The sequence below is a fragment of the Oncorhynchus gorbuscha genome, linkage group LG15 (assembly GCF_021184085.1).
Source record: "Oncorhynchus gorbuscha isolate QuinsamMale2020 ecotype Even-year linkage group LG15, OgorEven_v1.0, whole genome shotgun sequence".
NCBI lineage: Eukaryota > Metazoa > Chordata > Actinopteri > Salmoniformes > Salmonidae > Oncorhynchus > Oncorhynchus gorbuscha.
Window position 1 is genome coordinate 60947265 of NC_060187.1, and position 67338 is coordinate 61014602.

The 67338-nt window shown below is 43.0% G+C and overlaps 5 protein-coding genes, 1 long non-coding RNA gene and 1 pseudogene across 11 annotated transcripts in view; 4 read left to right on the top strand and 3 right to left on the bottom strand.

Annotated features, from left to right (window-relative positions):
- The window catches only part of LOC123996521 (electron transfer flavoprotein subunit beta-like), a 4364-nt gene extending 3856 nt beyond the window's left edge, over positions 1 to 508 (top strand). For both annotated transcript variants that reach the window (XM_046299919.1, XM_046299920.1), the window contains exon 7: positions 1 to 508. This exon is cut by the window's left edge and continues 233 nt beyond it. The gene's annotated coding sequence lies outside the window, so the exon portion shown is untranslated.
- A 1117-nt stretch (positions 509 to 1625) lies between these two features.
- Positions 1626 to 7804, top strand: LOC123996786 (V-set and immunoglobulin domain-containing protein 10-like). The gene is made up of 12 exons (XM_046300484.1): positions 1626 to 2415; positions 2708 to 3037; positions 3325 to 3597; positions 4006 to 4272; positions 4489 to 4734; positions 4848 to 5126; positions 5535 to 5627; positions 6174 to 6398; positions 6703 to 6819; positions 6922 to 6962; positions 7062 to 7157; positions 7425 to 7804. The coding sequence occupies exons 1-12, from the start codon at positions 2343 to 2345 to the stop codon at positions 7497 to 7499; spliced, it is 2115 nt and encodes a 704-aa protein (XP_046156440.1). The 5' UTR covers positions 1626 to 2342; the 3' UTR covers positions 7500 to 7804.
- Positions 7805 to 17228: 9424 nt separating this feature from the next.
- On the top strand, positions 17229 to 25651 carry LOC123997632 (lens fiber membrane intrinsic protein-like). 2 transcript variants are annotated; one of them, XM_046302064.1, is made up of 5 exons: positions 17229 to 17410; positions 19099 to 19310; positions 19511 to 19660; positions 19857 to 19991; positions 25355 to 25651. In XM_046302064.1, exons 2-5 carry the CDS (start codon positions 19136 to 19138, stop codon positions 25414 to 25416), a joined length of 522 nt encoding a protein of 173 aa, XP_046158020.1. In that variant the 5' UTR covers positions 17229 to 17410; positions 19099 to 19135; the 3' UTR covers positions 25417 to 25651. The 2 variants fall into 2 exon arrangements, with proteins under 2 accessions (XP_046158020.1, XP_046158021.1); XM_046302065.1 differs by lacking the exon at positions 17229 to 17410 and adding an exon at positions 17452 to 17599.
- A 1656-nt stretch (positions 25652 to 27307) lies between these two features.
- LOC123997631 lies at positions 27308 to 28385 on the bottom strand (annotated as a pseudogene).
- An 897-nt stretch (positions 28386 to 29282) lies between these two features.
- On the bottom strand, positions 29283 to 31265 carry LOC123997630 (free fatty acid receptor 2-like). The gene is made up of 3 exons (XM_046302063.1): positions 31203 to 31265; positions 30649 to 31119; positions 29283 to 30264 (listed from the first exon to the last, which is right to left on the bottom strand). The coding sequence occupies exon 3, from the start codon at positions 30253 to 30255 to the stop codon at positions 29302 to 29304; it is 954 nt and encodes a 317-aa protein (XP_046158019.1). The 5' UTR covers positions 30256 to 30264; positions 30649 to 31119; positions 31203 to 31265; the 3' UTR covers positions 29283 to 29301.
- A 5660-nt stretch (positions 31266 to 36925) lies between these two features.
- On the bottom strand, positions 36926 to 54453 carry LOC123997761 (B-cell receptor CD22-like). Of its 3 annotated transcripts, XM_046302291.1 has the most exons (17): positions 54346 to 54453; positions 50437 to 50486; positions 49318 to 49653; positions 48787 to 49098; positions 48426 to 48686; positions 48078 to 48341; positions 45853 to 46116; positions 43730 to 43990; positions 43351 to 43614; positions 42982 to 43245; positions 42603 to 42872; positions 39759 to 40022; positions 39380 to 39649; positions 38128 to 38454; positions 37793 to 37880; positions 37539 to 37638; positions 36926 to 37444 (listed from the first exon to the last, which is right to left on the bottom strand). In XM_046302291.1, the coding sequence occupies exons 2-17, from the start codon at positions 50480 to 50482 to the stop codon at positions 37037 to 37039; spliced, it is 3999 nt and encodes a 1332-aa protein (XP_046158247.1). In that variant the 5' UTR covers positions 50483 to 50486; positions 54346 to 54453; the 3' UTR covers positions 36926 to 37036. The 3 variants fall into 3 exon arrangements, with proteins under 3 accessions (XP_046158247.1, XP_046158249.1, XP_046158246.1); XM_046302293.1 differs by lacking the exons at positions 50437 to 50486; positions 54346 to 54453 and adding an exon at positions 50067 to 50220 and having other exon boundaries at positions 37539 to 37608; XM_046302290.1 differs by lacking the exons at positions 50437 to 50486; positions 54346 to 54453 and adding an exon at positions 50067 to 50219.
- Positions 38313 to 46144, top strand: LOC123997762. Of its 2 annotated transcripts, XR_006832182.1 has the most exons (4): positions 38316 to 38479; positions 39538 to 39684; positions 42761 to 42907; positions 46005 to 46144. It is a non-coding gene; the product is annotated as an uncharacterized LOC123997762 (long non-coding RNA). The 2 variants fall into 2 exon arrangements; XR_006832181.1 differs by lacking the exon at positions 46005 to 46144 and having other exon boundaries at positions 38313 to 38479; positions 42761 to 43450.
- Positions 54454 to 67338: the final 12885 nt, after the last annotated feature.

A 67338-nucleotide genomic window follows, 5' to 3' on the forward strand; every position in this document is an offset into this window, starting at 1 on the left:
CTGTATTGTAATTAATGTATCCTGCCTGTGAGTATAGGTAACTAGGTATGGAGGACCTAGACTAAAAAAATGCACAACTTCCAAACCAGTAATATGTCAGTAACTTTCTTTCATCCATGTTTCTGTATGTGTTGCACTGTACATTCAAGAGTGTCACAATAACATTTTCATCTGTAACATGGACCTATGAAAACCCTATCATGAAGCCCTACAATGACACATCTGGGCTATGCAGTTTGAGTTGGATGCCATGTGTAAATAAGAACCCAAAGCTGCAGTGCTGAATGTGCATTCAGGGTTTGTGATATGTTTACTGACTTGGTTTGTATAAAGTTTATATAAATATAATTATTTCTGAGTTGGGTGGCAGCTCCGGTTGGACAGTGTCTCTCAGATGTGGGAAAATGATTTTAAAAACACACGCAGTTTACTTTTTACCATAAGCGCCTCTTCTGTTTAGATTGTACAGCATCCTACCATAACAATAAAGGTATCTTTTTCATATCTACATCTGCTGTTTTCCACTGTCATTCTATGTTGTTGTATTCTGTCTTTCCATATTGTTTTGGTTTTAAGATAGTCTCTTGAGTAGCAAGTACTTGGCAACAACCATCCAGTCATTAGAGGGCATGTTTCGAACCCCCTAAATCCCTGAGGAAGATGGTACTCTTATCTTAAATGGTTTCCTAACTGTAGCAAAAGTAATTTTATAATGAGAGGATTTGCTTATCTGTCCCAGGTTAGCCAGTGGGAGGAATTTGCACCAGGTGAAAAGTAATTGCATTTGTTTTGGAACCGGGCTTGCCTCCCGGGTGTGAGCCAGGGGCTGTTCAAAGCCACAATGAAGTCTGCTCAAGACAAAAGTTGTGCAGCCTAGGCTAGTGGCACATGGGAGTAATGAGTTGGATTCTGTTTTTATATGGAAAAATGATTGCTTTTGATAAGAATGCCTTTTCAATGAAAACAAATTGATTTGAAAATTCCAACAACATATTTTATGGAAAAGAGATGCATGTTTCTAGGTGATGCACTGTGCTGCCTTGTTGACAACCTGACCATGAGGCACAGATTACTGTTCGATTTGAGAAGGGCGCTCCTCCCTCTGCTTTTGCCCGTTCAAGTCACGGGCCATTGACGGGTGCACTGCAGCTCAGGTTAATAGAACTCCCTCAATGGAACTAAACTAGATCAGTGGTAACCAATAACTGGAATAGCTGTGTGTGATTGGCCCATTCCTTGGGACCAGACACCAAGGTTGTTTCTCCAGAGAGGAAAAGTCCAAACTCGGCGGGAAATCTTTCTCTCTCCAGCAGGTGGCGGTTTTTATTGAGGTTAATGAGTGTCGAATTTGGTCAACAACAAAAACATTATGGCATATTTGCTCCGTAAGGTTTATTTGATCAAATAGAAATGAAAAAAATCTTAAATTATTACGAGTGTACCGAGAAGTAGGAAACGTGACATCCCGGCAACCTTGAGAAAAAAAAAACACTTTAAATCGGAGTTCTCTCAATCCCTTTTCATGGCATGAAGCTAGTAACATAGCGTCTCCATTGAATACAGACGGTTGACGTCAACAACCCTCCTCGAATATTCAAAATAGATTACAAAATTGAGATGTGTCCACCAATCCAAAGAAAGGATAGTCGAGAGCTAGGCAGCCCAGCCGTGTTGCTTTGTGAACAACAACTCCGGTTGTTAAGGCGGGGAGATCTTTTCTCCCAGAGTAAAAGCGCAATAGGTGATGGAAAGAATGCAGTCCAACCGGTTACCTTTCATTAATCAGATCATTGTTACAATAGACCTAAAACACTGGTAAATCACCAGCCTACACCTTTTTATTTTGTGTCAACGTCTAGGTGACTGCGCAATAAATCATATTCCTCTTCTTTCTCACGTTACTGTTTGGTTGAATATGCCATTCTAGACTAGTTTACCTGTAGATATTGATATAGTAAAGGACTGTCCCACCTCAAAGCTCAACAAGCAGTCACGTTTGCATTGTTTATTGAACGTTTGCTTGTAAAAGTAAAGCCCGCGTTTACCAATATTTTACCAATCAAGGCTTTGACATCGACACAGGTGAATTGCTCTCGAAACTTGATGACAGATAGCCCGGACATCTCGACAGTGAAGCAAGGTTGAGTGCAATAGAGGACACAACGCAGGAGCGATTGTATTACATCAGTTGTCCATCGAACTTTCACAAGGACTACCCAGATATTTTTGTGGTATCTTAAAAAGCTAAAATGTGGAATATTATTTTTATGTGAAAGTTGTGGGCAATTTATGGTTTCGGTTTTCGTGGATTTCTCTTTCAAGTAAAAAAAAAAGAAAAAAGAATGTCCTCGGACCAGTTTGGTGTCCACAAATGGCACATTTTAAAGTTAATTTTATTGATATTTATGATTGGAGGTAAGTTTTAATTTATCATGCTGTTTAATTTTGTATGTCACGTGCCAATAAACAAAACTAGTCTGCTTTCTATGGGCTTACACCATATTGTAAACCTATAAATTATACAATAAAAAAATATTTATTCACCTAATTAACTACCCAATAAATTGTGACCATATATATAATGTATCACGAGATGATTGAGATCCTATTTTTGTGTAGGATTTAGTTACAATTTGTGACCCTTAATCAACTTTGTATTAATGTTAACATTTCCATTAATTCTTTGCTTCATCATGATCAACTACAGGTGTAAACTGTGATTTGACCATCTCTCCCCTGGGACCCTCACTGGTCAACACCACTGTTGGCAGCAATGTGACTCTGGGAGTGACCATCAGTGGTGTACCTGACCCTGTGGTCACATGGAAGATGGGGAGTTTACCTGTGGTTACCTGGACCCTTGGCTCCAGTGTTGCACCAGACATAGCCACCGATCACCGTGATGTGCTGAAGATCGAGACCAATGGGTCCCTCACCTTCCGAAATGTGTCATTTGTCTACAGTAACACCTACACTGTGGAGATAGTCAAATCTGGATTCAAAACTGTCTCAGCCACATTTGTGCTGAAGGTCTATGGTGAGTATTGGTCATTTGGTGCCAGTTTCCCAGACCCAGATGAATCATATTCCTGTAGTAAAAAAGCAGTTTCAATAGATATTCTCCTTTGAGCACACCTTTTAGTTGAATGTTACACATTTTAGTTGAATATTAGACTTCATGTAGAGTTTAGTCATGTTAGGATTTCATGTATGTTTCTTTTACCTGTTCAAGGAATTATGCAGCTCCATTGTCCTCCTCACCATGGAGAAGCAATATGGTTTGTCCATCCATCTGTGTCCTTTACCCCAACTGTCTGCTTTCAGACTACATCCGGAACGTGTCTGTGAACACAGAGCCTGCCGATGCCATAGAGGGAGCCGAGAAGTTCACTTTGCAGTACAGCACACTGCAGGGTGAGGCCGACCAGTGGAGGTGGTACTTTAACAGTGTGGAGATGCAGAACAACTCTCACTACACAGTGGGCCAGAAGAGCCTGGTCATCCATCAGCCCAACCGGAACGACACAGGACCTTACACCTTGGTCCTGACCAACCCTTTCAGCACTGTCACATTTCATAGGAATATAACTGTTCTCTGTAAGAAGGAGTATTTGAATCTTGCCTTATTTGTCCGAAGCATTAGTCTGAGCATTACTTTTATTCTACTTTATTAGTTATGTTCTGTCTTGTGCACCCGTAATTACTCGCATGTCTCTAGTTTTGTAGTTGAATCCTTTATCCTTTAATCCTTTACTGAAAACATGTTTTCCTGTCTCACAAATCCACTTTCCCACTGTGTGTCTTTATTTTCCTTCAACTCCTCTATATGGAACTCGCATGTGGAAATGGCAATAGTCCTCCTCACTTTCTTACTCTTCTACCCTACACTGCACAACAAAATGTTATCACACAAATGACATCCACTTTAACCAGCCATTTGATGACAGCGATATGCCCTTAAATGGTCATCTGACTTCCCTTTCCACTACCTGTCGTCTCCCGTAGATGGACCAGACGAGCCCATGCTTGGAGTCAGTCCGTCCCAGGCCTTCTTTGTTTCTGGAGATACCCTCTCTCTCTCCTGTCAGGCCGAGGGGGTTCCCCAACCCTCCGCCTCCTGGATGTTTGGGGGTCAGACCCTGCCCGTTTCCCAAGGAGGAAGTCTCAATCTGACCAATGTCCAAACTAGCCAGGGGGGCATATACACCTGTGTGCTGGTCAATGTGAACACTGGAGCGCAGCGCAAGAGGAACTTGACAGTCAACGTTTATGGTAGAGTATTAGCATCTGTTGAGGGGTAATACGGTACAGATGTTTTGTGGTGGTTGATATCATTGATCTTAGTGTAAGGGGTCATTTAAACATCTGGATGGACCATTGTGTCTGTGCTACACAACCTGTGTGTGTGCGCCAAACCGATAAGCTTTTTGCATTTATTTAGGGTGCAAGTGTTCTAATTACCCCGCCCTTGTCTTCCTACCATTACAGAGAGCCCGGCAGCCAGCCCACTGTGCTCAGTCAATGCAGTGAACGGAAATGTCGACCTGCAGTTCCACTGCCGGTGGCCAGGAGGCACCCCAGAAGCCCTGCTGTCCTTTCCTGCCTTGACGAACGCCACCAGCGGTGCTGGAGACTTCAATCTGACCATACCTGCCTCTCAGGACCTCAATGGGAAAATGGTCCTCTGTAGGGCCAATCACCCCCTCCGTCAGACATGGTGCAATATTACTGCCAGTGAGTTACTTATTCCATACTAGACTATGTAAGGTCCATGCATTTTGCAGGTCTGCACAACAAACAATGTTTGAGGATCACACCGGATAACTAGTGGTCTCATTACTCCTTAGCTGGTCCTGCAAAGTTTTTACCGATGGTCTTGACCACAGTGGACCGAGAGGGTAAAATAGTGGTCACCATCCACTGCAACAGCCAGGCCACGCCCAAGGCTATGGTCACATGGTCCAAAGGTACCGAGCTCTTAGCCAATGGCTTGCAGTACCAGATCAGCGCGGACACTGCGCAGCTCAACATCCATGATTTTGACACCAGCACCGCTCCGCTCTACACTTACACCTGTAACTGTAGCAACCCACTGGGCAACAATGGAATAAAGACTCAGTTACTGGGTATGTCATCGACCAGTTTCTCAGGTGGTGGTTAGCGGCCTGTTTCTCTTGGGTTATGGATAGAGTTAGAGCGAAATACATGGTTTTGCTTACTTGTTGGGTCACTGTGAAATTTGAAAGACTTTATGTAAGATTTTGATCCAATGTTATAGTAGTGTTTTACGCTATACAGTAGTTACAGCATGTGGTTAAACATACATCATGTGATCTCTGTGCTGAGCACTGGGAAGGAGTTGTACTGTATTTAAATGACTGGAGAATCAGATGTTACCTGAAAGTTTTGGAGCACTAGAGTTACTCGACTGAAGCAGCACAATGGGGTCTTAGACTGTGTAAAGAAAAACATGCTTTATATATATAAAAAAAAATTACACAAAGCTCCATAGTATTCCTCTCACCCCTCTCCAGGCCCCACCATCTCAGATTCCAGTCTTTTCCCTAATAAAAATGGAACCATCGTCACAATGACCTGGGAGGTCCCTCCCACCTCTGTGATTACAGGTAAAGCTGCCGACGTACCTACTCAAATGTTCCTGTAAAAACAATATTGTCTGAATCTAAGAATAGTGTTTTCCACAATTTAGCCATTGTTATTTGACAACCATTTGTTCAAATTATTTTGATCTCACTGCTGAACTGCTCGACCTCACCAAAGATGCGGGTGGGAAAATATGCAAATCCAAACACAGTAGATGGGGGTGTACTGTAAATATGGCTTAATGTCTGAGACCATCTGGACTATCCGGCTTTGTTCTAGAGTGCAAAATTCTTTGGTGTGAGAAACTGATATTGTAGCCTAATAGGTCTTAACCGATTTTTTTTTTTTTTTTAAATGAGTGCTTTCTTGTTGCCATTTTCCTTTTATGTCGGATTTGGTCTATAAGTCTGTCTTCAAGCAGTTGGCTTGAAGACAGTTGGCTGAGAACCTTGTAATTTGACATTTGACCTGGTTTTCCATGTATCTTGACTGTAGTTAATGTCGAATGATATGGAACATCCCTTTAAGTACTGCTCAACACTGGTTTCTGTCCCTCTGTTGCTTTGAAGGCTTTGACATTCAGATGAGCGGACCAGACCTCCTAACTGTCACTAAAAATGGCAGCCGAAGGAAAAGAGCCATAGAGGGATTCCGGAGCATTCAGCAGAGGCCCGGTTCCTCCCGGAGCACTGATATCTCTGTTCTGGATCCCAAATCCACATACTACTTCCGGGTCATCCCCATTGCTGGCCGAACTCAGGGGGAACCATCAGCGGTGCAGAGAATTGGACCCGGTATTTGAACTGACTTGGATGATATTCCTATTTAGATTGTTTGGAGGGTGCTAATCTGATTGCCACTTACTAGTAGGCTTGGTGTTGTTTCATGTGAAGCAATGCATTAATTTCTTTATAAGATAGTCTGTTGTATTTTTGAATGAGCTGGATGTTAACATAAAGGTAGACTTCTACATGATACTGGTAAAGTTAAACTTATAGTAAACATTATGCTTCCATGTCGCCTTTGGCGCATCCGTGGAGAGTAGGCTCTGTGAGTGCTGCTCTAACAGATTGTACTGTGGCTGTGCTGGTATGACAGGTGGTCTGAGCAGACCACAGATTATAGGCCTCGCTGTCGGGATCCCCTGTGGCCTCCTCTTCCTCCTCCTCCTCATCGGCCTCATATACCTCTGTGTCTACTGCTGCAGGAAGAAACGTAGGAGCACTACTCTCAATCCCCTGATCTTCCTTCCTTTTTTTTATTATCACATCCGGAATCAAGTGGCTTTCGCTCTAAAATGGTGTTTCTGTTTCATAGGTCAACAGAACAGATATCCTGTGCCCAGAGCAGTAGAGAAGGTAATATCAGTAACTGGGGAAATGTATTATTGCACAAATGTCATATTCCTACCAGTACTGTAGAACTCCCCCCCCCCCCCCCCTTCCCGCCCCATGCAGGTGGCGTCAACCCAACCAGACGTAAACACTCCCAACCACCTGCTGACTGGAGGACTCAAACCACTGCCTGATTACAACAGAATGACATCGCAGGCGGTAATTCACCCCGCCTTGTCATGACATACACTTTCAAAATATCTGAAGTACACATCAGGGCCCGTATTCACAAAACATAGTTGAGTTGGAGTGCTGATCTAGGATCAGTTTTGCCTTTTAAACCATAATGAATAAGACTCCAACTCTGAGACGCTTTGTGAATATGGTCCCTGTGGAATTGCTACTGGGTTAGAACATATAGAAATGTAGGAATGTCTATTCAGAAATGATTTACCAGCCATGCTTTGTATCTGATATCTTTTCCAGGCTCCGGCTGAGTGGTCAATCCCTCTCCCAACGTTTGTCGCTCCTCCCCCTGTGAGAACTGCCACAATTGTGTAAATGAATAAAACTGTTATTTTCACTGTGATGTGCAATATTTTATGTCTTGAATGTTTTCATATTTTATATTCTTAATATTATTTTATCACTAATGTGAAAAGCTCTTATGTATGTGAGGTTGATTTTAATATGGGGATATGTTGCTCTCTGTAACTGCAGAACTGACTATGGTGTTTCTTAATCAAAATTGTGTTTCTGCTTCAACCAAATTTGTAAATACATGTATATCTGAACGCCAATCTCTGTGATCAGCAAACTTTGTACTGATGTTTATTTTAAATAAATGTTATAAAAATGGCAGTGTCTATTGTATAGATACACTGAGTGTACAAAACATAATGAACACCTGCTCTTTCCATGACAGACTGACCAGGTGAAAGCTATGCTCCCTTATTGATAACACTTGTTTAATCCACTTCAATCAGTGTAGATGTAGGAGAGGAGACAGGTTAAAGAAGGATTTTTAAGCCTTGAGACAAGGATTGTGTATGTGTGCCATTCAAAGGGGGAATGGCAAAGCAAAAGCTTTAAGTGCCTTTGAATGGGTTATGGAGACGGGCACACTGGTTTGTATCAAGAACTGGAAACGCTGCCAGGGTTTTCAAATGCAACAGTGCCCCATGTGTTTCAAGAATGGTCCACCACCTAAAGGACATCCAGCCAAATTGACACAACTGTGGGAAGCATTGGAGTCAACATGAGCCAGCATGAGTTGAGTAGAGTTACTTTATTAATCTCAACTTGGGAAATTGCTATATCACAGCATGCATGCATCATCAATGACAGAACCTGCAACCATGACCAACACACGATCAAAAATAGAAACCCATTATTAAGACAAAGGCACATGAACCAACGATAGTATACCTAGAAGAATAGTCTGATTCAAAATTCTGTTTTCTATCCTACTCTGGGAAAACAGGCAACAACATTTTCCAATAGAAAGACTGCATAAACAAGTTATTCCATGACACTCGTTAAAAAGCCTCATGACCGTCTTAACCTCTGGAATATCTGGGCAGGATGAACCTGCTGCTCCTGTGTAGGAATAGAGTGCCGTGGAGTGGGTGTGTGTCATCAGAGTGCTGTGGAGTGGGTGTGTGTCATCAGAGTGCTGTGGAGTGGGTGTGGGTCATCAGAGTGGGTGTGGGTCATCAGAGTGCCGTGGAGTGGGTGATCGAAGTGCTGTGGAGTGGGTGTGGGTCATCAGAGTGCCGTGGAGTGGGTGTGGGTCATCAGAGTGCCGTGGAGTGGGTGTGCGTCATCAGAGTGGGTGTGGGTCATCAGAGTGCTGTGGAGTGTGTGTGGGTCATCAGAGTGCTGTGGAGTGTATGTGGGTCATCAGAGTGCTGTGGAGTGTGTGTGGGTCATCAGAGTGCTGTGGAGTGTGTGTGGGTCATCAGAGTGCTGTGGAGTGGGTGTGGGTCATCAGAGTGCTGTGGAGTGTGTGTGGGTCATCAGAGTGCTGTGGAGTGGGTGTGTGTCATCAGAGTGCTGTGGAGTGGGTGTGGGTCATCAGAGTGCTGTGGAGTGGGTGTGGGTCATCAGAGTGCTGTGGAGTGGGTGTGGGTCATCAGAGTGCTGTGGAGTGGGTGTGGGTCATCAGAGTGCTGTGGAGTGGGTGTGGGTCATCAGAGTGGGTGTGGGTCATCGGAGTGCTGTGGAGTGGGTGTGGGTCATCAGAGTGCTGTGGAGTGGGTGTGGGTCATCAGAGTGCTGTGGAGTAGATGTGGGTCATCAGAGTGCTGTGGAGTGGGTGTGTGTCATCAGAGTGCTGTGGAGTGGGTGTGGGTCATTGTCCATGGTCATGTGTTTTTACTTGCAGCCTTTTTATGAACATGTCCTGCATCGATTCCAGGCTGCAGCCAATTGTAGCACTGGCTTTGTTCATTATTTAGTCAAGATTGTTTAAGTCTTCCTTAGCTAAATTCCCTTTTCAGCAAACAATGGGATGGGTCACTACACTCGCCACAACACTGCTATAGAACATATGAAGCATTTTGTCACATAATTCAAAAGATTTAAGCTTCCTTAGGGCTTTATAGTAGACACTGAGGATTCTCCTTCCAGTTCAGTTTGTTGTCCACTATTACAGCCAAGTATTTAAAAGAGTCAACAGGGCCAATCTCTTCACAATTAATAGAAATGAGATTCAAAACATCTTTCTTTTTTTCCTAAAATCTACCATGGCTCCTTGGCCTCACACCATTTCACAAAGGACTCCGTTATATCTCTATGATGAGCATCGTCTCTCCCACATGACACAGTTTACTATAGCAAAGTCATCAGATAATTTCTGTAAGTGGCTCAGTTCATTGTTGTGTGTGAAGTCATTTGTGTAAAGAGTAAACATTAAGAGTTGAGGCGGAAGCCTATCTGGAACCTTTGCAATTTGACCACCGCCCAAAAACTGGTGTTGACGATGCTCTGCTCGGTCTGGAGAAGCCCGGCTGTGTGGCGAGAACAATGTTTTTCCCCTTCTCAAGTGCTTTCAATACCATACAACCCCACCTGCTGGCCCAGAAGCTAAAGGACATTTATGTAAATCCACATACAATCAAATGGATTGTGAACTACCTGACCAATTGACGACAGTTTGTAAGACGAAACCAGGCAGTATCAGATCGGATATATATATGTACGGGAGAAGTCACCTTCTTTAAGGATATTAAAAACCGCTCAGAGGTTTTCATGACTTGTGATGTCAAAGTCACTGGTCTAAATGATTCCTTTGCAGTCCCTCCTGATTTCTTTGAGATGGGCACCATGCAGGTTGTTCTCCATTTAGTAGGAATATCTGATAGTATTAAGGACAGGTTGAAAATATACTGTAGTATGAAAGCCAGTTGATTAGAACATACCTTGAGTATTCTGGTTTTAACCCCACCAGACCCTGCTGACTTGCTGGGATTGATCCTCTTCAACTGCTTCACCACTTGTTCCTCCGAGATGCTCATGGGCTCAGTGCTTCCCAGATCAGAATCCAAAGCTCTGTGGCTCTGTCCCTACCCTCATCACTCTGTAGTTGTCCCCTGGTGCTGTATTCTGTAGCCTTCTTCATACCATCCCAGACATCCTCAATGTTGTTCGCTTGCAGCTTGCGTTCTAGCTTCAGTTTGTATTCATGTTTGCCTTTCCTGATCAGACCTTTAATTTCCTTCTGTACTACTTTCAACTCATCCCTATTTCCAGTTTCATCCCTGTGGAACGCATTCCAGTTTCATCCCTGTGGAACGACGCATTTGACACCTCGGAGAGTCCATGCCATGACGAATTGAGGCTGTTCTGAGGGAAAAAGGGGTGCAACTCAATATTAGGAAGGTGTTATTGATGTTTTGTATGTTCAGTCCGATATGATTGCAATGCCGTTCAGTCAGTTACACAATATCCAGTTTTTTTCAACACTTTTCAAGCAACCCATGACAGTTGATATTTTAAGAAATTCCTTTTTCCACCAATTTACAAGTTTCATAACTTGGGGGATTATTACAGTTCATATAACCACACTGTTCTGGTTTTAAAGACGGGCCTATTTTACTGTCTTTAAGATGTTAGCAGACTGCTGCGAGGAATGACCGATAACACAATGAGTGAACCCATAGTTAGTGTCTTAGACTTAGTGTCTCTTGTTATTTCCAGATACAGCACCAAGGCCACAGCTGTCACTCAGTGAAGAGCAGAAGGAGGGGGGGGGCAACATCACTGTTTCCTGTACTTTCCTCCACACCTGCCCCTCCTCCCCTCCCTCCCTCTCTTTCGGGGACCAGAGGGAGGTGGTCCAGGGGTACCACACCGAGGAGATACAGGGTCGATTGCGTGTCCTTTCCACCATCTCGTTTGTGGCCCGAGCAGAGGATCATGAGAAAGTGGTGGCGTGTAACGTGACACATCCAGGAGAACAGACAGCTGCAGGGCAGGTGGTGCTCGACGTGAGCTGTGAGTTTCAGCTAGAGTCACTCTACTCTTACTGATCAATTTGTTTCTATTCACTGTGTATCTTATCATTTAAATTGTAGCATTACATCAACTAACAGAGGTCTTTGAGTGAGGTTCTAGATCTGCACAGCAGATGTTGCAGTATCGCAGTAGGAGCTTTGCTTTTTAGGCTGGGAACATTCTGTGATACAACTTGGGACATAGGAACATCTGATTTGAAAATTAGGAGCAATTCCCCCATCAATAACGAACGATGAACTCCATTTAAAGGCTCACTGTGATATTTCCAGCATCTCTCTCTTTGTCCCTCTTCTCTCTCAGATGCCCCCAGGCAGGTCTGTGAGTGTCTCAGGGGGAAGCACTGTGGTCCAGGTTGTCACTAACCTGTCCCTGTCCTGTGTGAGTGATGCCAACCCCCTGCCAGCTCCTACCTGTGGTACTTTCTGAGAGATGGCCTGGTCATGCCAATGAACCACAGCACAGAGGCCGCTGCGGTCACAAACCTGCCCCCAGACGAGAATGCGTTCCACTGCACAGCTATCAACCCTCTAGGGAGGTCCAAGCCCTCCTCTAGTTTTGTGGTCACTGCATAATGTGAGTTTTAGGTTGATCTGAGGTTTACTGAATGGATATGTGGATTTAGTGTCTTGAAATCAAATCTATTCCAATGGAAAAAATGCATTAAAAAGAGAAAATGTGTTTGTCCAGAATTATTCCACCACTACAAAATGCAGCCCATGGAGGGGAGCGCATTGACTACTACTGCCAAAATATGGACTGTGAGATTTTGTTTAATGTGAAGTAGGCCTAAATGTGAACTTTTATTCATAGTTAATGGAATTAAGACTGAACGTATTTTCATTCTCCAGACAAACCACTGGCCAAGTCATCTGCAGGTTTCAGGCCCGGGCTTGACCAAGGGCCACAGTGCTGTGGATGGTGGATGGATGACCCCTGTTTCCTGACTCTGATTCAACCACCTCCCCCCAGAACCACATGGTGATGGATATCTGGGCTGCAGAGGGCACTTATGAAAATATGTCTGTCACCTGTCTGGTCAACAACACACATGGCCATGATAAGCTTCTCCTGATTGTATTTGTGAAAGGTATTATGAAAATGTCCTCAGTGGTTGATGAGGGTCTCCTTTTGTAATGGTCATTATTCATTGCATATGTAATATGAATTATGTTCAATTAAAGAAATTAGAGACTGTACACTCATTTGTGACATTTATGCTTTCCACGACACTTTTTCTACTCAACATAAATGTACTTGAAGATTATGTCACTGTTGGAGCTATTGGATACATGTTTAACATGCCTGTATTTTCCTCAATGTTTTGTCTTCACCAATGTGTCTATCAGCCTGCTCCCAGCCCGGTCTCTGGTGCGAGAAAAGGTCACTCTGTCCTGTCTGGGTCACGGTTACCACCCAGTCAGCTCCTACAGGTGGTACTGTGTGTTCGGGGAGCAGTCAGTCCTGCTTAGAGAGGATTCTGGGAGTGTGAGTCTCTCTGTGACCAGAGACGTGGGGCAGTTCCGCTGTTCTGCTCTGAACGAGATGGGAGAGTGGAGTTCAGACACCACGCCTGTGAACGTTGAGGGTATGTATCATTATGCCATAAACATTTTTGTAACCACTTTATAAACCATGTTATATATGGACGTTTGCCACAGTCATTTTGTCATTTTCTCTCTTCCCATTTATCTTCCTCTCTTTTAGATGCTCCGGCTCTATACCTCCCATCTCCTTCTGTTCTGTGAATGATGGGGAGGTGAGATGTGCCTGTGTGGTGGACTCTCACCCTGTGGCGAAGATCATTTGGACACCATGGAGCATCCAGGACAATCAGACTCACAACATCACTGACCTGCTCGACTGGAGGATCCTGAGGTCCATTCTCATTGGGCCCAAGGGTGATGACATGGGTGATGTCCTCTGCAATTCAACCAATGAGCATTCAGGGTAAGTTTGGCCTTATCTGAGTGAAGGGCATAGGGTAATTGGCAACATGTTAAAGAAATCAATACCTAAAGGACAGAATTTATAGTGAAATGTGCCATCTTTATCAAGCAGAAGCTATACCACATTCACTACAAAGTAGTGAAGAGAGTCAGATAAATTCAAAGAGTGAAAAATGAAGCTGGAGTGTTATCGTATCATATTGCTACTGTAGCGTCTGGCTTGCCCTAATGTACCTTTGGAGCTTGAATGAATCCAGACGATATTTCATGTGAATGTAGAACGTTGGAAAGCTCCAAGTAGTAAGACTGATGATCCCTTTGTGTTTTTTTCAATAGCAGGTGAAACGTCTGCCCAGCAGTCCCTGTTCTATGTAGGAGTTAGGGAAGCCCTGTTGCTGGTGCTCTCCTTTGCCTCCTTTTTATTTTGGAGATTTTACTCCACCAAGAGGTGAGCACGATGATAAAACACCATAAGTTACTGATCTTATAAACACTTCTGACTTCACAACCAATATTGCACACCACACTGAGTATACCAAACATTGCCCTCAGAACAGCCTCAAATTGGTCGGGGCATGGACTCTACAAGGTGTCGACAGCGTTCCACAGGGATGCTGGCCCATGTTGACTCCAATTCTTCCCTTAGTTGAGTCAAGTTGGCTGGATGTCCTTTGGGTGGTGGACCATTTTTGATTCACACGGGAAACTGTTGAGTGTGAAAAACCCAGCAGCGTTGCAGTTCTTGACACAATATACTACCATATCCCGTTCAAAGGCACTTCAATATTTCGTCTTGCCCATTCACCCTCTGAATGGTACACATACACAATCCATGTCTCAATTGTCTCAAGGCTTAAAAATCCTTCTTTACCTGTCTCCTCCCCTTCGTCTACACTGATTGAAGTGGATTTAACAAGCGACATCGATAAGGGATCCTAGATTTCACCTGGTTAGTCCATGTCATGTGTTTCCCTGAAATACTTTATTTATACATTTTTATTTATACATTTTATTGACAGTTGCATATCAGAATATGAGATGGTAGTGTTTATTGGGGATGCAGGCGAGAGAGTGATTGGCGGAACGGGGGATCAAACCGTTGTGGTCCAAGGACAGCAGCACTACCGGTTTTTCGAACAGCTTATACACTATACACTTATACACAGTTTATACACTTATACACATTTATCAGGTATCAGGGTAAGACCCAGGTGCAGACTGTGTCGAAGTAACAATGTTATTTACAGCAACAGAGGAAAAGGTACAGAACGGCAAGCAGGCTCAGGGTCGGTAATCCAGAGGTGGGGCAAAGGTATAGGACGGCAGGCAGGCTCAGGGTCGGTAATCCAGAGGTGGGGCAAAGGTATAGGACGGCAGGCAGGCTCAGGGTCGGTAATCCAGAGGTGGGGCAAAGGTATAGGACGGCAGGCAGGCTCAGGGTCGGTAATCCAGAGGTGGGGCAAAGGTATAGGACGGCAGGCAGGCTCAGGGTCGGTAATCCAGAGGTGGGGCAAAGGTATAGGACGGCAGGCAGGCTCAGGGTCGGTAATCCAGAGGTGGGGCAAAGGTATAGGACGGCAGGCAGGCTCAGGGTCGGTAATCCAGAGGTGGGGCAAAGGTATAGGACGGCAGGCAGGCTCAGGGTCGGTAATCCAGAGGTGGGGCAAAGGTATAGGACGGCAGGCAGGCTCAGGGTCGGTAATCCAGAGGTGGGGCAAAGGTATAGGACGGCAGGCAGGCTCAGGGTCGGTAATCCAGAGGTGGGGCAAAGGTATAGGACGGCAGGCAGGCTCAGGGTCGGTAATCCAGAGGTGGGGCAAAGGTATAGGACGGCAGGCAGGCTCAGGGTCGGTAATCCAGAGGTGGGGCAAAGGTATAGGACGGCAGGCAGGCTCAGGGTCGGTAATCCAGAGGTGGGGCAAAGGTATAGGACGGCAGGCAGGCTCAGGGTCGGTAATCCAGAGGTGGGGCAAAGGTATAGGACGGCAGGCAGGCTCAGGGTCGGTAATCCAGAGGTGGGGCAAAGGTATAGGACGGCAGGCAGGCTCAGGGTCGGTAATCCAGAGGTGGGGAAAAGGTATAGGACGGCAGGCAGGCTCAGGGTCGGTAATCCAGAGGTGGGGCAAAGGTATAGGACGGCAGGCAGGCTCAGGGTCGGTAATCCAGAGGTGGGGCAAAGGTATAGGACGGCAGGCAGGCTCAGGGTCGGTAATCCAGAGGTGGGGCAAAGGTATAGGACGGCAGGCAGGCTCAGGGTCGGTAATCCAGAGGTGGGGCAAAGGTATAGGACGGCAGGCAGGCGGGTCAGGCGGGTGGAGGAGAGAAGAGAGACTGGGGATGAACAGGAGCTGATACAAACACACTAGTTGGCTTGAAAAACAAGATGAACTGGCAACAGACATAAATACGCGGGATAATGAGTGACACCTGGAGGGGGGTGGAGACAATCACAAAGACAGGTGAAACAGATCAGAGTGTGATAACATTTACATTTGAGTCACGTCACAGATTCTCTTATCCAGAGCGATTTTAAAGTAGTGAGTGCATACATTTTCCGTACTGGTCCCCCGTGAGCATCGAACCCACAACCCTGGCGTTGCAAACGCCATACTCTACCAACTGAGCCACTCAGGACACTAAAAGGACATTATCATAATTTGCACACTATTATTCCAATCGAATAGTGTGGAAATATATATATTAAACATGGGAAAATTACGTTTTGGACTGCACTACACATTAAACTATAATGTCAGCGATGTCATCTAATAACTGTGGTCGTCCCATCACAGAAGAGATTGCCGCGTTGCACTGGAGGAGGTTGAACTGAAGGGGGCACTGCAGGTGATACACCATGAGCCTACTGACTGCCCAGGTAATACACTCACTCTGATGGTGTCAGAAGAGGACTCCCCCTATAATGTGTGTGACACCGGGTGTTCAAAATGTTCAAAATGGCTGTCTCCTCCTTTGTATAAAGCTGCTAGGATAATATTGGAGATGGGAGATATTAGAAAACACACTAGCACACAGACCAATAGATATGGAAAGATGTTCATTGGAACAAGAGGTCAGTGAGAACTGGACTCGGGAACATTTTTGAATGATCATCATAGAATCATTTCCTGTGTTAGTTTAGGCAGCCCAGAGGCCCCTTGTTCACTGGATTTGAGGTCCATGAGGCCTGGAGCTAAATAACTGAGAGACAGACGCACAATCAGTTCTGTTTCACCCTCTGCGTTGGTACAGTTCACCGGTGTATTTATTTATCATACAAGTTTTTTCTCCTTGAATTCTGGGCATGAATGTTAATACTTAATTAAGCTCCTTATATTAATATGCATGCATGGAATTTCTGTGTAAATAATAATATTGTAATTACTTGGCAACAGATCATTTTGAATAAATTAAAAGTGATCATCAGAGGCTGCGATGTCATGATGATACTGCGTATGTATGTTGACATTGTGTGTGTCTGTGAGCATGTGCATGTGAGTGCATGTCATTGCGTGCGTGAGAGAGCGAGATGGAGAGAGGGAGTTCATTTAAGCCATGCGTGTGGGCATGTATCTGAGCGTGTGTCTGTTGCCTCCTCCAACTGAAAGAAAGTGTGAGCTTCAGCATGTTGCATTGACCACCCCCAGTACTGCAAGCCTCTGCACATTCACAGTTCTAGAACCCCAGATACAACAACAGAAAGGAGACCAAGGCACACCGGTGGCGGCCTCACCCCCCCCCCATCCAACAATCCCCATGGTCGCTCAATGGGAAAGAGCCACGTGCCTCTGCGCCCACCAGCTCAAGTGCATTTGTTCTCGCTGATTGTTGTTGTAAAGGATTTGCCTCCATAGACAGAAAAGCGGAGCGGATGACTTTTTGGAATCCGGCCTAGGGGGTCCTCTTCCACCTTTTGCTCACTCCGGTATTCCACTCTCTCTCTTTCTCTCTCAGTCTTTCCCTGTGGAAAGGTTGACACTTAAGAGGGTTTATTTATCCTGAAGAACTCAGGTAAGATGCATCCTGGTACTTTACTCCTGGTGCTGTTATGTTGTCAGATTGGACCGTTTGGACTGATTGGACTAATAAGCAGGCGTATACAGTAAATCTGTGTGGAGTAAAACATTGTAGCCATATGGGAGACAGGTGGGCAAAGAGGGACACTTCTGTCCATGGAGAAAAATAGCAGAGCTCCTGAATGTAAGCATATTTCTCGAAGACTAAGGAAGACAATGAAATGGTTAAGGGCTAATTAGATTGAAATCATTCAGCACTAATCAGAATGAGATAATGCTTGAGTCTCTAAAGCGAAATAAGTAAATTGTTTTCCTTCAATCGTTGTCATTTTATGTCAAAGTATGCATTAAAATGAATGCAATCACAACCAATTGAGCATTCTACAGATATTGACTTCAACGCCTGACCTCAAGTAACGTTCAATGCAAGCATGTTGAATGTAGCGCATGTCATACATGGGCTGGATGGCCAAGATGGATGCAAAAAGTATGAGGCATCCATTAGTCTCTGCAGTACATAGGGCCTTGGTGAATGGTCTGACTGTGTTGCAAATAGTATTCACTTTGCGTTGAACCACTGAACTGAATGTTTATTTTCTAGTTCCGCCTCGGGTGCAAGATCAATGAGTAAAACAGTGAGCTCTTCGTTTCCTCAACCCTAAAGGAACCTCTATGGACGTTTTATCTTCTGGAAACAGGTGTTCCAGAGGTGTTATGACTGTTGGCTGGATGGTCATGAATCACTGTCTCAGGAAATACCATCCAGCTTTAATATCCATCATTTGATGTTGGTCAGTTCTACATGAGCATTGTTTTGGAGTTGGTAAATACTTACGACACTGCCCCTCCTCCACTCTCACTTTGAAATGTAACACTTCCATATTTCAGTATAACCACTCTTGTGGAGTGTTTGTGTATTTTTGTATGCGTTGGAGGTTACTGAGCTGACGTCTCTACAATGCATGCGGGTAATGGATAGCGTAAGTGGATTGCACAGTGTTGACAGTGATACAGAAATTGAACATGTAGAGTTCAAAATAGGGTCCATACGGTCTCTGTGCAGCTACAGAGACACTTTGCCATCCTGTGCTATTGAATATGACACATGTTCACGTGTGTCCCTGCAAATAAGGAAGTGATACTGTGTTGCTTCATCTGGTTTGTGCTGAGTGTGTGTCACGTCTCTGCGCTGTTGCCAAGTGAAGCACTGCCTGCATTGTCTGGTTCTGTGCACCATCGATGCGTCTGTCTAGGTCTGTGTGTTGTGTTTAGTGTGTGGGCACAATGTGTGGCATTGTGGCCTGCCGTACTGGGGTCAGTTCTATTTCAATTCAGTCAATCCAGGAAGTGATTTTTTTTTTAAACAAATAATGATAATGATAAGCAGCTATTTGTAATTCTGGACATGCAATTCACTTCCTGAATTCACTGAATTAAAATGGAATTGACCCTAACCCTGGCTGCCTGCAACTTTGTGTAGTAGGACCTTGAAGGCATCCACAAAATATTCCATCGTTCAATAGCCGACTCTATTGCCTGTGCCCCATAGTTGACTGTGTTGCATGTGCCCCATGATTGACTGTGTTGCCTGTGCCCCATGGTTGACTGTGTTGCCTGTGCCTGATGTTTCCCTGTATTGACTGTGCCATTGACCCTGTCCCTCTGCCTTGCTGTGCGCTGCAGTGCGTAGAGCCTCGCCACCGTTGCAGTGTCACTCAGGATGCACAGCTTTATGGGAGGAGGCCTGTTCTGCGCCATAGTGGGGAACATCCTGCTGGTGGTCTCAACTGCGACAGACTACTGGATGCAGTACCGCCTGTCGGGCAGCTTCGCCCACCAGGGCCTGTGGAGGTATTGCATGTCGGGCAAGTGCTACATGCAGACAGACAGCATCGGTGAGTGGGGTGCACTGGGGACCCATACCACCACTGGGACTGCCTGTACGGCATCCATATTAGGACGTCCCTCAGTTGTCAGACAAAACTCCCTTAGTTGAATGAATTCCTAATGCGCTCTCTCTCTCTCTCTCTCTCTCTCTCTCTCTCTCTCTCTCTCTCTCTCTCTCTCTCTCTCTCTCTCTCTCTCTCTCTCTCAGCCTACTGGAATGCCACCCGTGCCTTCATGATCCTGTCGGCCATGTCGTGCTTCGCCGGCATCATCGCAGGCATTCTCTCCTTCGCCCATTTCTCCGCCTTCGAGAGGTTCAACCGCTCCTTCGCTGCAGGGATCATGTTCTTTGTCTCCAGTGAGTCCCACTGGACATTGCGAAGCTAACAGAGCTAGACACAATACACAAATAGTCACAGCTTCAATACACAAATGTAAATGAGTCCAGGACAAATAATTTTGTCTCTGTTTACAGACCCGACCACTATTTTACCTATAATTCTGTCTACTGTAAATTGGGAGTCCGAATTTGTCCTGTATTAACTCTCCGCCAGCTCTATTTGTTCTGCTTGCAATGGCCATCTACACTGGAGTGACGGTGAACTTCCTGGGGAAGCGATTCGGTGACTGGCGCTTCTCTTGGTCCTACATACTGGGCTGGGTGGCACTGCTCATGACCTTCTTTGCAGGTAAAAATGAAAAAAGAAAGTCTGTTTGAGCATGGGCAGCACCATTAAAAGCTTATACCATTTAAAAGGTGTCAACTGGGTGGGACTCCCTGTAGGTTAAGGAAGGATCATAGAATTTCATCCAGGTCAGCGGGAAGGATCAGCCAAAGAATTATACTCTGAGCAAACATTCCAACACTGCAGGTGGCAGTAAATCACCAACTTTGGCTGTATGGCTGTTTTGACAAAAAGCACAATCACGCACAGTAGGTGGCTGTATGCACTTTTTCCTTTTGTTTACAGACCGCCGATAAATGTATAGAAGAAGATAATATGCCAACTACTTTATTCTCTGTCCCCAACGCACTAGACGGACAGTTTTGATAGCCTTTAGCCGTACCCTCATCCTACTCCTCCTCTGTTCCTCGGGTGATGTGGAGGTTAACCCAGGCCCTGTGTGTCCCCAGGCGCTCTCATTTGTTGACTTCTGTAATCGAAAAGGCCTTGGTTTCATGCATGTTAACATCAGAAGCCTCCTCCCTACGTTTGTTTTACTCACTGCTTTAGCACACTCTGCCAACCCTGATGTCCTTGCCGTGTCTGAATCCTGGCTTAGGAAGGCCACCAACAATTCTGAGATTTCCATACCCAACTACAACATTTTCTCTCCAGAAAATGTTTCTCTCCAGAAATAAGTATCTCACTGTTGCCGCCAGTTATAGACCCCCCTCAGCTCCCAGCTGTGCCCTGGACACCATATGTGAATTGATTGCCCCCCATATATCTTCAGAGTTTGTTCTGTTAGGTGACCTAAACTGGGATATGCTTAACACCCCAGCAGTCCTACAATCTAAGCTAGATGCCCTCAATCTCACACAAATGATCAAGGAAACCACCAGGTACAACCCTAAGTCCGTAAACATGGACACCCTCATAGAAGTTATCCTGACCAACTTGCCCTCTAAATACGTCTGCTATGGGTCCGTGGTCAAACGACCAGCCCTCATGAAATGCTCCCTAAATCACTTCTGCGAGCAGGCCTTTCTAATCGACTTGGCCCGGGTATCCTGGAAGGATATTGACCTCATCCCGTCAGTCGAGGATGCCTGGTCGTTCTTTAAAAGTAATTTCCTCACCATCTTAACTCTAGGCTAGATGGGACGTTACCGTCCCACCTGACCAACATCCAGTGAAAGTGCAGGGCGCCAAATTCACACTACAGAATTGTAACTATTTAACATTCTTGAAAATACACATGCAATATGTCAAAATAAAGCTTAACTTCTTGTTAATCCAGCCACGGTGTCAGATTTCAAAATGACTTTACGGCGAAAGCAAACCATGCGATTATCTGAGGACAGCACCCCATCAAACAAACACAGACAATCATAATTCATCCCGCAAGGCGCGACACCAAACTCAGAAATAACGATGTAATTCATGCCTTACCTTTGAAGAGCTTCTTCTGTTGGCACTCCAATATGTCCCATAAACATCACAAATGGTTTTTGTTTGATCAATTCTGTCGTTATATCTCCAAAATGTCCATTTATTTGGAGCGTTTGATCCAGAAAAACACCGGTTCCAACTCGCGCAACATGACTACAAAATATCTAATAAGTTACCTGTAATCAAACAACTTTCCTAATACAACTTTAGGTATTTTTAAAAGTAAATAATCGATCAAATTTAAGACGGGATAAACTGTGTTCAATAGCGGATAAAAACAAAGTGGAGCGAGCTTTCAACCACAACAGCACACTAGACTCGATCCTCGACCCTCGACCCTCGTGCTCCCCAACCACAGCAGCACACTAGACTCGACCCTCATTCTGAACAGCCCTACTTCTTCATTTCTCAAAGGAAACACATCAACCAATTTCTAAAGACTGTTGACATTCAGTGGAAGCGATAGGAACTGCAAGCAAGTGCCTTAGAAATCTAGATCCACATAGAAAACCCATTGAAAAGAGTGACCTCAAAATGTTTTTCCTGGATGGTTTGTCCTCGGGATCCTGCCTGCCAAATAAGTTCTGTTATACGGACAGACATCATTCAAACAGTTTGAGAAACTTCAGAGTGTGTTCTATCCAAATATACTAATAATATGCATATCCTAGCTTCTGGGACTGAGTAGCAGGCAGTTTACTTTGGGCACGCTTTTCATCCGGACATGAAAATACCGTCCCCTAGCCTAGAGAGGTTAAATAAGCATGTCTCTTTCATAAAATGCAGAACTAAGAACAGATTTAGCCCTTGGTTCACTCCAGACCTGACTGGCCTTGACCAGCACAAAAACATCCTGCGGCGGACTGCAATAGCATCGAATAGTCCCCTCGATATGCAACTTTTCAGGGAAGTCAGGAATCAATAAAGTCAGTCAGGAAAGCAAAGGCTAGCTTTTTCAAACAGAAATTTGCATCCTGTATCTCTAACTCCAAAAAGTTTTGGGACACTGTAAAGTCCATGGTGAACAAGAGCACCCCCTCCCAGCTGCCCACTGCACTGAGGCTAGGAAACACCGATAAATCCACGATAATCGAAATTTTCAATAAGCATTTCTCTACAGCTGGCCATGCTTTCCTCCTTTCTACCCCAAATCTGGCTAACAGCGCCGCACCCCCTGCAGCTGCTTGCCCGAGCCTTCCCAGTTTCTCCTTCACCCATATCCAGATAGCAGATGTTCTGACTGAGCTGCAAAACCTGGACCCGTACAAATCAGCTGGGCTAGACAATCTGGACCTTTTCTTTCTAAAATGATCCGCCGCCATTGTTGCAACCCCTATTACCAGTCTGTTCAACCTCTCTTTCATATCATCCGAGATCCCTAAAGATTGGAAAGCTGCCGCGGTCATCTCCCTTTTTAAAGGGGGTAACATTTTAAACCCAAACTGTTATAGACCTATATCCATCCTGCTCTGTCTTTCTAAAGTCTTCAAAAGTCAAGTGAACTTATTTCGGATCATTGGGACACTGCGTCCCACCTCAACAACGTCCGGCGAAATTCAGAGCATGAAATTCAAAATATAGAAGTAGTAATATTAAACATTCATAAAAATACAAGTGTTATACACCATTCTTTAGCTTAGTATCTTGGTAATTGAACCGCTTTGTCCGATTTACAATAGGCTTTGAAAGCATAGCATTTGATCGTCTGAGGACAGCGCCTCACCCACTTCCTGCATTAACATGAATTCATATCCTGCACAGGTGTCACAACTCATAAATGGCGATAAAATAAATCACTTACCTTTGAAGATCTTCATCTTTTTGCAATCCAAAGGGTCCCAGTTATACAATGAGTGGTCGTTTTGTTCGATAAAGTCCTTCTTTATATCCCAGAAAATGTCAGTTTATTTGGCGCGTTTGATTCAGAAATCACTTCATCCAACTCGCCCAACATGCAGTTACAGCTAAAACCTTGTCCGAACAATTCAAACAATGTTTCTAATCCAACCTCCGGTACCCTAATATGTAAATAATCAATCAAATTTAAGACGGAATATACAGTGTTCAATACCGGAGAAAAAGAACGAGGAGTGCGCCAAAAGACTAGACTCCTTCTGATGGATACTTTGAAAGAATTCAAATACTTCTTAATTTTTCAAAAAACAAGCATGAAACAATTTCTAAAGGCTGTTGACATCTAGTGGAAGCCATGGGAACTGCAATCTGGGTCCTAATTATCAGACTTTCCAATAGAAAAGCATTGAAAAGTCCAATGACCTCGGGGTTTCACCTGCCATATCAGTTCTAATATACCCACAGACAATATTTTAACAGTTTTAGAAACTGTGTTGTCTATCCAATGCTACATATCCACATCCTAGCTTCTTGGCCTGAGTAACAGGCAGTTTACTTTGGGCAGATTTGCCCCCTACTTTGGGCAGATCTGCCCCTTAGCCCAAAGAAGTTAATAAACAGATCACTGACCATTTCAAATCCCACCGTACCATCTCCGCTGTGCAATCCGGTTTCCGAGCTGGTCATGGGTGCACCTCAGCCACGCTCAAGGTACTAAACGATATCATATCCGCCATCGATAAAAGACAGTACTGTGCAGCTGTCTTCATCGACCTGGCCAAGGCTTTTGAATCCGTCAATCACCGTATTCTTATCGGCAGACTCAATAGCCTTGGTTTCTCAAATGACTGCCTCGTCTGGTTCACCAAGTACTTCGCAGACAGACTTTAGTGTGTCAAATCAGAGGGCCTGTTGTCCGGACCTTTGGCAGTCTCTACGGGGGTACCACAGAGTTCAATTCTCGGGCCGACTCTTTTCTCTGTATACATCAACGATGTCGCTCTTGCTGCGGGTGATTCCCTGATCCACCTATATGCAGATGACACCATTCTGTATACAGACCCACTGGCTCCAGGTCATCTATAAGTCTATGCTAGGTAAAGCTCCACCTTATCTCAGCTCACTGGTCACGATAACAACACCCACCCGTAGCACGCGCTCCAGCAGGTATAATCTCACTGATCATCCCCAAAGCCAACACCTCCTTTGGCCACCTTTCCTTCCAGTTCACTGCTGCCAGTGACTGGAAAGAATTGCAAAAATTGCTGGAGACTTAGATTTCCCCCACTAACTCTAAACATCAGCTATCTGAGCAGCTAACCGGTCGCTGCAGCTGTACATAGTCCATCTGTAAATATCCCACCCAATCTACCTACCTCATCTCCATACTGTTTTTATTTACTTTTCTGCTCTTTTGCAAACCAGTTTCACTACTTGCACACTCATCGTCTGCTCTTCATCATCTGCTCATCTATCTCTCCAGTGTTAATATGCTCAATTGTAATTCCTTTACTACTATGGCTTATCTATTGCCTTACCTCCTCAAGCCATTTGCACACACTGTATATAGACTCTTTTTTTCTCCATTGTGTTTTTGACTGTACGCTTGTTTATTCCATGTGTAACTCTGTGCTGCTGTTTGTGTCGCACTGCTTTGCTTTATCTTGGCCAGGTCGCAGTTGTAAATGAGAACTTGTTCTCAACTGGCCTACCTGGTTAAATAAAAGTAAAATAAAAAAATACAAAAATGGAGGAGCTGCCAATGCTGTCACAGAAGCGATCAATGGCAAATATAGGAGTATGCCCTCTTTTGTTCTCTATGGATAAGCAGAACTAGAATCAAATGGCACATGTTCTTCTCATCTCCTAAGTAATTATTTGAAATCCAAAATTGCTAGTCGAATTGTCAAACCAAACACTGCAGAATATCATCAATTGTTCTAGTTTTATTGATGAAACATGCAGACAATGCTGGCGTTCATTTGATAGCAGGTAAGACACTATTCTTTATCTATCTATATGGGAACTACCTCAAGTAGCATGGGTGCTGGACAGTTGATTTACAATTTTTTCTTTTGCAGGAATATTTTACATGTGTGCCTACAGAATGCATGAATGCAGGAGAGTGGTGGGCCCACGCTAACAGAGAGAGGAAAGCCAGTGGAATGAAAATCGGGACATTTTCGCACCGCAATTTCAACACGATGAAAGAATCAAGCTTACACCAATAGACATATCCCTGAAATATAGAAACTGTACTAGGTAATTGAGAACCAAATATGAATACAAATGTTTGACTCTGCCTGAGCAGTTTACGTGTCATTTTAATAATAAAGCTATAACTCTCTTTAGCAATAAAACATTTATACTCTTTGTTACATTCAGCCTTGAAACTCTTGAATACAGAAAGGTCTTTGCAACACAAATGTGTTAGCTGATTCATGCCAATACAAATGGAGGTAGAAAATATTTAGCATTATGTGTCAATTAAAATGGGTAACACAGCACATACTCTAGCCAAACAAATTCATAACTTTAAAGGGTCACAACCAAGCTTTCACATAGTGTGCAATTCAAAAGGGTAACACAAGCTACTGTGATGAAACAAATGAATCATGTATGAAGTGCTCACTTTAGTAAATGGAATGTAAACATTTGAACATTTAAATATGAATGACTTTGGCAAGAAAGGTACAGTTCACAGAAATGTGTAAAACACAAACGACAAATTATCTTGAAATATACCGCACGTAGCTAGGTCTCTCCACGAATAGAGTGCCTTTTGTCATTTCAATGGAATCACATGCATCTATGCTTTAACTAAGCCAAGCCTTTTTTAATTTGTATTTATTTACACATTCTAATAGTAGTGTGTTTTCATTAGAGTAAGGTATTTGTTTCTCTCGGAAAATCCCCATTTGGCATGTCCAATGTCGTCTTTGTTCCCCTTCTACGAATTATAGCTACTTAATTACAAGTCCAAGTTATTTTGTTACTTTAGGAAAGTTATGTCTGAAGATTCCTACTTATTTAATGATTCATTTACATTTGTCCCTCAGGTTTATGTTAGCCCTGTAACATGAACTGAACTCACGTTTTAATATGGTAAAACTATTCGTTTTTAAATGATCGAATCCAAAGAAAAACGTACCATCTAGTAATATAGCCATATCATAGTGTAAAAGCTGGAAAACATGTCGAGCATAACCCATTAACCCTGTGTTACCCATAGATAGACAGGTTCGAGCATAACCCATCAACCCTGTTACCCATAGATAGACAGGTTCGAGCATAACCCATCAACCCTGTGTTACCCATAGATAGACAGGTTCGAGCATAACCCATCAACCCTGTGTTACCCATAGATAGACAGGTTCGAGCATAACCCATCAACCCTGTGTTACCCATAGATAGACAGGTTTGAGCATAACCCATCAACCCTGTGTTACCCCATAGATAGACAGGTTCGAGCATAACCCATCAACCCTGTGTTACCCATAGATAGACAGGTTCGAGCATAACCCATCAACCCTGTGTTACCCATAGATAGACAGGTTCGAGCATAACCCATCAACCCTGTGTTACCCATAGATAGACAGGTTTGAGCATAACCCATCAACCCTGTGTTACCCCATAGATAGACAGGTTCGAGCATAACCCATCAACCCTGTGTTACCCATAGATAGACAGGTTCGAGCATAACCCATCAACCCTGTGTTGCCCCATAGATAGACAGTTTCGAGCATAACCCATCAACCCTGTGTTACCCCATAGATAGACAGGTTCGAGCATAACCCATCAACCCTGTGTTACCCATAGATAGATAGGCTAGAAATGTTTTCAACAAGTTACTAGAAATGCTTTTGTTGAACTTGCATTGCAATTGCCTCCCGCTGCTGCACACAACATGCTTCCATTCACCCTGTCACAAAGGGAGTCATGGCGGATTTAAGATAACATTGTTAACCCTATTACAGTCAATCCTGTCACTTTAATTTGAATTTGTATAGTTACTCTTCTTAAATGAACCTCTTGAGATGGGAAAACATGTTTTTTTGAATGAAGTTGAACATTTGCTCTTTATGATAGAATTAAAACAATTGGTGAAATGAATAGTTATTTTTGACAAAATTACCCAAAAGGCACCTTGGAGTAAGGTGATTACATTTTCTACTCTTGGCCCATATTGGCTATTGTGCTTTCCCTTTGGACTGCAGCTTGACACTGTCGCAGTCCCAGCATCTTGCAGATGGCCATCTTGGTAGTGATGCGGAAAGCAGAGGAGGAGAAGTAGAAGATGATAGGGTCCAGGCAGGTGTTGAAAGGCGCTGAGCAGCAAGGTGTAGTACCTCCACGAGGGGCTGGAACCTGTGATAAAACCCAGCACATGGGAGAAGTTGTAGGGAAAGACACACACAAGGAAGACGGCCAGAGTACCCAGCGCCATCCCGATGGCCTTCTGCTTCTGGCCCGGGCTGATCCTGGGGAGCGTGTACAGGATCCTGATACAGCGGTTGTAGCAGAAGACGCAAACTATGAGAGGAACCAAGCAGAGCATGATGAAGAACTCCAGACGCACCGGGAGGAGGATGGCCAGCTGTTGTTCGGTGAAGTCCTCGTAGCAGACGGAGGTGTTGCTTGGGGAGAGGCCTGGATGGTGCTGGATGATGAACACGATGCTGCAGTGGAGAGAAACCAGATGATTGTGCTGGCCACCACAGAATAGAAATGTTTGTGAAGTTGGTGGTAGGCGATGGGATAGGCCACCGCCAGGTAACGGACCACACTGACAGCCATCAACAGGAGAGAACTGGTGTAGATAGTGGAGAAGAAGGTGTAGGAAGTGATGGAGCAGAGGAACTCGGGCATGTTCCACAGCATGCCGGAGGCTGCCTCGTACATCTTGAGAGGCAGGAAGGGAAGAAAGAGGAGGTCGGACACAATCAGGTTGAGCAGGAGGATGTCTGTGGGAGTGGGTTTGTTGTGGATCTTGACGCTGAAGGCGTAGAGTGCCAGGATGTTGGCAGGCAGGCCCATCAGGAAGGTGATGATGTAGACGGATAGAATCACCTCACCTTTCACCCACACCATGGCTCTGAAGCTATAAGGTCAACAAAACCAAAAATAACACATTCAGGGTGCCCAATAATCATATTTTAAAATCATACAAATGTAGCCGTTTTCAATGATCAATGTATTTTTGTTACAATCTCTCAGCCAACTCCTTATTACCAATGAATGAATCATAATTTGCTTATAGCTACATTCTCCCCACAGTACACTTGCAGCTCAACAGTGAAAACCTGAAAGGGAGAAGGATAACACATTCTTAATTCCAAATGGTCATAACCTATCTGGCTGTGGATGTGTATTTACTTTTAATCAGGAATTGGAGAGCTCAGCCATGTGTATTCAAGCTTCCCAAGAAGGTCGTTACTTTGGTCAAAACAGCAGAATGTTCCATTTACATGTTCGAGCATATCTAGCAGCCACGCAGACCTGTTTGAGTGCACAGCAGACTTATTGAACAGTGCAAACATGAGGAGGTGAGAGTGCATGGTAACGATTAACTAAAATGCAAAACATTGCTGTGCTTAGGGAGGGAAATACCCATGTCTAATTTTAATATCGATTTTGTAAATAGTGTGGAAACAGACATTGACTTCCCAAGAGAACAGTCATGTAAATGATAACAGAATCCAAACATGTATTTTTCCATGTGCCCAAGGTTGATGTAACATCATATGTGTATTAGCATTTAGCTAACACTTGACGAGTACTGTAGCAACAAACCACTAATTGTTACTGTATGTGTCCATGTGGTTGTATGTGTCCAGGGACCAACTAGGACCAACCCTGCTTAGCTTCATAGTTAAGTGAGCAGTGGGATGTAGGTTGGTATTCTGCTGGCAGGTATGCTGCTGGCAGGTCTCTCTCTTCCCTATATCATTGGCTGTGAACTGGTGACTGTCTGCCCCGTAATATGGCATCCATATTAGGTAGCCTTCAATTGTCATCAAAAGCTCTGTCACTTGTCAGACAAACCTCCCTCAGTTGTGGCTGGGTTACTGTGTCCCTCTATGTCTCTAGTGTTGTTTTGAGCTGTCATGAAGACACCAGGGGTGCTGTTCCTTCGCTTCCCAGTCAGGATCCTCTTCATGGTGGCCTGGAACATGGAGGAGGAGAAGTAGAACGTCACAGGATCCAGGATGGTGTTGACCGTGGTCAGGAGCAGAGCGTAGAGCCGCCACTCCACATTGTCTTGGATGATGAACCCCTGTACATGGGTGACATTATAGGGCAGGAAGCAGACAATAAAAACAAGCAAGGTCCCCACAGCCATTCCAACGGCTCTCTTCCTTTTCTCTGCACAAAGGTTAGGGGTCCTATTGAGGATGAGGATGAAGTTCAGGTAGCAGAACACACAGACCAGCAGTGGCACGATGTATAGAACCACACACAGCTCCAAGCGCATGGGAAGCACCACCTTCAGCTGCTCCTGGGTGAAGTTGTTATAGCAGGCATATAAATCAGATGAGGTCTGGTTCTCCACGATGTAGATGAAGCAGAGGTGGACCGAGCTGAAGACCCACACCACCAGGCTGCTCACCACTCCGTACAAGGGCTTGCGGCGGAGCCTGTACTGGACAGGGAAGGCCACACACAGGTAGCGGTCAACACTGACCACCATCAGCAGGAGGGAGCTGGTGTAGATGGTGGAGAAGAAGACGAAAGAGGTAACATTGCAGAGAAGCCTGGGGAGAGTCCAGACCATGCCGGAGGCTGCCTCGTACATCTTGAGGGGCAGGAAGAGCAGGAAGATAAGGTCGGACACAGTCAGGTTGAGCAGGAGGATGTCTGTGGGAGTGGGTTTGTTGTGGATCTTGACGCTGAAGGCGTAAAGTGCCAGGATGTTGCCAGGCAGGCCAATCAGGAAGGTGATGATGTAGACCGACAGAATCACCCCACTCCTCACCACCATGGCTTTCAACTGAGGACGAGCAGAGAATGACAGCAACTATTATCTATATTTGATCATATAGCACACGGTTTTAGCTGAAAAATGGTCAACTCTAAATTAAGATCAACCATTATCTCAAATGATGATGTAATGGATGCAGCTTGCTGAGGAGATTTTGAAATGAAAATGAAACCATCCATGAAATAATCTACTATTCCATTTTTTATAGTTCAAACCCAAGCTCTGCCATGTGGAAACAAAAGCATCATGGTAGAATGTAGATTGTTTAGATTGTTTTTTGAGATGATTGTATCAGCTCCCAGTATTAGGCCATCTAATAACATACATTTGCAGTGCGCTGCCAGGACCAAAGCTTAAATAACAATAATGAACAGTCATTGAAGTATTACTCACGCTATCAACAGTTCATCAAACAGAGGATATGGTGGAAAGTCCAAGGCTATCCGCTACACAGGCTTCACGGAAAGTTATTTGTGCAGATTAAAGTCACTTCTCTCCTCAGCTTGGTTGGGGAGGACTGTCCACCTTTTTCTAATTACATGCTCCTAATTTAACTTGAAAAAATGTTCTCTCTAGCTCATTTCATCAGAACAAGTAAGCAGTCAATGAATGGGTGGTTTGTACATAAGGAGATAAGCATCGGTGTAATAAACCAAGTAAACAGCCATCACTGGGCCTGAATCATTGAAGTTTTGCATAACTGTCACCATAAGGTGTCCCTTTGTCAGAGCGAGACGTGTTGGGACAGGGTAAGCAGATCCAGAGGGGAATCAAGGGAGCCGTAGAGTGGGGGATCCAGGACAGAGTAGCAGGACTGACGAGAAGTAGGACTGGAGACAGGGACCAGAGTCAGAGTGGGCAGAACTGTAGTAGAGAGGAAAACAGCGTCAGTCAAGGGAAGACAGGCACAGCAGGACAACAGGATCTAAAAAGGAACATAGACTGACTGAGCAGAGATTACGATCTGACAGCGTGGAAGTGGCAGGGCTGAGTATTTGTAGAGGTCTTGATTATGGAACAGGTTGCAGCTGGTGGGAATCTGCTCTGACTCCAGCACACCTGTCTCTGCCCACACAATCACACACACACACACACACACAGAAAAGGAAAGAGCACTGGGGGAGTGGAGGCAGGTCAAGGAGACACCGGATGAGCAGATGTGTGGCAGGAGCAGATGTCAAATTTGGGGTTCCAGGTAAAATCCTTTTGGGTTCTATATAGAACCTTCTGTAGAAAGGGTACTACCTGGAACCCAAAAGGGTTCTACCTGGAACCAAAACGGGTTCTTCAAAGGGTTATCCTATGTTACTTTTGGGGATTGCTGTACCTTAGGGACAGGTTGCCTTAAAGACAAAAACATCTCAATGTCAATGAGCTTGAACATTATTATTTGTTGTATGTAAAATACAGATGCAAAAATGAGAGTACCTTAGAGGGATATCCAAAGTGGGGAGATTAGAGCTGGCCTTTGGTCTACAGATAATATAGAAGGGAGACATCATTCAAAATGACACACCTAATATGGTTTAATATGTAGCGGAGTCAATCACCACCTTCCGGAGACACCTGAAACCCCATCTCTTTAAGGAATACCTAGGATAGGATAAGTAATCCCTCTCACCCCCCCCCCCTTTAAGATTTAGATGCACTATTGTAAAGTGACTGTTCCACTGGATGTCATAAGGTGAATGCACCAATTTGTAAGTCGCTCTGGATAAGAGCGTCTGCTAAATGACTTAAATGTAATGTAAATGTAAATATGTGACATCATCATCATCAAGAACCACACAAACCTCTCTCTGCAACGTATTCTGCGTACAAACATTACAGCTCCCCACAGAAAGACACTTACAACTGCCAGAGCAGTCAGCATCCATGGCAGAACTGTGTTCAAAGAAAGACAGACAGAGAGAGACAGTGAGAGCAAGAGAGAGAGAGAGAGAGAGTGGGGACACATGGGGGGACAGAGGAGGAAGAATGACAGTCACTGTGTGCCGATTATAATGATATCAGAAGATAAACAACAGAAATTCTGTACTGAAAGCTTACTTACACTGTCCAGCTGTGAATTTTGTGTCAAGGGGCAGCTGCTGGATGTCAGTGGCCAGTGAGTTACTGGCTACACAGGAGACATTCGGGCCTCTTTCCACAGGCCCAGTGAGTTCTGCTGACACCATATTTTCTCTGTATATGGTGATAGAAGTGAAGGAGGATGGGAGAGTGCTGCTTCCGTTGATCGACCAGTGCAGAGTGGCATTAGGTCGCGCTTCTGCTCTACACACACAGTGCAGAATCCCACCCTTCAAGGAGCAAGTGGAGTCAGAGAGGATTGCTGGGGGGACTGGAGTGACAGAATGACACAAAGGGTTTAAAAATGTTATTTTTGACACTTCCTTCCTGTTGTGAGTGAGAAACAATGACAATAGAACTATGTTAGGGTGGAAAGGAGTCCTTTCTTCTATTTTACACACATAATGTGTCGCTAGAATTAGCATCTCATAGTACAAATATAATGTTAGTTCCATTGGAAACTGTGCAACCACACATAGACACATACAATGAGATACTTACAGTTGACATCCAGAAACAGCCAGGCTGACTGATTTGATCCAATATTATTTTGGACAATGCAGGAGAATGAGGTGTCTCTGCTAATGTTGGGATAGGACATTTTGCCCTGAGTTGAATTCGTTTGGATGCTTTGGCCTCCCTGTCGTCTGATCCACACATACCGGCCTGGCTGGGGGTTGCTGTCAGCAACACACTCCAGGTTGACACTATGACCTTCACTGACAGGCTGTTCGTCCACCATCACCTTCACACCTACAGGGGCATCTGTTAATAAAGTAGACAAACATGTTTTGTGACTTTGTAGTCGTTTGTTCTGTAAAATTGTAGATTTATTTAAGTGATGGCCTGTGAACGGAATAATTACACAACTGAGATCAAACAAGAAAGACCAAAAACGTACATGAGATGTTAAGAATGACTGGTTGACTCTCAGTTTGTACTGTAGCGAATTGAGCTGTGCATTTCATCTCTTTTTTGTGCAGTTGGCACGTTCCTCTTCCTTGTATTGTCTCAGTAGACACCCACAGCCCTCCCTTTTCCCCCATGGAAGTCACTGCTGTAGATTTTACAGGCAAACGGCTCCAGCGAAGGGATGGAGGAGAGGATGGGCAGGAATGCCAGACAGTACAGTTGGCCTGGAATAAGGCACCATCCACCAATGCATTCTTCATGGATAAGGCAGGAGCTTTTCTATCTGCAAGTTCAAATAAATGATTAGTAGCTGGAACCAAAGGCAAACAAGGCATTACCAGTTCCTGTGACTAATGGTTTAACGCCCTGTCTGCAATTCTCATTCAGTTTTAACATAGTGCTCCAACTACATATCACTATCACTCCTAAATACAGATGTCAAAGTAATGAAGTACTGTTCATCTGATCACAATCTGTTGTATTTTTTCAGTTGTTTAACGACAACAAATATTCAATCTAATACTCCTCTCCATGAGTGCGCTTACTTTCAATTGTAATCCTTGCGATCTGACGATGGAAATTTTGTGTAGCTGACTCATCAGGGTTGATCCACACGTAGAGCTGGAGGTTATCGTCTGTCCATGTCACACTCTCAACCCTCAGTGTACAGTCACCCTCTGATGCATTGCCTGGCACTGATGTACGCCCTCTAAAGCTGCTCTCCACACTGGTCGGTTCCTTGCCATCATAAACCTTGGGATAGAGAATGCTATGATACCGGTACCAGATGACCCTGTGGTGGGGGGCGGTGTGACAGGACACTTCTACACAACTACCATCTACTGCCTTCACAGTATTGGGCACCTTCACTATCCAACAGTGACCAAGCGAGACAAGTGTGCACCCTGAGGAAGAAGACCTAACAAGTCAGTTTACATTGTATGAGTTCTCTTTCATTACTTTTCAAGTGGAGTTTAAATAACCTTCCCCAATTTGAGGAACAGAAGAGTTGGTTGATCCACAGAAGTACAGTGCATTTGGAAAGAATTCAGAGCCCTTCACTTTTTCCACATTTTGTTACATTACAGCCTTATTCTAAATTGGATTCAATAGTTTTTCTCCTCATCAATCTAAGCACAATACCCCATAATGACAAAGCACATTTTGGTTTTATTCATCTTTGCACATTTTGTCGTTGTCGTTGTCTTTCTTCATACATTCACAACAATCACTTTCATACTTTCATACTTTCATACTTTTCATACTTTGACAACAATCAGAGTGACGGGACGCCAAATCATTGGGTTCCATTATAAAAGCTTCATCAGTTTCTGAAGCACCAGCTGCTCCAAAGCAAAATAAGTAGCATTTACTGTAAACATACAGTATTGAACATGTGGTGACATTTAATGGCTTAAAGCTAGAAAACTCAAGTCAGATAATGCACATGTTGATGCAGAAATAAAATGTCACCATGCAAACAAATGTAATTTAATAAGATGTGTAGAATGTACCTGTGATGAAGCTGAGGATGTCCATTACAGTCGGCGGTGTCTATAGTCTATTAAGGTTCCGATGTCATGTGATGGGTAGGATGCTGAAGTTTGTAGCTATTAAACAAACAATCAATCACCCAATCAATTAATAAAGGAAAACTATATTTTGGTTCAAGATATGTAACTTTCAAAATACAGAAATACAGATTGCTGACAAGTAAAATATTTGGGGTATTTTCCTTTACGTTGTCACGAGTCCGACCAAAGGTGGCTCCCCTTCCCGTTCGGGTGGCGCTCGGCGGTCGTCTTCACCGACCTACTAGCTGCCACTGATTTCTTTCCTCCCCCTCCTTATGTGTTTATTGGTATCACCTGTTTTAGTTTGTTGTAATTAGTTGGGCTTTATTAGTCAGCCGGCCTGCCCGTTTCTTTGAGCGGGATTGATTATTGTAACCCTGGTGTTTGTTATTGTCGAACGTGTTGGTTTATGTTCGTGTATAGTGCGGGACTGTTTCGTTCCCCGTGTCTGGGGCATTTTGTTTTGAGCACCCAGTGTTTAGTGGGGTGGCCGTGGTTCACCGTGTGTGCATTAAAAAAGCACTATATTGAACTCTCTGTTTTCCTGCGCCTGACATCCCACTCACGACACCCAGTACCTTACATACGTCAATTATGTACTTTTATTTCATTTCTATTTTAATATGGATTGAATCGCAACATGAATACATTCAGAATATTTCGTGTTTTTGTATATTTTCTAATGAAAACATCTCACTATACTGCAGCCCTAGTACTTGACTACATAGAACAGGGCTCTTCAACCTTTACTTGCCGAGGGACCCCCTCCCAGGCAAACCAGTGACTCATACATTGGGGGGGGGTCATGTTTTGTCAAATCACCAGGCGATTGATAATGGCAAGGAGAAGCTTTTTCAAATCCTATGTCAGATTCTCCAGTGAGTGTAATTGACTCCAATTGGTGTAATTTGCTCAGTATTGGAGTTCATAAATAAAGTTGACATTATTAGAAACAAGATATTCTCCTCTTTTCTACTGTAGGTATGTAATTCAAATTGAGTTTATTCTGTTATTGCTTGCGATATTCATAAAAACATTGAAATAAAAATTCCACCAAAAAATATACAGTATATTCGTGGACCCCTTGCAGTACCTCCGCTGACCCCCGGTTGAATACCCCTGAGGTAGAGCATTTCACTGTTAGTCTACACCTGTAGTTTTACGAAGCGTATTTATTTTATTTGACACACACACACACACACACACACACACACACACACACACACACACACACACACACACACACACACACACACACACTAACACAAACACACACACACACACACACACACACACACACACACACACACTAACACAAACACACATGTTAATATTGTAGTATTCCACGTCTATAGTATATTTGTAATAATAGAGTAATAATGTAATGTCTTGTATGATTTATTGTTTTACTTTTGATGTAGGCTGTTGTTTTGTTGAGATGTAATTATTTTGTTCCTGTTTGTACTACAGGAAGAGTAGCTGCTGCCTTATGGGGATCCTTAAATACTTAATACTAGGACACATGTGGCTCATTTGGTAGAGTGTGACACTTACAAAATCAAGGTTGTGGGTTCGATTCCCACGGGGGACCAATATGAGAAAATAATACAAATGTATTCATTCACTGCTGTGAATTGCCCCTGGTGAATAACAAATAGAAAACTATATATTATGTGAGAAGAGGTTACCTGCAGGCTACAAAACAACATTATCAACCTGTCATTGAAATGTTGTCACAAATCCCCATTAAACTAGAGATTAACATCATGCCTTACCTTCAGAGGTGGTGGTGAGCGTCTGTCTGTGTTGGCCCTCTGTTCCTCTCACAAAGTGAAACCCACTACATCATCCTCCCCTTTATTCTTTTCAAACAGGAAACTTACTGAGTCTGTCTGAGCCTACTTTCCAATTGGCCAAGAGTTTGTTCTATTGTTAGCTTTCAAACAAACCTTCGTATTTTTTTTCTAATTTTTTGTTAATGTTGGTACATTCAATGATATTAGAGTAAGTTTAAGAGTTTTAAATACCTTGGCAACATTAAAGGTTCTACAGAACGTAGGTCATCATAATGCTGTGAACAATTACATTAGGTTACAATAAAGAACAATAAGGTGGACATTTCATGTTTTTATTTGTTTTGAGGTGAAAAAGACAGCGTTATACTTTCAGTAAGAGCAATATATCTCTGTGAAAGTACAATAGACCTACATTATATTAATGGAAAACTAGAGAAACTGCAGGTGATCCATCTCCAGTACCTTACTTATTCTGTGTCTGCCTACATTTCCTAGCACACATCTTTCTTCCTCCAGATAGGAACCGCTAGACGCCTCCCTTCCCCCGTCCAGGGACCCCTCATTCTTCTTCTTCATCCACTTCTTCTTCTTCCAAATCACACTGGAATAAAAGACATCCTCCCTCTCCTTCTTTGCAGTGCCTTCTCCTGGATTTGTAGCAGTGTCAGCGATAAGATTGGGCAGGCTGGTTCGGTCGGTCTCAGAGATGGCTTTGGAGGAAGGCAGGGGTTTGGGACCCAGATTGGGGGCCTCTAGGTCTTGTTTGCGTCCCTGTCTCCTGGCCTGACTCGGTATCATGCTGTTGGTGTATATGTCTTCTTCTGGCGCAGGAGGATCCTGCAGTAACATACATTTATAGACACTTAACATAATTTTTTTTGTTGCAATTTCATTATCAATTTATTTCCAGGATGAATCTGATGATACTTACCTGTGTCCTCTCACCACTGGTCGGAACTAGGTTCATCCCCACATCACTGTCGTAATATTTGTAATGACCTCTGAGTACCGTAAAACAAGGATACCAAACCCTGTGAAATCATCATACAAAAAACTGGTCAAATCAGATAGCTATAAATAAGTGTTGACTTCAGAGTCAGGAACTAAGTTAATGTAAAGCACAAAAAGTATAAAGACACAAATATGTGCAGTATTTCCGGAACATTTAAAGAGTGATGATCTTACCTTCGGAGATACAGTAAAGCACATATCAGTGCTGTCATTAATGCCGAAACAAATATTGCAGTGATGAAGATTGGCAAGGAAACTTGACCTAGGGGAGAACAGAAAAAACTTTCATCGATAGACTTACAAAAGTTGTTATCAAGGTTATCAAGATCATTAATCCAGTCAATTCTGGTATCCAAACCCCTTATGAATGATGATGACTGGTTTGTGTATTTCAAAGTACCTATACTATACAATTATGTTTTGACCAGATCCAAATCGCTTTTACTGCAGAAAATCACCAAATGCTGCACAACGTGTATGTATGGCATTTGATAACATAAAGCACTTACCCTCAAGAACGTCAACACTTTTGCCCAGCCCCTGGTGACTCCCCAGACATTGAATACAGAACTGGAGGCTGGAAGATCCTACAGAGTTGGTGCTGAGGCAGACCAGAGGGGGCGTATCCTCCTCCTGTGATTGGTGGGTGGTGAGGGAGCTTCTCAGGCCTGTGCTGCCCATTGACTCTCTGACGACAGTGTTAGTAATGTGACTGACAGGCTGTCCAGCCAATCGCCACTCCACTTTGGGAGAGGGGTTCCCATGACTCTCACAGGTACAGTTGATCTGATCAGCAGTTCTGATGCAGCGAGAGGAGGGCAGAATCTTTGGAGCAACTATAGACAACAGAGGAGGAAGACAGTTAAATCAAAAATATTTATAACTAACCCGAGATAGTTATGTGTCGTTTTCAATGGGAAAATTAAGCATAGTGGGCAGAACGAGCAAGGAGGTGGGCAGAGCCAAGCAAGAGCTAGCGAGATCCTATTGCTGGGTTCTAGCATGTATTTGCATATTTCCGTTAGGGAACACCTTCGCTGTGAAGTGTGCATTGCGTGTGCAATAACTCAATTTGCCATTGCGGTCGTTGTAAACAACACAACTTTTAGAAACTTTGACAAAGGGTCACATCTACAAAACTTACTGCACTCTGTTCATAACAGATTCTAGTTTTAGGAACAGAAAACTGTATTGACATCAGGCTTGGTGTGAGCCAAATCAGGTGGCAAGCAGTGTTACGTCTTTTACAGTAGTTCCTAGTGACTCAGATCTACAGTTGAGCTCAGCTCAAAGCTGGGGTTGCTGTTGAGTACGTTTGAGGGGTGAATTTAGCACATTGGTCTGTGTGAAACTTATTCCTCAGCCGGAAGAGTCCCCACCTGAAACAGCAAATAGCTGGCTCAAGTGGACATCTCATTAAAACATCTGTGAAGGCTTTCCACTAGATGTTGGAACATTGCTGCATGAAACATTGATATTTCATTAAAAAATCAGCTGTTTCCAGCTACAATAGTCATTTACAACATTAACAATGTCTCCACTGTATTTCTGATCAATTTGATGTTATTTTAATGGGCAAAAAAGTTGCTTTCCTTCCAAAAACCAGGACATTTCTAAGTGGCCCCAAACTTGAACGGTGGTGTATATTTCTCTATTTTTTTGCATATATATATATATATATATATTTTTTTTTAAATCACGTTTTTGACTGCACTGCCCCTTTAAAGTATGTTCACAGGATATGGAAGTGTAACAACTTACATGTCACATCTATGTTAGTAGTTGTTGAGTTGTCCACCCCATGCTTGTTCTCTGCTTCGCAATAGTACCGCCCACTATCACTGATAGCAATCTCATTGAAGGTGAAGCTCTGTCCACATCCTACAATGACTCCCTCCCTCCCATTGACTCTGTACCAGGTGTAGGTCTTCACTGCTGGGTTGGCATTGCTGCTGCAGGTCAGAGTCACAGAGCTGCCCTCTACCACTGGACCAGAGGGACTGACCGACAATGAGGTGTTCTTGGCAGGATCTGAAGAAGTGAAGAAGCATATTGTATGGAAACAGGTAGTTTAGAGTGTTTTATGACACTAGCCATAGTGCTAAACTATTGTGTACGTTTGTTTTTATTTTGCACTTACACATCCCATCTAGTTGAGTGACAGATGAGTTCTGGGATCCAAGACGATTTCTGGTCTCACAATAGAACTGGCTGTTGTCTGCTGGTACCTTGATAGTTAGCATTCTGCTAGATCCCACTTCTGTGACCTGTTCTTGATTGACTCTGTACCAGGTGTAGCTCCCCACTGCTGGGTTGGCATTGCTGCTGCAGGTCAGAGTCACAGAGCTGCCCTCTATTGCTGAACTAGAGGGACTGACTGACACTGAGGTGTTCTTTGGTGGGTCTGAAAAACCAAAACAAATGATGCAGTGAAATGTTATATCTATTGTTCGATTAAGTGATAACGCCAGAGAAGCAGGTGTTTGGAGGATAAATTGGCACGGTGTTGTTAGGGCCGAGACGAAGTTGAGGGCAGGCAAACTGTACCAATATATCCTTCAAACACTGGCATTCGAGGGCATTATCACTTTTATACAATGGGACACCAACATATTCAAATAATGATTTAGATATTTTAATTAAAACCATTATTTTGATCTATTTATTAATACTATGTCATCCTTCCGCAAGACATAGTCCCGACACAAATCTAGGGTTGCTATGCAAGCCGGCTGGTCGTTCGTTCTATCGGTTCGGTTGCCAGAGACGCGAGCCAGTCATTTAGTCTTTTTGTTCTTATAGCAAAAGCCTAATAAAGTTTGCTTAAATATATATATTTGTCTGCCATGACTACAACACAAAGCATATTGAAACAGTTCTGTATCTATGGACGCGACCCAGTCGTTGGTTCTAAATGTTCCATTGCCATAATTGTCTGGCGACGTTCTTATCTCTTGCTTGCTAGCGAGCCAACTACGGCTAACTGACAGTCACGTCAAACAATGTAGCCAGAATAACAGCAAAGTAGCCGGGTTTGTTTAAGCTGTTTTCTAGTGATATTTATTTGGATACATCCATAACAAAGAGCTAATAAGGCGCGACTTCGCCTGGCATTGAAAATATACTCTCTTGTCAGGACACTTGTTCAGAGGAGCTGGCCAGCAACACAGCTAACACAATACCATTAAACGTAATCTGGAAAGACAGCAAACTAATTACACATTGTTTTTGTTTTACCTGTTTTCTATTGATAGTTCTTTGTATATATCCATAAAAATGATGTTATTCATGATTTTGACTGGCTGAGAAAAGCTGCCTGCCTGTCTGTCTCATCCCGACGAGGTCATTACTATGGGACATCTGGAGATCTAATTTTAATATTGAAACAATGCTGCAAATGTCAGAGAGATAGACAGCAATGTTTATACAAATGTCCTCTGTTGAAAACTAAATGTTAGTCTAAACGAAATGTGAGGGAATGTAGTGTAGATAGTGAAGATCAAGTTTATAAAGTGCCTGGCTGGGCTGATGAGACAGTGGATTGTGCAGTCAGATGGAACAGAGTAAATAGGCATTTTAATGTAATAGATTTAGCTGGTGGTAACTTATGGAATAGACACCGACTGGAATGTGGTTTTAACCAATCAGCATTCAGGATTAGACCCACCCGTTGTATAATGTTTAATAATTCATGCGTTTAAGCTAGGTTTTTTAGCTCATAGATTTTGTTGTAATGTTTGTGACGCTCAAATATCACATGAATACGTAGAATGTATGCACACATGACTGTAAGTCGCTTTGGATAAAAGCGTCTGCTAAATGGCATATATTATTTATATTATTAATACACATTAGACATGGCAAAATGTATAGACTTGCAAGAAACGTTGCTTTAAAACTGCAAAATGTTCTCTTGCACGCGATGACAGAATGTGTAGAATTGCAGGACATAAGCTTTAAACCTACAAAATGTTCTCTCCATCAACAAGAGGGGTGTGAACCGTTTGTATCATGAACCGTGCTTGTGCCCATAGAAATAGACGTTTTGTGTGCGCGCGGGGGGAGAGATATTTCCCAATGCCGGAAGGGGGCCTGAGTGAAAAAGTTTGGGAACCCCTGGTCCAGACTCTCTAGAGCCTACCCCACTTACCACTTAAAAGTAGGAGGATACATACTGTATACAAATAAAAGATGACTGGTCATTGGTCAGAATAATTAGATCAGAATGTGATGACATGCTGTGGGCCAAAAACTCCATCCCACATGATTAGGCTGAAATTCCAGGCATTTTTTTTAAGCACTTACACAAAAAGGGCATCGTTTCCACAATTTCAGAGTGTTAGTATGACCTCAGTGCTTGGAAATACAGTGCCTTGCGAAAGTATTCGGCCCCCTTGAACTTTGCGACCTTTTGCCACATTTCAGGCTTCAAACATAAAGATATAAAACTGTATTTTTTTGTGAAGAATCAACAACAAGTGGGACACAATCATGAAGTGTAACGACATTTATTGGATATTTCAAACCTTTTTAACAAATCAAAAACTGAAAAATTGGGCGTGCAAAATTATTCAGCCCCTTTACTTTCAGTGCAGCAAACTCTCTCCAGAAGTTCAGTGAGGATCTCTGAATGATCCAATGTTGACCTAAATGACTAATGATGATAAATACAATCCACCTGTGTGTTATCAAGTCTCCGTATAAATGCACCTGCAATTTTTCAGTTTTTGATTTGTTAAAAAAGTTTGAAATATCCAATAAATGTCGTTCCACTTCATGATTGTGTCCCACTTGTTGTTGATTCTTCACAAAAAAAATACAGTTTTATATCTTTATGTTTGAAGCCTGAAATGTGGCAAAAGGTCGCAAAGTTCAAGGGGCCCAAATACTTTCGCAAGGCACTGTATATATATTTTTTATCACGTTTTTGACTGCACTGCCCCTTTAAAGTATGTTCACAGGATATGGAAGTGTAACAACTTACATGTCACATTTATGTTAGTAGTTGTTGAGTTGTCCACCCCATGCTTGTTCTCTGCTTCGCAATAGTACCGCCCACTATCATTGATAGCAATCTTATTGAAGATGAAGCTCTGTCCACATCCTACAATGACTCCCTCCCTCCCATTGACTCTGTACCAGGTGTAGGTCTTCACTGCTGGGTTGGCATTGCTGCTGCAGGTCAGAGTCACAGAGCTGCCCTCTACCACTGAACCAGAGGGACTGACCGACAATGAGGTGTTCTTGGCAGGATCTGAAGAAGTGAAGAAGCATATTGTATGGAAACAGGTAGTTTAGAGTGTGTTATGACACTAGCCATAGTGTTAAACTATTGTGTACATTTGTTTTTATTTTGCACTTACACATCCCATCTAGTTGAGTGACAGATGAGTTCTGGGATCCAAGACGATTTCTGGTCTCACAATAGAACTGGCTGTTGTCTGCTGGTACCTTGATAGTTAGCATTCTGCTAGATCCCACTTCTGTGACCTGTTCTTGATTGACTCTGTACCAGGTGTAGCTCCCCACTGCTGGGTTGGCATTGCTGCTGCAGGTCAGAGTCACAGAGCTGCCCTCTATTGCTGAACTAGAGGGACTGACTGACACTGAGGTGTTTTTTGGTGGGTCTGAAAAACAACAAAGAATATGCAATTAAAATGTTCTACCTGTTTTTTGGTTTGTTTAATAAGTTATTACTTGAGGCTCCAGTATGTTTGTAATGTTGTACTTACATAGCACATTCAGTAGAATGATTGATGAGTTCTTTGTACCATGGTCATTCCTGGCCTCACAGTAGAACTGGTGGTTGTCTATAGATGCTTCCGTTTTTAACTCTCTTTCATTAGCAATTTGTGTCACATGGTCTCCATTGACTCTGTACCAGGTGTAGTTTTTCACTGCTGGGTTGGCATTGCTGCTGCAGGTCAGACTCAGAGAGCTGCCCTCTAACACTGAACCAGAGGGACTGACTGACACTGAGGTGTTCTTGGGAGGATCTGAAGAGACAGGTGTAAAAACAGTGAAAAGGCTTTCAAAAAAATTGTTTTAAAACTTGGTGCTATCCTCACAACTAAAATTGAGTACAAACAATAGTTCCAGAATTATACGTACACAATACATCCAGTTCGATGACTGTTGAGTTCTTAGTGCCATGGTCATTTGTGGCACCACAGTAAAACTGTCTGTGATCTGTGTACACCTGGGTCTGATGTTTGTTTCCATGTCCTATTGATGTCACCTGATCTCCAATGACTCTGTACCAGGTGTAGGTCCCCGCTGGGTTGGCATTGCTGCTGCAGGTCAGAGTCACAGAGCTGCCCTCTAACACTGAACCAGAGGGACTGACTGACACGGAGGTGTTCTTGGGAGGGTCTGGGGGAAAGAAACAACAGATACTGAATGAAACAAGTAAACATAGTGTGTGTTATGATACTGGCTACACACTTAGAAAATAGGGTTCCTCCAGGGTTATTTTGGAAGGGTGATGGCTCCAAGAACCCTTTGAGCTCCTCATTGAGTCTTTGCATTTCTGAAAAGGGTTCTTTCCTCTCTTAGTGACAATTAAAATGTAAGGGTTTGCTCACAGCTCAAATCAAATCAAAATCAAATCAAATGTATTTATATAGCCCTTCGTACATCAGCTGATATCTCAAAGTGCTGTACAGAAACCCAGCCTAAAACCCCAAACAGCAAGCAATGCAGGTGTAGAAGCACGGCTCTTCTTGTGCAACCACGAGTGAGAGTGTCATTCCAGTTTATCTTATCTTTTTTGTGTTATGCTATTTCATCATCATCATGACTACGGTCAGTCACAGTGTCTTGTGAAATACTCCTGTATGGCCTTCCGTCAACTGAGAATAATTCTCTCCTCAGATGTCTCCAGCTGTTCTAGAGCTGGCACACCTGATTCAACTTGTCAATTAACACAATTATGACACCTGAAGAATTTTAAAAGCCCAGTGCTGTCAAACATAGGTATTCCTGTGTTTCATATAAATGTATTATATCAAACGTTAGGAACACCTTCTTATTATTGAGTTGCACCCCCCGTCCCCGTCTCCTTTTGCCCTCAGAACAGCCTCAATTCGTCGGGGCATGGACTCTATAAGGTGTCAAAAGTGTCCCACAGTTCTGATAAGATGGCTGGATGTCCTTTGGTTGGTGGACAATTCTTGATACACACAGGAAACTGTTGAGCGTGAAAAACACAGCAGGGTTACAGATCTTGACACAAACCTGTGCGCCTGGCACCTACTACCATACCCTGTTCAAAGGCACAAACATCTTTTGTCTTGCCCATTAACCCTTTGAATGGTGCACATACACAATCCATGTGTCAATTGTCTCAAGGCTTAGAGATACTTCTTTAATCTGTCTCCTCTCCTTCATCTACACTGATTGAAGTGGATTTAACAAGTGACATCAATATGGGATCATAGCTTTCACCTGGAATCACCTGGTCAGTCAATGTGATGGAAAGAGCAGGTATTCTTAATGTTTTGTACACTCAGATTCTATTTCCACACCATGGGGTTGGAATAATACTGTGAAATTGTAAAAACGTATGATAACGCCCTTTTAACGGTCTGAATGGTCTGAAATTTCCACCTGTTTTGGTGGGATGGAATTTTGGCCTGCTTGGTGACAGAGAAATTGTTCTGCTAAGAAGATATTTTTGCTTCTTTTTGACACGTTTTTATTTAAAACAATCCCAGTTAGGTACTTAATTGCTACTCAGAAATGATATGATATCGAGATAAAAATGGCTGCATTGGACCTTTAACAATGTGATATGGTTAAACAAAATAATGAACCCTGTATGGTTCTTCAAAAAGATCTACAAAGAACCTTTGACACCGAGGAAGTATCTTTATAAAACTATTGTCCATAAAGATTCTATATAAAAAAACATGAAAAAGGGTTCTATATAGCCCCCAAAAGCCTTGTAACCATAGCGGAACTCTGTTTTGGTGTTCTTCAGAACCTTTTATTAATGGTTCTTTATAGACCCTTAGGAAATGGTTATGTTTATCACCACAGAGGTTCCATTTAGAACCTTATGAGCATGGTTATTTATAGAAGCTTATTTTTGTGTATAAATATATATATATATACCAAAAAAGGATCCGCTATGGTTACAAGCCAAATAACCCTTATTTGGTACTATATAGAACAATTGTTTTTGTGTGTATAGCTCAAAAATATTAAACACATTTATTTTATTGTGTACTTACACATCATATCTAGTTGAAAGGCAGATGATTTCTGGATTCCATGGTCATTTTTGGCCTCACAGTAGAACATGCTGTTATCTGTCAACACCTGGACAGTTAGCTCTGGCATATTCTTCACTGGTGTCTCCCGACCTCCCCTGATTGTGTACCAGGTGTAGGTCTTCACTGCTGGGTTGGCATTGCTGTTGCAGGTCAGAGTCACAGAGCTGCCCTCTATCATTGAACCAGAGGGACTGACTGACACTGAGGTGTTCTTTGGGGAGTCTAACAAAAAAAAAAAAAAAACTAATATGTATATATATATATATATATACAGTTGAAGTCAGAAGTTTACATACACTTAGGTTGTAGTCATTAAAACTTGTTTTTCAACCACTCTACAAATTTATTGCTAACAAACTATAGTTTAGGCAAGTCGGTTAGGACATCTACTTTGTGCATGACACAAGTAATTTTTCCAACAATTGTTTACAGACAGATTATTTCATTTATAATTCACTGTATCACAATTCCGGTGTGTCAGAAGTTTACATACACTGTGCCTTTAAACAGCTTGGAAAATTCCAGAAAATTATGTCATGGCTTTAGAAGATTCTGATAGGCTAATTGAGTCAATTGAGTCAATGAGTCATTTGGAGGTGTACCTGTGGGTGTATTTCAAGGCCTACCTTTAAACTCAGTGTCTCTTTCCTTGACTTCATGGGAAAATCAGAAAACAAATTCTAGATCTCCACATGTCTGGTTCAACCTTGGGAGCAATTTCCAAATGCCTGAAGGTACCACGTTCATCTGTACAAACAATAGTATGCAAGGATAAACACCATGGGACCACGCAGCCATCATACTGCTCAGGAAGGAGACGCGTTCTGTCTTCTAGAGATTAAGATACTTTGGTGAGAAGTGCAAATCAATCCCAGAACAACAGCAAAGGACCATGTGAAGATGCTGGTGGAAACAGGTACAAAAGTATCTATATCCACAGTAAAACGAGTCCTATATCGATACAACCTGAAAGGCCACTCAGCAAGGAAGAAGCCACTGCTCCAAAACCGCCATGAAAAGCCAGACTACGGTTTGCAACTGCACATGGGGACAAAGATCATAATTTTTGGAGAAATGTCCTCTGGTTTGATGACCCAAAAATATAACTTTTTGGACATAATGACCATCGTTATGTTTGGAGGAAAAAGGGGGAAGGCTTGCAAGCCGAAGAACACCATCTCAAACGTGAAGCACGGGGGGTGGCAGCATCATGTTGTGGGGGTGCTTTGCTGCAGGAGGTACTGGTGCACTTCACAAAATAGATGGCATCATGAGGCAGGAACATTATGTAGATATATTGAAGCAACATCTCAAGACATCAGTCAGGAAGTTAAAGCTTGGTCGCAAATGTGTCTTCCAAATGGACAATGACCCTAAGCATACTTGGCTTAAAATGGCTTAAAGACAACAAAGTCAAGGTATTGGAGTGGCCATCACAAAGCCCTGACCTGAATCCTATAGAACATTTGTGGGCAGAACTGAAAATGCGTGTGCGAGCAAGGAGGCCTACAAACCTGATTCAGTTGCACCAGCTCTGTCAGGAGGAATGGGCCAAAATTCACCCAACTTATTCTGGGAAGGTTGTGGAAGGCTACCCGAAACGTTTGACCCAAGTTAAACAATTTAAAGGCAATGCTACCAAATACTAATTGAGTGAATGTAAACTTCTGATCCACTGGGAATGTGATGAAAGAATTAAAGGCTGAAATAAATCATTCTCTCTACTATTATTCTGACATTTCACATTCTTAAAATAAAGTGGTGATCCAAACTGACCTAAGACAGGGAATTTGTACTAGGATTAAATGTCAGGAAATGTGAAATACTGAGTTTATACGTATTTGGCTAAGGTGTATTTAATATGGATGGGCATTTGAAAAAATATCGGTGTTTGAGTACTCTCATAAAAATAAATGTAAGTTGTACTGGTTGTGCTGGTTATTCTTTACATAACTGAAAAACAAACGGAACATATTTTCACTGCATTTGACATACTGTATTCTCTAAACATCAAATCCATCTTAGAGTTGAAATGTCAGTGCTTATGAATTTAACCAGCTAAATAGTTGCATTTGTACAGTTTGAGTACTTGCATTTGATTATAGGAAATAAATACAAACCTTGAATCGAGTACCTGAGTACTCAAATACTCGTGCCCATCCATAGTTTCATTGTATACTTACACATAACATCCAGTTCAAAGACTGATGCGTTCTGTGTTCCATGGACATTTTTAGCCTCACAGTAGAACTTTCTTTGATCTGTGTACACCTGAGTCTGATGTTTCTCTCCATGTCCTATTGATGTCACATGAACTCCATTGACCCTGTACCAGGTGTAGGTCTTCACTGCAGGGTTGGCATTGCTGCTGCAGGTCAGAGTCACAGAGCTGCCCTCTACCACTGGACCAGAGGGACTGACTAACACTGAGGTATACATGGGAGGATCTGAAAAACAGGGACAACGTTTGAGACAAGTGAATTTAGTGGTGCCATAGCACCCATTGCTACTGAGATAGTGCAAGTACTTACATGGCAAATCTAGTTGAATGACAGAGGAGTTCTCGGTTCCATGGTCATTTCTGGCTTCACAGTAGAACTGACTGTTGTTTGCAGACACCCGGATAGTTAGCATTCTGCTAGACCCCACTGTTGTCACCTGAACTCCATTGACTCTGTACCAGGTGTAGCTCACTGCTGGGTTGGCATTGCCGCTGCAGGTCAGAGTCACGGAGCTGCCCTCTAACACCGAACCAGAGGGACTGACTGACACTGAGGTGTTCTTGGGAGAAACTTAAGAAAAAGTGCACACAATGGTATTCATGTTTGACTGAAACAAAACCAAACAAATGATGCTAATATGAGGTGGGGAAAAAAGTCCAAATGATCTTACATAGAACCGCGACGGTCAGACTAGTTGCAGGTGATTTGACATTCTTGCCAGCTTGTTGTTTGTAGAGAGCAGTGCAGGAGATTTTCTGTTCATGATGGAGGTATGAAGCAGTGAAGGTCAGAGAAGAGGTCTTGACTTGAGTTTTATCCTGATTCTCCTGTAGTCCCTCCTCACTTTGACCCAGACTGGGGGTCCATGTCAGAGTTGGGTGGAGAGAGGGACATGGGGCTGCGGCAGAGCAAATCAAACTCACTGAGGTCCCCTCCCTCACTTCCACTGTAGCTGGGGTGAGAGTGGGTGTGGGGGGAGTGTCTAGAATAGAAAGACACGTTACTAGCTCAATGAAACAAAAAAAGAACAAACAAACCCACTATCAATGATAATCAATCAATTGTTCGATGAGATGAGCGAAAACAAAGTCTATAAATAAAAATACGTCAAGTACAATTTCATGTCGTTTTTGTCGAGGTAAAGTGTATAGAATCACGTGTGGTCAGTAGTTCCGTTTGATTGGACAGCTATGTGTCTTACCTGCGATATTGATTTGAACAGGTGTGCCAAAATTAAACTTGACACAGTTGCCACATTCTAGTCTGAAGTAAAGCTCGTCACCAGTAGGCATGTTGTCCAGGATTGTAGTACAGTCTTTCTGGTTCAAGTTCCCAGATGGTCTGGAGCCTACTGTGTTTGTCTTATCTGTTCCCCCTCTCATCCAAATGGCATTACATGAGTGAGTCTTTAGGCAGGGATTATAGTCCACTGTCTTTATGGAACCAAGTGTAAATGAGCAGGGAATGCGCACACATGATCCCTTCAGAGCCTCTATACTCTGAGGCATCAAGGCTGTCCAATCTGCACAGAGAACACCTAAAACACACACACACACACACACAACAGCACAAGTCTTTATAGAGTTCGATTTGACTCATTCAGCTCAAGAAAGACAGCATTTTTAGGTGTACTGTGTATCAGCACCAGTCCATTTTTCCAGCTGGGTGACACTTTATTCAAATGTTTATATTTATGATCAACATAGGACATTTGTTAGGGCGTGAGTGTGTATCAAGAACTAATTCATTATTATTACCACACATTGCTGCTGCACATATCATCTTAGCCAGGGGTGAAAGAAGGTATAATTCCTTCCCGGTACGGGACCTCTTATGTGTGCATTTTCATGGGCCTAATCATAGAATTAGTTATAGAATCCCAGTTAATTCAATAGGATCTCTGTGGGCCTAGTCGTAAAGATTTGTCATTTAACTTTTAAAATGTATTACCTTTATTTATGTCAAAAACACAACCCGTCATGAGGTTTTCATCTGATTTCATAATCCGAATGGCTCCTTTACCAGGCTATACCCGAGCACCTTCATCCACTCGAACCACATCGCATTTTGGAGTGTAGGCAATACCACACGTTTTCAAGTAAATTCACAAATGTTTCATGCCTCTGACATGCAGTAATGATACATACTAGTGTAATAGCCTACTTTTTAGTTATATTTTTAAATGATTATGGTGATAGGGTCATGATTACCGGTACGGCGTACCTCCACTCTTTATTTTGCCTGGACGCCATACTGGACCGTACCGCCTTACTTTCACCCCTGATCTTGGCCAGTGATCCCAACTCCCACAGCCACCCACCTTGCAGCAGACAGCCACTGAGGAGGAATCTTAAAGTGCCAGCCATGTCTCTGTCGGGGAAGAGCAGGGGGAATAACACAGTCATTAGCTTGTATTACCTCTGCATGTGAAATGAAGGATTTCGTTTTTTACAGTCAACATCCGCTGTGTGGCATTTATTCATGGTATAGTGGTAAAGCTGTTATAGATTCCCCTGCCTGTGAGACTTACTCCACCCATCCCCTGACGCTGCCAGAGAGACTACGGGGTCATAAACTGTCTGCCCAAACTCCCAGTGACCTCTGTGACCAGGCCACTGATAAGTTGCCAGGATCAGGTGGTTGCTATGGGGTCAGACACCTGACAATCTTCTTGCCTGCTCTCTTCAAGTAACCTGTCTAAGTCACTATTGCCTTGTAGCATTCATTTTTGTAGCCATGAAATGCTTTCAAAGGCTGGTCATGACTCACATCAACAACATTATCCCAGATGCCCTGGACCATCTCCAATTTGCATACCGCACCAAAAGATCCACAGATGATGCAATCTCTATTGCACTCCACATTGCCCTCTCCAACCTGGACAAGAGGAACATCTATATGAGAATTGTATTTATTGACTACAGCTCAGTGTTCAACACCATAGTGCCCTCCAGGCTCATCACTAAGCTCAGGACCCTGGAACTGAACAACTCCCTCTGTCACTGGTTCCTGGACTTCCTGACGGGCCACCCCTAGGTGGTGAGGGTAGGCAACAACACATCCACCATGCTGACCCTCAACACATGGGCACCTCAGGGGTGCATGCTTAGTCCTCTCCTGTACTCCCTAATCCCCCATGACTGTTTGGCTACGCACAACTCCAACACCATCATTAAGTTTGCTGACGACACAACGGTGGTAGGCCTGATCACCAACGACAACAAGAAAGCCTATTAGTTGGGGATCAGAGACCTGGCAGTGTGGTGCAAGGACAACAACCCCTCCCTCAACAACGGAGCTGATCGTGTACTACAGGAAATGGAACTTGATTTGACAAATGTCAATAAAAAAATTGGTGTAAAATACCTAATGAAAAATGTATTTATAAGAATGCTGTAAATACCGGTAACTGTTTGCTCAGTTGGAAATAATATCTAACTAGTCAGTGAAAACTGTCTGGGGTTTGGAGTTTGTGACAGCAACTATGTTAGCTTATTACAGTATTATAGACACTATGTCCTGGAAACTTCTTACTTTCTAACAACTCTTGTGTGGCTTGTGAGAGTCATAGTCCAGCAGTCTGTAGCTCAAACACGCAAAGTTTAACAGGGGTTAGAATTCCAAAACGTCCAGGCATCACAGTGGAACTGTAGTAATCTCCATACAACACATTAGCCCAAATGATATAGCCTCATACACACCATTGTGAGCTCGGTCCGTGAAGCGAAACAGAATGTGAGCTTGCGAGATCAGGATGATTTGTACAAGACTAATGCATGCAAAGTGCTTGAGTGGGTGGTAGCATCACAAATCCAACAACACAGGGCCTCTCATGAACTGTTGAACCCCTCCAGTCAGGCTTCTGGGCTATGCATAGCACTGAAACTGCCTTGGTAAAGATAGTGAACGACCTCCTCTCTGCTGCTGAGTTCCCTGTAAGTTATCGGGACGTCATTGAGGACCATGTTAGGACATTTGTAAAATGTTCTCAAGACATTTGCTTTACCAGTCATCAGGGGACAGTTTTTCAAATGAATTCATCTGGATTAGAATGAGATCAAGGTAGTCCTGATTTTCGACATCAACACTATCCTAATCACCACCTTTGAGTTTTGAAAAATGCAATAAACAACTTTTAATCCTTATTAAAGGTCAGATTGGATTACCAAATCCGGATCCTTATATGGAGAATCAGAATAAAACATTTCCATTTTGAAAAAATCTAACATTCTAACATTTAAATCTATTCAATTCACAGAAAAAAACAGCTCAAAAACAGCTAGATCAATCTGATCCTGGATTGCAAAAAAGTGGATTACAGAATCCGGATCATTCTGATCCATATTTAAAAAATGTGAATCTGGACCATGAGATTTGAACTCGTAACCTCTGGATTTGCTGATTCTTCTGCTTAGTACTTCACTATGATAATGTCACGTCCTGACCTTAGTTCCTTTTTTATGTCTCTATTTTAGTTTGGTCAGGGTGTGAGTTGGGGTGGGCATTCTATGTTTTCGTTCTATGTTTTGTATTTCTGGTTTTGGCCTGGTATGGTTCCCAATCAGAGGCAGCTGTCAATCGTTGTCTCTGATTGAGAACCATACATAGGCAGCCTGTTTTCCCACTATGGGTTGTGGGTAGTTGTTTTCGGTTTTGTGTTGCTGCACCTTACAGGACTGTTTCGTTTTCGTTTCACTCTCTTTGTTATTTTGTTGTGTTTCTGTTCCTAATAAATAACATGAACACATACCACGCTGCGCATTGGTCCGATCCTTCATACTCCTCGTCAGAAGAGGAGGAAAAACGTTACAGATGAATATAATAGTTTTCCTTCCGTGTATTTTTAACAGAGCTGAGATTTACTTTGAAGTACTAAGTGTAGGAATACAGGTGAAATCCGTCATTGAGTCAGACACGGCGGCGTTGCCAAAAGATCGGAATGCCATGAACCAAGAGGGTGTGAGTTCAGATCAGGAAAGGTTGAATAATAATTACTGTAGATGTACACACAATGTATTCATGTATGTCAAAGTGTGTAATGTATGTCAATTGAAAACACTGTATGTTGCAAGCACTGTGTGGGAGTATCCCTAACCTTGCCAACAGACAAAGAGCTGTGAATGGATCAGTGGTTCACCAATCAGGGCTTTTTTGGGCTTGGCGACAGTAAGACGTGGTTCTGAAAATGGGTAGGACATTTTTTCAAGCATCAGGTGACGTCCCCGGAGCAAGCTGGGAACTAAACAAAAATATCCAGGAGACAATGACAGAATCTTCTAAAAACATCCTATAAACCTTCGGGATATCTCCAGAACAAACCGGGATCTAGACAAAACCTCCAGGGGACCATGTCCTGGCAAATTTGGGTGAACACCTGTGACGTTCCGGGATTCCAAAAGGGTTGTTTGCGGAGGGATAGGGTTTATTTTGTGACTACTGCTGTGTGCTACTGCTTTCAAAAGAATCATTTAACCAAAGCCGTGCTGTGCTGCTGCCTGTAAACACACAGTCCAGTGCAGTAAAATATCAAAGTGAATGGCACACGCCCGTATAGCTCTGATTGGTTATGGTGCAGCAGTCTGTGTCCAGTGTTTTTACTTAATGAAGTGTCTATTAATTGCCCAAACGCACGGCCACTTTCCCACTCGTATTTATATAGATTTTTTTTACAAATACCTGACTCTACATCATTTCCAAACATTCTATGAATGGATGAGAACATGAACATTTGCATATCTTTATGCTTGCTTGTCACAAAATGTAAACAAATGCAACATATTCTTCCCGAAGGTGTATATGCACAGATTGTAATACGATTTGATAGTGCTAACACAGTGTAAATTCCTCTTTAAATTTTTCATTTTACATTCCAGTGTCTTTATTGCTGTGTAATTGTCCCTGTAGTGTAACAAGTATTGTAGTTATTCATTGTTACACTGGACTTACCCTGTACTTAGGGTTAGGGTAAGGGTTAGGGTTACTGCTGTAAGTACAGGGCAAGCACAGTGTAACAATGACTAATCACAACACCTATTACACTGTACTTACAGGAATAACTACACAGTAAAATGTTCCAATCAATTACCCCCCCCAAAAAATATATATTTGAGTAATAAGGGCACCATAATGTAAAGTGTTACCGAGTATAATCACTAAAACGGTAGCAATTTTGATCCGTAAATAAATGTTCGCACCTATACATTTATTATGACATTATTAAATAACTTACCTTTTTTTGCCAACAGATAGAATAGTAGGGAGTATCAAATAAGAAGTATGTTGTGTTTGTATGTCCTATTCAACTGCAACTGTGGCTGACTGACTGACTGGACTGTGTCTTTGGAAAATGAGGAACTTTCAAAGCTGTATGTATTATAAATCTTTAACCCTGTGAGACCCAATCATAGATCCAAATTAGAAGAAAGAAAAAACCTTGAGAAATACTTGTAATAGCCCTCTGATTATGAAAATAATATTTTTTTATTTATTTTGTTTGTAGAAAGAATTTCTGGAAACATCTTTGACGGTAGAACATTGTGAAATTCTATAAAAATCACATCAAAATGGATCAAAAGCATTGAGAATATTGTGTAATGGTATTTACATTGGAAATTGAGTCATATATTGTCTGAAATAGCAACATTGGTCAACTTGACCAATCCAACTATCATGCTATCAAAACGAATATCTTTGAAAGCATCAATTATTTTGCGGGTTTCCTATATATGGAGAACATCTATCGTACTTTTATTCATATTTGTTTGGTTGTCCTTTCTGGCTTAACTTGGAAAGAGATTTTGTTCTACCCGCGCTGCTGACAACTATTTTTGTCCACTCATACAGGAGTTATGAAGGCCTAGTGCACTGATTTCTGATTCATCAGGGGGCGCTGCTCAGCACCCCTACCTCCCACAGCTATGTTTGGTTGTCCATATTTGCAGAATCTGGAAGGGAAACAATCTCTATAACCTGTCTATCAATATATGAATGTGACCTACGTCTCAGTTTGGAAACTCTTTAAGCCCAGTGTTGTCTTTTTGTGACACTTATAAAACTACTGTACCTTTAGTTCTGGCTCAGAACAACACAATATCCTTTATTTTCTACATAATCACCACATATTAGAGAAGACAGGAAAAATATGTAATACACTTGTTTAGCATTGGCACAACACATGCTTGTGTAGGGGACTCGTGTGGTCTCAGACGAGTGGACAGATTTCTAATGTTTCAGAGGCTACAAATGCCACAACAATCATGATGACATACAAAAAATATTACTAAGAGGTACATCTGGGACTGAGGAGATGTAGTTTAACATTCTTGTTTGGTTTGGGTCCTGTGCAGGATGCCATTTTGAGGCCGTGGGTCTCAGATAAACTGTAACAATGTTCCATCAAAATGTGTATATTTTCATATACTTACTTCCATCTCGTTTTCTTGATCACTCCTAATGAGTGTCAGTGCTGTTCAGCCGATAAATAATTGAACAGGTTGTATTTTAGATTGTATTTTCACCAAGTAATGTGTATTCTTATAACAAAAGCATGTGAACAAATGGTAGCAACATTATATCAACAGAGATGATGGAATTAACACTGATTAACATCATTAAACAGTATATATTTTCTTTTTATAGATATGTTGAATATCTAAATATGAACAGACAATATTTCTGCATAAACCAGCCCTACAAATCCCAGCTCCATCTTTATCATTTCTTTTTAATATTACAAAATCCACATATAATCTCCAAGAAATCTTGGAATCTCCAAATTTGTTTGCATATTAATTATTGCTTTTCAGTAAATATATATACTTTTTTATTGAAATCCAGATAGAGATATCAGAAATGGGAATAGAAACAGAAAACAGAAATATGTAATTGACACTACATTGACACTGAACAAAATGTGCTGTATGTAGCCAGTAAGCACATTTCTCACATTATGTGACCAAAGGTTAAAGATACTGCATGTGGTTCTCTCATTGTCTTTCTTTATACATGTAGCACTTTCAACAAAGTTGAAATGTTCATGAGAAGGGTCTAAGGTGACTAAGTGTCTGGTAGGGTCCAGATGCCAGTGATGGATAGGCTGTTGAGGTTTATAGCTATAAAACAATCAACCAATTACATCATTGAAGTACTTTTTACTACATTTCAGTTTCAGCTATACATTGAATCACAACATAAATATATTCAGAATATTATATATATTTAAAAGAATACTTTCTACTGAAAACATTTCACTATACTGCAGCCCTGCAGGCTATACTGCAGTAACCAAAGGCTATATTTGACCAAACAAACATATTTCATGCTGATGTGCAAAGGGATGCGAAACTGCAATGAGGTCACTACTTCTGCCAATTTCATTTTGGTTTGATTAAACAGGATGCAGATGGACCGTTCTTACACATCCCCCCCCAGTGAATAGAAATGAGATAATACATGGAAAATGATATCAAGATGGATAGTCTATAGCAGATTATGTAGGACCTGTGGGTAGAGTTTACTGGAAATGCATCACAGTCTCCCTGAAGTCTACAGTACCAAGTGCTGCATGTGTACACTAAATAAAATATTGTTGTTTTTACTACACCTGAGAAAGAGTAAGGCCATAATGTATTATTCTAGCCCATGCTCAATTTAGATTTTGGCCACTGGATAGCATCAGTGTATGCACACATTTTTAGACTGATCCAATGAACCATTGTATAGCTGTTCAAAATGTTGCATCAAGACTGCCCAAATGTACCTAATTGGTTTATTAATACATTTTCAAGTTCATAATTGTGCACTCTCCTCAAACAATAGCATGGTATTCTTTCACTGTGTTAGCTCCTGTAAATTGGACAGTGCAGTTAGATTAACAAGAATTTAAGCTTCCTGCCAATATCAGATATGTCTATGTCCTGGGAAATGTTCTTGTTACTTACAACCTCATGCTAATCATATTAGCCTACGTTAGCTCAACCGTCCCGCGGGGGACACTGATCCTGTAGACACCAATCCTTTTTCTGTCCAAATGTAGGTCAAGTGTCCTTACCACTAATTTATCACTGGGATATGTGTTTCTGCATTAATAACAGAACTGATGTGTGCTTTACCGTTAACTCAAAGACCATCTGTAAAGTATATCAGTAACATTTTTGTGTTGCAAACACACAGGCCATACAACACGAAAGCTGCAGGTCCGTCTCAACTGAAGTAATCTCAGTTTTAAAAGTGCAACAGTCAATATTATTTTTGAGAATGATTAAAATCATAAGAGGTTTCTTTGATATTGGCTTTCTAACAAGAGTTATATTTCTAAAGTGACCTTTAGCACGGAATTACCGTGATGTTCTTTTTCAGGAAGTTAAAAACTATTGACTGAATATATAATTATTCCAGCAATGGTTTAACTTTACATCATAACTGTTGGTGTTGGTTTGTACAAATTCAGACAGTAAATTTATGAATATTGTAAAACACCAGTCATTATATTGAAACATCAATAATTAGTAATTAACTCATAGTATCACTGCTGTAAATAGGTCTTTCTTTCTCACAGGTTGTCAAAGAGGACGATGGTAAGTCCTGCATTCTTCCTGTTGATTGGTGCTTCATGGTTTTATCAACATGGCCTCAATGGGAAGTTCAGCATTTTACAACTTGATGATGGTTTATCAACCTAAAAGTAGTCTATGGGCCAGGAAAAACAGTAATTGGTTTTCATTAAACAGCCACTACAAACTTCAACTATCTTTAGCAAACGCTAGGAGCTAGCTAACAATCATCGGAAGTGATAAGGGTAAACAAGCAATGTTTTTTTTTTTATAAACTCAATATTTGGTTTGACGTTTAAAAGATCATCCCTAAAATATGTCTATTATTACATACAGTGGGGCAAAAAAGTATTTAGTCAGCCACCAATTGTGCAAGTTCTCCCACTTAAAAAGATGAGAGAAGCCTGTAATTTTCATCATATTGTAGGATTTTTTAATGAATTTATTAGCAAATTATGGTGGAAAATAAGTATTTGGTCAAAAACAAAAGTTTATCTCAATACAGAAGTCAACCGTTTTCTGTAAGTCTTTACAAGGTTTTCACACACTGTTGCTGGTATTTTGGCCCATTCCTCCATGCAGATCTCCTCTAGAGCAGTGATGTTTTGCGGCTGCACACACGCACACACACACACACACACACACACACACACACACACACACACACACACACACACACACACACACACACACACACACACACACACACACACACACACACACACACACACACACACACACACACACACAGAAAAAAGAACCATGGACAGCCACATAATATTTTGCTCAATGGACTAAATAGTTTTTGGTATCTTTTAATTGTCACTGTGTTAAACTAAGAACATGTGATTTGATGTGCTTGAAGTGTTGAAGTTGAAATGGTGCTGGAATAGTGGAGGCAGGTCTTGTTTTCTTTGAGACTCGTGGTAACTCTCCGTGGTTCTGAATCAATAGTTGTTTAGTGGTCAGAACATTTTGGAAACATTCACTTGCTTGACCATGCAGTAGGTCATGTAACAGTTTGTTACGTGCAATATGCTTGCTTTGTGGACTTCACTGGACAGAGGTTGTTCTCTGGTATTGTGACGATGCAAAGGTGTGGTTGCATTTTATTTTGCCCATTTAGACTTGATCAGTCATCTCACTTTGTGGATAACCTGTGCTCCTCACAGAGCAAAAGGTTAAGTGAAGTCATCTCACTCCAGCCAGGTGAGTGGGAGTGTTCAAAAGCTCCAAGATCTTGGTCTCCAGCTCCAGGGCTTTGGCAGTGTTCTCTCCTTCCCCTCCCTCCCCATTTTCCCCACCTGCTCCCACCCTCAGCCCCTTCAAGATGGACTGTAGGGCATCTGCGTTCTTCACTGAGTCCATTTGGTCCCGATCATCCCGTATCTCCTCTACCCAGTCCAGGTAGGCGTTTAACAGTCCTAGGTCGTCCACAAAGTTCCCAATGATCTGGAGCCCCGGCCGTCGATGCCCTAGCTCCCTCAGCCTCCTCTTCCCCACCTCCCCAATGTCATTCCCCACGATACTGGGAAGGAGAACATAACAGGTCAGACAGGATGTTATCATAGCAGCAACTGTGAAATACACTAGATGGCAGTATGTCAACACCCATTGTAACTTCAGAGAAAACTGTCAACCTCAAATCAAAGTGTATTTGTGACCTGCACAGTATACAGCAGATATAAACAGTACAGTGAAATGCTTACTTGCTTACTCAACAATGCAGTAATATTAAGTCAGATAAAAGAAATATTACAAAAAGATAGCCCATCTCTCTCTCCCCTTTCTCTTACGTCAGCGTTTTCAGAGAGGTGTTCTTGCTGAGGCAATTGACAATGTTCTCTGTTCCTCTCTCTGTGATGCCAGTGATGTCCAAGTAGAGTTCCTCCAGTGTAATGTTCTGCTCCAGGGCCTTCCACAGCTCCAGAACCCCTTCTGGACCCAAGTTGTTACCACACATACTGTACAAAATAGAGGAGTCAAGAGTTAAAGGGCGAGATAGAGGCGCTATGAAACAGTGTTAGAAATGAAATTATGTTATTTTCTGAGTCACTTACAAAAGCTTCTTCACCTGACACTCGTTTGATTTCAACACTGCAGATTCCAGGATTGCTGCCTCCCTTTCCAGACAGTTATATCGCAGACTGAGAAAAAAAAACAAATTATAGTTACCTACATTAATGAGTTAATTACTATACTTCTCATCAGTTAGTCCCTGTTAATGATCAAACATTTGCAACAGGCGGTGCAGAGCTGTGTCACACAAGTAAAATGCTATGAATACTCACTAAAGAGATTCACAGCGGTGCAATATCGGCGCTAGCCTGCTAAGACCTCTGTTTCCGATGTTGGAGTATCCCAGGTTGAGCTCCTCGAGCCTATGTGGGGAGAACTGCAACACATAGTGTAATGCTGCACAGTCCACCACGCTCATCTTAACCTTGAACAGGTTCAGACTCCGGATCTCTGGAGACGCCTTGCTGGTGACTTCCTTCATGTGCAGCTCCATCAAACAGTGGAGCAGGTTCAGCGCCGTCTGGTTGGCTAGTTGCCTACCCTTAAACTGGTTCTGGAACCAGATACCCAGCCTGGTGGAGATATCCTCCCCTCCAAGCCCACCTCCAGAGGGGCCAGCACCAGCCCATCCAACTGCCCCCCCAGCCTGGCCCGGAGAAGGCCCATGAAGAAGCGAGTGAACATCTGCAGGTTCTCCACCCTAGTCTGGTCCAGGTGGAGGTCTTGGCTCAGTACGGGAGTTGGGTAGGTGGAAGGTGGGGGGATCTCACCAAAGCACCAGAAGTCCAGAGCCTGGATTATGTGACCCTGCTTTGAGAGGTTGATCGCACAGTACAGGGCGGCCAGATGCTCCTGGACGGTCAAGTGGAAGAAGGAAAACATCTCCACCCTCTCCTCTTTCAGAGGCACCAGGATCTGACTGAGGAAGGTGCTCTGTATATCTACTGGCGTGAGACCATAACGTTCCAGATCCTGTATGTCGAACATGATCTTACTCTTTAGAAGGTTTTCGTAAGCTAATCTCCCCAGGTTCGTCAGCTGTTGCCTAACTAGAGAAAGTACCTCCGATCTGAGGATGTTCCTCTTCGCCTTACCTTTCAGCGCATGGTGCTTGATGGCTGTAAACAGGTAGCAGTAGTAAACCTCGCTGACTGTCCTAGGTGGGTTCAACTCTAGAGACCGTGAGTCACTAACTTCCTGACTGGAGAAGAACTCAGCCAAGGCGGTGCAGATGATATAGCAATAGAGAGGGATGAAGGAGAGCACAAAGAGGTTGTCATTGTCCAGGATGTAGTTGTACACCTTCTCAGACACCTCGGGGTCCTTGTAGAACTTGGAGGTGTACTCCTTCACCTGGTCCTCCTCAAATCCCAGGACCACGCAGCAACGCTGGAAGAACCGCTTAGGAGCATCCGTGGAAGGCCTGGATGTCAGGATGACCGAGGATTCTGGGAGTAGACTCCCCTTGATCAACGCCATTATCAGCTCTGATACAGGCACCTTGGAGTCCACGGCGATGTCCCTGTCAGGAGCATTCCAGTCCAGTTGGTATTGAAACTCGTCCAGCCCATCCAGAATGAAGAGCAAGGGACCTGGCGAGGCCAGAAGGTCTGGCAGGACAGTCTTGAAGTAGCGGAATCGGTCTTCGAGCAGGTCCAGTAAGCTCAGCGGGGCTTTTATCAGGTTCAGCTCGCGGAATCGGAGGTCAAACACACAGGTGAACTCACGCATGTGCTTCCCCAGCGCCCACTCATAGACCAGCCTCTGCACTGCCACGCTCTTGCCGATGCCAGCAATGCCCTTCACCTTTACCCGCTTAGGTGGGCGCCCTGTGGTGCCTTGGGGGCTCAGGAGGTGGCGAGGGCAGATGCGTTGGCAGGCTTGGTGGGCGTAGATGCGCGCCCGTCGACTGGCCAGGGTGAAGTACTCATGCTGGCTGCTGTCAAATGACTCGTTGTCCTCGGTCACGAAGAGATCAGTGTATCGGATCTCAATGTGAGAAGCAGAGTTGACGGCCTGTCCTCCCCTTCTGCGTAAGATGTAAGTTGTTCTGTACGATCCAGAAGGGTATTTCTGTGAGCTGAAAGGGGAACTGCAATAGAAGAGAGACAGGTAAATTACACACAACATGGGCACACATATCTAACACATTACAATAAGATACTCAAGTCATATCTACGAGAAATGTTGCTGCATTTCGTGTATTATAATGTCTTTATAAGCAAATATTGATTCAACAGTCAATTCAATGTCAGTGTTACACAGTTTGACCCAACTCTGAATGTTATCAACCTACCTCTGAGATGAGAAGATTTTATACTCTGCCGAGGTTTCAACCCTTCCTCAACTAAATTATCAAGACAACGATTTAAATTATACATTTGACACATTTGAAAGATACATTTTCCCTACCTGGAGATTGAATACATTTAATTGTGTCATATTACTGATGTATGTCATTTGGGCACACTAGAAAGCATGTTAGTGATAATTGATTCATCATCTCATATCTTTACTATTGATGGTGCATTATAATGGAATTCATTACCTTTGACCTCAGGGGTCACAGTGAATTTACTCTTGCCTTTGAACAGTTTTGAAATGGGGCTTTTTGTCTTTTTCTTCTCTGTAGAGATGAGATAGAAAAAAATGCATGGATGTAAACTAGAAAAACATAACTAGGCATCAGGTGAGATGTTGTCCCAGACTTTGTTGATAATGAAAATGTCTTTGACACTATCTGTACTTTCACCTAAGACTTACCTCACACCAGTGTGTCGCCAGTGTTTTATATTAATGTAAGCACGAGTGTAAGTGTTTTTCCATTAGGAGTGTAACACTAAAGACTTTGGGCGACCATAATCAACAACCTTCGCATCATCACTGTTGCTTTGTGAGAAGGTGTTAAAGTTCACAGTTAGTCATTGTTATGTAAATGCAATCTCAGATGGAAACTCAACAGAATGTTTTGTCACATTGACAGAGTATTTTATTGACTACTATATACAGGCTACAATGAATGACTTTTCTATCGCTGTGCAAGGATGAGCATGTATGCAAACCGCTTGCCAGTCCAATCTGCAGTAGATAAGACCTTGGCAAGACATTAGAGGCTTTGCCACAGTTCAGTGAATTGCTCTTCAGTTGAATACTACAAGCCTGAATTGACTCTGTTAATCATTTCCCCATAATGTTCTATAGTTCAATAAGTAAATCTGACATAATTATTCTTTATCAGCTCTTTCACTTCGCATTCAGTCACAATTAATTCATTAATTTTCCAGTTTTTCAGCATCAGGTTTGGCTCACACTGCCAATATCTTAATTTTTTGTCAAACATAATCAGAAGCCTGCCTTTGGCTAAACCTCAATGACAACACTATTACAACCATCAGTATTTTTTTACAAACATCAAAACTGCCTTGCCACCTATCCTGGTCGCAGATCTGTTTGTGCTCTGCTAACCAATGACAATAGGAGTTGGCAGACGGTACAAACAGATCTGGGACCAGGCTACAACTCCCCTGCAGCCAGGCTCACCCTCCACTCTGACCGGTTTGGCCTCCTTCATCCCTTCTGTCCTCTCCCTGCAGTGTCTCTCCACCCAGACCTGCAGCTCCTCACAGTAGTAGTCCTGCACCTTATATAGACAAGGAAACAGTCACAGGACACCATTATGTTCGATACAGGAACAGAATTACGACGATGCCTTGCTTAATGTAAGTAACATATCAGGTTATTATACTGTCAGTACTGTGGTTCATCAACATACACACCTCCCTCAGGACCTGCAGGAAGCCGCGGCTGCTCTCCTCACTTGCGCACACCGTCTCCAGGGCCTGCGCAACGGCATTGGAGGGCGAACGCTCCAGCAGGGACAGGTAGTGGGCGTGAGAAAGTACCCCGGCGTCACATAGCCAGCGTAGTAGGGGGGCAGGGTGGACACGTGTCCACTCCAGGAGCACATCCCGCTGGGAGTGCAGCAGCTGCTGGGCTGTAGAGGTCATTATCCAATGGAGGTGTGGTGCTGCTGGTACTGCAGATATGTTAGTGTATGGTTATGAAATAATGATGAATCTGAATTGCTTATATTTACTGTATATTGCAACTTTCATTAATTAGGTTGCAAAGTACTTTATATTGTACCAATTCTTTATATTGTACTAATAAAAAGACTGGGGAGAAGACTGCCCTCTCTCATTAAAGTCACGGACGTTCTAGCCTGACTGCGGAACTGCAGGCACTGGGATCCCCCATTATAGGGAATGGAAAAATTGCAATTCTTTTGGTCAATCTACATATAAATACAAAATTTTTTGGAGACAATCATGGTACCAATAATTGCATCTGCAACACCAAATGTATGTCCTCGAACTGATTATTTACAAAATTGCACACAGAAGAAGTTGTAAGAATCATTTAGTTGCTAATAGCAGCCTGCAGTACCCCGGTCGGCCTTCAATTTTAGTTATCGCATGAGAGGGGTAGCACTGAGCTAGCCTGCGACGCCACTTCCTGGAGTAGCTCAAACTGCACATGTTATGTCTCAATGAGACTTCATCTTGACCTACTTCATTAGGCTTCAACGCTCTATTGAGTTTTCACATAGGAATGAATGGTGTCACATGATCGATTGTTTTGGCCATCCATGTACTGTATATAATCATTAAAGAAGACCAGCTAGTAAGAGCTACAGCACATCCTATTTGAAAAGTGAGATAGAAATCAGATCTTATATTTTTTTATTTAACCTTTATTTAACTAGGCAAGTCAGGTACGAACTAATTCTTATTTACAATGATGTCCTAACCTGGCCTAACCCGGACGACGCTGGGCCAATTGTGCGCCACCCTATGGGACTCCCAATCACAGTCGGATGTGATGCAGCCTAGATTCAAACCAGGTACTGCAGTGAGGCGTCTTGCACTGAGATGTAGTGTCTTAGACCAATGCGCCACTCGGGAGCCCGCTTATATGGATCCTTATCCAGCGCATTCGAATTGTTTAAGAAAAAAAGTTGGTTATTCGACTTTGTAGAACATAACATCCACACTGAAGCCAGAAACCCTAAGGTACAAAAAACAGCAAGAGATGCCCGTAAGAACCCTTACCTGAACAGAAGATATTCCTACATTCACTACTGCACCCTGCACTCTTTAGACCAAATACTGTTGACTGTATGCAGGGATTGTATGAATACTCTGTCTTACCTGTTAGATGGTGGGAATGGTAGTGACACGCCCAGAACTACCAATACAGAGCAGCTCAAGGAGTCCATAGTCCACAGTTCAATCATGTGTCTATGAACCGGTTGTATCACTCTATTATTATATTAGATAGACCGCTTCTCATGGCTATGATAATAACGCTGCCCACATGGAAAAGATATAGAAGAATTGAACATGATTCTTATGAATTCTACCTGGAACTTGTGAGTAACACATATGGCAGCAAATACACTTACAAGATTCATAGAAGATTCTTGTAATATCTGACTTATATGGGAGGTTTACGTTTAGACAACAGAAATGTTGCATGTATTGAATAAAAAACATACAAGAGACATGTAAGGTCTCACATACATGGGACACACATTTCAAAGCACTTGGATAATGGTAATAACAAGCTGTTGCATGTTTTGCATAAAAAAAACATACGAGAGACCTGTAAGCTAAGACCTCTAAGGTCTCACATACATGGAACATACACATTTCAAAGCACTTGTATACCACCGCCTGACGTCATTCACACATGCAATGTAACACTTATTGAAAAAGAAACAAAGTCCGCCTCGAGGAGGAGGAGGAGCAGGAAGAGGAAGGGTGAAAGCAGAAGGAGAAGAGGAGGAGGAGGAGCAGGAGGAGGAGGAGGAGGAAGGGTGAAAAAGAAGGAGGAGAGGAGGAGGAGCAGGAGGAGAAGAAGGGTGAAAGCAGAAGGAGGAGAGGAGGAGGAGCAGGAGTAGGAAGGGTGAAAGAAGGAGGAGATGAGGAGGAGGAGCAGGAGGAGGAGGAGAAAGGGTGAAAGCAGGAGGAGAGGAGGAGGAAGGGTGAAAGCAGGAGGAGAGGAGGAGGAGCAGGAGAATGAGGAGGAGGAGAAAAGGTGAAAGCAGGAGGAGAGGAGGTGCAGGAGCAGGAGCAGGAGCAGGAGGATGTGGAAAGGAGGAGATGTAGGAGTAAAGAGAGATGAGAGGAGGAGGGGAGGAAGAGGATGAGGAATGACTTTGATAGCAGCAGTGTGTCGTGGAAATTTCCTTAATTACCAAATTATGAGAGAGCAAATCACACACCAGTCAGAGTTATGCTTAATCTTCACCTTTAATAATAATTAAGCTTTTGCAATAGCATTTTGACTTTCAACATTTCAGTATCTCTAATGAAAAGTTGAGAGTGGTCAACATAATGGCAACTGAGATCTTTTATAGCAAGGATCCACTCCCCTAGTCGACATGACAAACCACAGGTCTTAGGAACTTACACAAAGAAAGACTTTACTTCAGAGAGGAGTATCCCATAGCCAGACAGCATTGGCTATAAATTATCGTTCACTTATCTCGTTCTTCGTACAAAATAGTACTAAGACATTACCTCACCCAATGGTATATATCAATTGTCATTTTACACACTCCCAACCCAAATACAACCCATCCTGGACAAGCTCACGGAGAGGAGAAAGAGCCTCTAGGTCAAGATAAGGGCAACCAGAGAGGGAACATAGAATGGTTCCAGACACTGCCATCCTCCTCTCCCCCGATGGGAAAATTAGGGAGTGACTGGCACACAGACATTGTGGAGCCAAGAGATAATTGGTTCCCCCTCAATCATCCCTTCACATGGTTTAAAAGATACCTTTTGTTATGCAGGTGAATGAGGACCCAAAAGCGACTTGGCGAAAACAGAGTCTTTAATCCAGTTTAAGGAAATAGCAATACTCCTAGACAATTCGGAGCGGTAAATAAAGCATAAGAAACAATTTCACTCGTAATCACGAGAACTGACTGGAGACTCGATAATGAACTGCAGGTTGCCTCGGAAAGGCACTTGACCGTAGCAGACTCAGACACCTGCTCACCACGCAGCATCTGAGGGAAACACGACACGACAGGGCGATACAAAGACACAGCACGGTGAACAGTAAACAAGGATCCGACAGGGCAGAAACGGAAAACAAGGGGAGAAATAGGGACTCTAATCAGGGGAAAAGATAGGGAACAGGTGTGGGAAGACTAAATGATTGATTAGGGGAATAGGAACAGCTGGGAGCAGGAACGAACGATAGAGAGAAGAGAGAGAGAGAGAGGGAGAGAAAAAAGGGAACGAACCTAAAAAGACCAGCAGGGGGAAAACGAACAGAAGGAAAAGCAAAATGACAAGACAATATAAGACAAAACATGACAGTACCCCCCCACTCACCGAGCGCCTCCTGGCGCACTCGAGGAGGAATCCTGGCGGCAACGGAGGAAATCATCAATCAGTGAACGGTCCAGCACGTCCCGAGACGGAACCCAACTCCTCTCCTCAGGACCGTAACCCTCCCAATCCACTAAGTATTGGTGACCCCGTCCCGAGAACGCATGTCCATGATCTACGTACCTTGTAAATAGGTGCGCTCGACAAGGACGGGAGGGGGGAAGGAAGATGAACGGGGGTGCGAAG

Excerpts from the sequence above, each read along its gene's own strand:
- LOC123996786 (XM_046300484.1), top strand. The coding sequence starts at position 2,343 with ATGTCCTCGGACCAGTTTGGTGTCCACAAATGGCACATTTTAAAGTTA. Across the intron at positions 5,127-5,534 it reads AATAAAGACTCAGTTACTGG|GCCCCACCATCTCAGATTCC; the intron begins GTATGTCATCGA and ends ACCCCTCTCCAG. Across the intron at positions 5,628-6,173 it reads TCCCACCTCTGTGATTACAG|GCTTTGACATTCAGATGAGC; the intron begins GTAAAGCTGCCG and ends GTTGCTTTGAAG.
- LOC123997630 (XM_046302063.1), bottom strand. The coding sequence starts at position 30,255 with ATGGTGGTGAGGAGTGGGGTGATTCTGTCGGTCTACATCATCACCTTC.
- LOC123997632 (XM_046302064.1), top strand. The coding sequence starts at position 19,136 with ATGCACAGCTTTATGGGAGGAGGCCTGTTCTGCGCCATAGTGGGGAAC. Across the intron at positions 19,311-19,510 it reads CATGCAGACAGACAGCATCG|CCTACTGGAATGCCACCCGT; the intron begins GTGAGTGGGGTG and ends TCTCTCTCTCAG. Across the intron at positions 19,992-25,354 it reads GCTCATGACCTTCTTTGCAG|GAATATTTTACATGTGTGCC; the intron begins GTAAAAATGAAA and ends TTTCTTTTGCAG.
- LOC123997761 (XM_046302290.1), bottom strand. The coding sequence starts at position 50,118 with ATGAAATCAGATGAAAACCTCATGACGGGTTGTGTTTTTGACATAAAT. Across the intron at positions 48,687-48,786 it reads TCTGACCGTCGCGGTTCTAT|TTTCTCCCAAGAACACCTCA; the intron begins GTAAGATCATTT and ends CTTTTTCTTAAG. Across the intron at positions 46,117-48,077 it reads CTTTGAACTGGATGTTATGT|ACTCCCCAAAGAACACCTCA; the intron begins GTAAGTATACAA and ends TTTTTTTGTTAG.